We start from the raw sequence: 72,089 nt of genomic DNA on the forward strand, positions 1-72,089 counted from the left end.
CTCCTCCATCCCATGAACCATATCAACTACTCCTACCATGGTCTTCACATCATCTACTCCCCGTTGTGCCTTCAGTTATTGCACATCACGCTCTAATACGGACAATCTTTTCCCAAAGGCAGCAAACTGTTCATTTATTTTCTTCTCTTGCTCACCAAACAACCTCCTCATCACTCGTTCTAAATCATCCTCCTTAGGGGTGCTTGATGCAGCAGATTGTCTCTTCTTCTAGAGTGGTACTCTAGGAGTTATGATGAAAGCATTTTCATATTTATCAGTGTCATCATCTCTTTTTTCTTCATTATCAGTTTTAGTTTCACTGTCATCATCTCCTCTTTCTTCATCCTCCCTCCTCCTTCATCTCTAACCACTGCCTTCTCTTCCTCCTCTTCCAAATCAGTAAATAAATTGTCATAATTACATGGCCGACCCTCGACATGGTCTATAAGATGTTGGTACCAAGAGCTTTCTTTCTCTATATCTTCAGCTACAAGTTTGGTAGCATTTGGGGCTTGACCCGACTAAAATACAAATGTACAATTAAACAAGTCGATAAGATGTTTGGCATAATATTGTCGATATCGGGATAATATTGTCGATGTCGACAATATTATTGTCGATATCGGCATAATGTTGTCGATATCGTCATAATATTGTCGATATCGACATAATATTTAGTCAACTTACGTCAAACATGGCTTTAACTTTGGCGAATGTAGGGGTATTCGTCTTTTTCCATCAAAGCCATCGTGGGATGCATTTGGATGACTTCACAAAGCATCCGTGGGTGGCATCCCATGCTTCAAACAACCAAGCCTGCAACAAAGTTCCAATTCATTATTTATGCCTATTACTAACATTTCTAATATATAGAATATACACACATCATACCTGAAATACCTGTGCAAAACCATATAGGTTATATGGGACACGGGCTTTCCTTTTTCCATCCCTATGAGCACATAATTGATCTAGTATCTCTCTTCCACCAAGCATACCATCAACAAGGGACCTATAGGTCTCATCCTAGGCCACAACACCCCACGGGAACTCGTTAAACAGTGTTGGAAATTCTGCAAGTTCCAAAACCCAAGGAGCAGCTTGTTTCGTGGCTGTGTTATCCAACACACTGCCAAGTACAAAGTACAACATGGCAAACGAAACTGCATCCTGATCATCTTCATTCTTCCAAATAGTTTGCTTCATAATTGTGTCCACGTCTCTAATAGTTGGTGTAGGGTAGTGTGAAAAAAACTTCTTTCTAAATCTATCCGGCTTCTTTAGCGCACTAAACTTTGCCCTAAATGCTTCCAAATCTCCAAACCGTAACCCACTTAGGAGTCCAAACTCCCAATCTCCACATCTCAACTCAACACCTCTAACTTTGAAGTAAAGCTCCCTGGGTTTGAGGTCTTTACATTTGATTTCTCTTGTTAAAAGGGTATGACAAATGACTCCTGCAAATTGTGTAAGTTCCATCTCACAATACTGCCCGAAGCAACTCTGCTTAAATAGCTTTTTTTTTATTTGATGTTAAATTGTTCATTATATTTTTTTACTGAATCTTCGTTACACCTAACTGTGATGACGCTTTCTATTCCAAATGCTTTTTCATACTTATATTCTGAACCCTCATTGGCTTTCTTGGAAGAAGAGACATGCTCATCTCTCTTCCTCTTTTGTCCAGGATCATGCTGAAATTTATTGTAGATGTATCATAAGCTAACATACAAGTAAGCTAATAAAGAAGTTAAGCTAAAATGAGCTAACATAAGCTAAAATAAGAGAGATATCGACAATTAGGTTGTCGATATCTATGTGATATCGACAATCAGGTTGTCGGTATCATATAGATATTGAGAACCTAATTGTCGATATCTATGTGATATCGATACATATTGACCAAACACTTATCAATTGCAAATAGGATATCGATTGATATCGACAAATATATACACGAAAATAGAAAATAAACAAACAAGGAATGTAGGGTTTGTCGATATCACGTTGATATCGGCAACTGCAAACCTAGATGAACCCTAACACTAGAAGAAGTAAGCAAAACGAAAGATTCCTTCTCAAACTCAGCAAATGTACATACAATACAAAAACCCATAAGTAAAATCAAGTTATTTACCCTCTTTTTCGTCCTTCCTTCTGCATCCGATTCGTTCTCTGTGCTTCGCGTTCTCGCCATGTCCACTCGAAGTTAGAGAGATTCGTCGGAGGAAATCGTCGGATTCGCGCAATGAAACGCCGGTAAGTTAGAGAGAGAGCAGAGTGTTAGAGAGATGAATTTCATTCATTAATTACGAGGGCAAAGTTGGAAGAATTTGTTGAAATAGGTTAGTTTTGTAATTTTTTTTGAAAGGAGCTACAAATGTAAACTATCCCCCTAAAAAGGGCTAGTTTAGTAATTGTTCATTTTTTACCCTGAAGACTATAAAGTTACAAAGATCCTGTCAAGATCTAATTTTTTAGATGTAACTAGATTTTGGCCCGTGCCATGCACGGATTCATCTCTACACAAATAAATATTAACTCTTACTATTCTTAAAGCTTTGCTTATAATCACACCCGTATATGTGTATTTTTTATTTTTCATCAGACTATTAATCGATAAATTTATCATTGTCTTATATTAAAGCACTATTATATATGCAATTTTGAAACAATAATATTTGAAAGTTGATAATTTAATAATATCAAATGAATCATTTTATATTATTAAAAATTTCTTTAAAAACTTGAGTATTTGTTTTCGAGCTCGGTTCATCACAAAATAAGAATATTCACCCCTTCATTAATTGTCACCTTTAAACTTGCCACATCACTAAAAATATAACGGGAAGTAGTTGCGTTCATATGGACCCTGATGACCACATAAATTTGGTCATTCACCGTTAGATCTAAGGATCTATGCGAACGCAACTGTAATGAGAAAATATAATTAATATATGTAAATGGTTGATTTTAGCTTTTATTTTAGCTTATCATTTATTATCATAACAAAGTAAACAATTAAATAATAGTATTGTCTTTAGATGATTAATATTGTTTTTTTTCTTTGTTACAACTAAATAATGTATTCTTGTGAAATTAATGGTAATTTGATATCAATATGACCGAGATTTTATGTGAATGAAACACCAAAATATGTAAAATTTAAAATTAGTAATATTAACTATTTTTTTATTCCGAAAATCTTATCAATTACTTTTTTTGGATTGTGCAAACCTTTTTAGTTATTTTATGGATTAAATCCTTACATTTCTTTTTAATATCAACAATTGAAGTTCTAAATAACTTCAATTACATTTGTCTTTCACCATATTTAACTCCATTTGTAGTTATTCGCCCTATTTTAATCATAATCATATGCATTTAATCACTATAAACTTAATTCACATTATAAAAAAACAATTAATTTAATTTACTTCTCTTATAACGTTGCAATTCTTGCTAATTTATTTAGCCAATCCAATGAAGTTCATGTAAAAAAAAAAAGCTTGTAAACATCATTGTTATGAATCTATTCAAATGGAGACTATATAAACACTATACTATACACAACATAGCACACTAAAGAAAATTAAAAATGAGAATTGAATTTTTATCTTTATTTTAATTGAATTAAAAATAAAAGAAATGTACAGAATATAATTGAAAACACTATTTCACAAATAGGATACAGTAAGAATCGATCTTACAAAAGGGAACCACAAATACAACTTGTCATCACTTGATGCTATTCCTTATTGTACAATTGCTTCTCAACAACAAAGGAAACACTTGGCTTCACCTTTTTAGCCATTATTTAACAACCAAAGTAGCTAAGTCACCATCAAAGAGACAAAAATGGAAAAAAGCTCAAAAATATAAATGAGATAAACATACAGGGAAAGTAACCTTGGCAAGGGTGAGTTGGGTCTTCACTGAGCATGAGGTTGAATTCGAGCTCCATTTTGTCCACTTATCAAACTTGGACTCTTCTTGGTGACTGGTTGCACTGTTTTGCAGTTTATTGCAATAACTATAATACAAATCTCTTGCTAAGTTACTTTCTATTTAACATGTAAAGGGTCTCTAATGTTTTATGTTGATGTCTCTTTTCCATTTTTATCTTTGTTTAAACCATCCTCATCTTGGTTTCCTGTCATTCATTTTTCAATGTTTTATCCTTACTTTTCTAATCTGATTATGGCCCTTTTTTTAATTATATATGCATATACTTGTTTGTTTTCTGATTAAATTAAAACTACTGCAATTTCTGTCTCTATTATACTGGAGTTGCAACATGAAATTAATTGAAATAAAAAGGAGTGTTTCAGACATAATTTACTTGCTATGGAATCATCTATATAATCACAATCAATTTTTCCACGAGCCATTGCATGCACCAATCTAAAAACCAGATACAGTAAAACCTCTATAAATTAATAATGTTGGGACCATAGAATTTTATTAATTTAGAGAGTTATTAATTAATCGATAAATTAATAATTATTAATTTATAGAGTGATTTTAAATTTTTTTAAAAATAAATTTTAAATTACTAATTTAAATAAAGTTTTTATCTAAAATTAATGAACAAATAAAATTAAATGTGCATTATATAAGTTAATTGAACTTGGAAGTTCATTGTATTTATGTTAAAAATATTCAATGTATCATGGTTAATGAATTGTTGTATAAATTTATATGGAGTGTTGTTTCAAATCATACCAAAAATAGGCTTCTCATGAGTCTGTCATAACGAATTTAGAGGAAGCAATCACTGAAGATATTTATGAACTTGAGGGAATGATTGGTCAGCTTGGTTATCGCAATCCAATAGATGTGAATCAAATATTGGATTATCCAGGTAAAAATAATGAATGTTCACAAGTCCAAAGTTTAGAAGAAATTGTGTCGAGCGTTATGCAAAATTCAATTGAGGATGAAGCTGATGATAATTCGGTACCTTTGAAACCAATCACAAGAAAGGAAGCAATTATAGTATCATCCACTCTTTATAATTTTTTGTTACAATTTGACAAGGATACACCAGAACTTTTGAATGCACCGAGATTGGTTAGAGATGAAATTCAACTAGATTTAAATTTCAAGAAAAAACAAAATACTATAGATTCATAATTATCCTAAGTATATATATCTATATATATTTCCCATATGTATTTAAGAAATTATTAATTTCTAGAGGTAATAATACAATGTATTTATAAAGAGTTGTTCTAGAAAATTATTATCTTATTAATTTATTAAAATTGATCATTTTTTGAACTGGCCCAAGTCGGGACCAGAAGAAATTATTATTTTAAAGAGTTTATTAATTTATCGAGTATTAATTTATAGAGGTTTTGCTGTAGATAGATAATAGATAATAGGCTTAAAGCACTTTTTGACCCTGACATATCCAAAATTTATGCATTTGGCCCCTGACCTATTATTTGGTCATATTTGGCCCATAACCTATCAAATTAGATAAAATCCAACCCATATTGAAAGAAAAATTAACTCTGTTGGAAAATTAACGACAGTAACCAATACAAAAATGACACATGACACATAAATAAAATTAATTTTCACTCTATCGAAACACTAAAAAAAGTTTTTAGGATTTTTTTACTGTGTAAAATAGTTACTGTTGCCATCTCTAGTTGAAATTTAATTTTATTTATGTGTCATGTGTCGTTTTTGTATTGGTGACTGATGTTAATTTTTCAATAAAGTTAATTTTCCATTCAATATGGGTTGAATTTTATCTAATTTGATAGGTCAAGGGCCAAATATGATCAAATAATAGATCAGAGGCCAAAATGCACAAATTTTGGATAGATCATGGGTCAAATAATACTAATAGATAGATAGATTTGAGGCTAGGTGTCGACAAAAGTTTGTAACCACCAATCTCTATTATGCTTTGTCGGCTCTGGTCCAGCATTTAGGTAAAGCCTCAAGGGGAGAAAGAATAACAGTGTTGCCTGGTATAGCCGCCGCGGGAAAATCGTTTTGCCCCTTTCGACTTCGACAATACCACTACTCTGGGGCATTGCCTTTTCCTTTCTTCATCTATTATCTGTAAGCTTATACTATTTTCCTCTTTCTCTTCCTTCTCTGCTTTTTACCTTTCATTTCCTTTCCATCTCCATATCTTTGCTGCAATGTGGAAAAGCAATGCTTGCGGTTTACTTTAATTTTCTTTTTTTATTTGACAAAAAACCAGGATTGCAAGTAGAGATACAGAGTGATACTGAGCAAAATTGTTTTGATATGGCACTTCGATTTGAGGTCTGCCTTTTATATTGTTTGAATTTGTAGTTGCTTCACACGCACACGGAGCACAACCAGTTGACTCACCAATGTGGACTATTCTTCCTCTTCAGTTTCTAGCATGTTGTTGGTCAGCGTGAATTCCAGCTTCCATTACATAGATATCCTTTGTTGGTGGTGTGCTATGGTGTAAACACAGAGATGTATTCTGTTTGGTTTTCGGAGTAAGAGAAAGAAACGGCCATATTTGAAATTCTAGAAAAGTACAAACCTTTTTAAATATTCAATATATCCCTCCTATGATGGAAGTCTGCTATTGGCTATTTGACCTCCATTCCTTAAATGCTTGTATGGCTGTAAGTAAGCAAGTATGTCACGTGCTTTTTGAAACGTTTGTTCAGTGTTAGCACTAGACAATACAGAATAGTTGGTTTGAGTGAAACAAAATAATTTGCTTTCATTTAATAAAAGAATGAATTGTTGTTCCTTGCACACATATTGGTAAATATCTAGTTATTGGCGTTATTTTTTCAGATAGTAATTTGTTTTGTGTATTTGAATTTAGGTTCTAGCTAGGTTCAATCGTGCGCGTGCAGCTCGACTGACACTCCCTCACTTTGTGTGCCAAACTCCTTTGTTTATGCCTGTAGGCACACAAGGTTGGACTAAGTATCTTTTTTTTATCATGTTCTGTTAGTAGTAATAGACATTTCATGTTTCTTATTTGCTATAAATATGTGATCTCTCTAAGATGTTGAAATTCTTGTCTGTAGGGACAATTAAAGGTTTGACAACTAACCAACTCGAGGAGATTGGTTGTCAAATAATTCTTGGGAATACATACCATTTGGCACTTCGTCCTACATCTGAGCTGATTGATGAATTAGGAGGCCTTCATAAATTTATGAACTGGCCTAGAGCTCTGCTGACAGATTCTGGTGGCTTCCAAATGGTTGTCCACTATCGTTTAGCACATCATAGTAGATTTTCTGTTTTAGTTTATTAGTGATGTGTGAGTTCATGATTCCTAGTTTTCTTCTAGGTAGTCATTTTACTCCCATGTACTTGCATTATGGATAAGCTTAAATTTCTGCTTCTGAGGCAATATATAATACTATAATAGCTTCTTATGATTTTTTTTTTAAGTGCTGTCTCCTTCATGGATTGTATTACAGCTTTAGTTTGTGAATCATGAAGGTGTAGAGTTAAAGCTTGCAACTTGTTTCTCAACCTTATTTTTTCGTTTTCAGGTCTCGTTATTGCATTTGGCAGACATTACAGAAGAGGGCGTGACATTTCAGGTATTTTCTATCATTATTATCAAAATTACCTCTTAATTCATATTTTTTTGTTCATTAATTTCACGAGTTCCCTTGAAAAATTCAAGACAGAGACACTTTTGTTCAAGCAATAGAAAGAGTTTTATGTGTAGCAAATACATGTTTAATTAGATTAAGTTAAAATTGTAAATTCAGTGATTCAAATTATAAGTTTATGAGGTCATATGAAATTTCACAATTTATATATATCCATATCCTTATGAGCTATTAATGAAATCAGGATAGAACAATTCTTTCTCAAAATCTTCATCATTTAGGAAGTGTATCTTTATTGTTGCTATATCTGTCTCATAATGTATAACGGCTTAATTATTTTTTGCATCACTTTAGACATTCTTCCTTGTTTAGATTTGCTGAACTACTTGATTTTGCTCTTGCTTTTTACAAGAAAGAAGTGGGGAGTAAACATCATTCTAGCTTTTCAAGTAACTATGGTTTCTTTTTCTGTAATCAGTCACCAGTAGATGGAAAGCCAATGCTTTTAACACCTGAGGAGTCGATTCATATTCAAGTGAGCATTATTTACTCTTTTTTTCATTCCTTTTACAAATTCAAATCTATATCTGTTGGAATACTGAAGCTTATACGAGGCATGAATAGCACTTCTTTCAGGGCCACATGTTCATTAAAAATTACAGTTCCAGCACATGTGACCTTTTTATATGTTCCATCTGGTAAAAAAACTTTTCTAATGTCTGTAACCTGCTTTATATCAGTCATGCATTCTTTTGAACTGCACGTGTGCTGATGCACCAGTGTCAATTATCCAACAGAAAGCTGAGGTAAAGATTGAATTTGTACCTGAACAAGTTTCTGCGAAAGCTGTAAAAGCCTGTTCTTGCATAGTTTTACCCTTGAGATACTTCTGAACTTCCTTCTGAACCATTTTCTGCATTATTGTCTCCCTCTCATCTTCTGATTCTGAACTAGAACCACCCAAAGGAGTGTGAGCATTATATGCTGTCTTGTTTTGACCATGAAAACCTGATCCAGTTTAACTTCCCTGCCTATTTACTTTGAACCAGTCAGGATATCCTTTCAGCTTGAAGCATGTGTCCTTCTCATGTCTATCTTTATTGCAATGACTGCAATGTTTGTCTCCTTTTAGCCTTTTGTTTACCAGACTTCTATATAACATCACTAGCTCCTGCGAAATTCTTAGCATTTGTAGTAACATTATGAACAAAAGAAGACTGTCAGGGATAGGATTTCTGACAGTAAGATTAGGGCAGAAAAGATCTTAGGAGAAGAGAAGAAGAGAGAAAGAAGAGAGAAGGTTAGAGAAAGATCGAGATAAACAGAGAAAAGAGAGAATAGAGAGAGAATTTAGAAGAAAGAAATAAAGATTTCATTAATCAATTGCATAATGAATTAGTAATTTAGTACAGACTGATTCTCTTAAATAGGGAAAAGGGAAAAGGAAAGTAAAGATGGCCTAACAAATTCATCTCTCTAATGATTCTAACCTACCTTAAATAGGAATAGGAAATACAATCTACCTTAAATCACTCTAATAATTCTAACATACCTTAAATAAGAAAAGGAAATACAACCTACCTTAAATAAGAATATGAATTACAGCAATTCACTAAATAGATAGAATGATAGCTAAAGATGGTAAAGAGCCATTTTAATCCTTCTTCTTTTGCACATATGTGACAAAGACTGTGAGTCAGTATTAACCGTGTCCCTTTGCTTGTCAATTCCTAAAAGCATAGAATAGGCCTTGTTAATGACATTAGGCAGTGGTTCTATAATCAAAATCTGACATCTGATATGATCAAATTCAGAATTTAGTCCAGAAAGGAACTGCATCCGTTGTTCCTCATCGATTATTTTCTGAGTTGCTTGTCTAGCTTCTCCACATTTACAGCTAATTCCTGGCCTTAATACAACTAACTCTTCCCATAACCTTTTGATTTTATTGAAAAATGCTACAGCAGTTAAATTCCCCTGGTTAAGCATGCTAATTTCCCAGTGCAACTGAAAAACAATTGGTTCATTGCTTTCTCCATACCTCATTCAATTTCATTCCCTAAATCCCTTGAGGTAGGTGCAAATAAGAAAACTTCAGCTAATTCTTTTGTTAATGAGTTTAGTATCCAAGAAAACACCAAACTATCTGTTTCTTTCTATTTTTCATATTCAATAGATTCAACATCTTCAGGTGATTCTTCTTTTAAAGCAAAATTAGCTTTTGGTTTTGCATTCAAGCCGATTATCCTAAATCCTTCCAGGTTATAAATTTCTTGGGATTCAAAGGATTATGAACAAGTATGAGACCAAGATTATCTGAGTTACGAGATTGATTCTGATGTGGTGAATCAGAAGTACGATCTTCATTGTACTTCTGCTGCCATGACTTCCATCGCGATTTCTTCCTCCTAAGTCATCGCGATTTGGACCTGGTGAAGAATGAACTTCATCCTCTGTTTGCAGAACTTCAACATAGCTTTTTTTGTTCATCACTATTATTGAATCAAATAGAAAGAACGATCTAGATTCTTGAAAAAAAGAAGCTAAAACAGAAAATCTTCAAACCAAAAGCTCTGAGACGAGATAAGAAAGGAAATGATATTATGTTTATTGAAGTTGTATGTATTAGATTGATGAACTTTACATTTATACTAGCTAAGCTAGATGAGAACTCATCATTCTATGTGCTACTAGACTTTATATATAATACCTATAAAGGCTATAACCAACTTTCCCGCCAAGATTAGTAACCAACTTTACATGTGTTATAATCTGCTACAATCAACTCTAATGTAACTACTCGGTATCTTCAGCTTTCCATGCCTTGTATAAGCTTTAGTATTCCAACATCCCCTCCTCAAGATGAAGGAGATGGAATAGACATTAACTTCATCTTGAACAAGGCATAGGTCATTTGGTTTCCTGTCAATGGTTTAGTGAATAATTACATGCCCATTCATTTTTTTCTTCGTCATGATAACTTTGGATCTTACAAAATATGATTAATACTTTGTCCATGTTTTATGTTTAAAGAATGCATTTTCCCATCGACTAGATACTTAACAGTATATACCCAATAAAACTTTTGGAATTTGTAATCTATAGAAAATGAAGATCATCTTGGTTTGTGAAGGAAATAACAACCTATTTAAATGCATATAATCTTGGTGACCAAGCAAAGAGACCAACTTGCTAATCAAGTTAGTATGTCTACAAGTATAAATACACATAGCTAAATGCATACATCGGTACATTTATAACATTTCCCTCAAGTTGGAGCATAGATATTTGTCATGTCCAGCTTGTTACAAATATAGTTTACTCGAACTCCATTTAAGGCTTTGGTAAAAATGTCTCCAAGCCGGAAACATAGTTGTGAAAGGCGAAAGGCGAGCCGAGGCGATAAGGGTAAAATACCGCCTCGAGGCGAGGCGACCGCCTCTCGCACTTGAGGCGACAAACAAATTAGAAAAGCACAAAAAATAAAACCATAACTCAAATTGACTAATTTAACTTCTGAATCATTTGAATTCCTTGCTATGTTTTCTTCTAGCTTTTCACGAACAAAGTGCCAGTCTACTTCAATATGCTTGGTACGTTCATGGGACACATGATTGGAAGCAATATAGAGGGCTTCTTGATTATCACACCATAACTTTGCTGGAGTGGTGATCTTGAATCCAAGTTCGGACAAGAGATGACGAATCCACATAATCTCACACAGTGATTGAGACATCGCTCCTGGAATAAGAAACCACATGTTGCCTTTTGCTCTTCCAGGAAACTAAATTACCTCCAACAAAGACACTATAACCAGTAGTGGATCTCCTATCATTTTTGTCTCTTGCCCAATCTGCATCGGCGAAACACTCAATCTCAGCGAACTGATCAGAGAAACACTCAATCTAGGTATCACCATGATTCTTGTAAAGTAATCCTCGTCCAGGAGTTCATAAGATTTGTTCAAGTGCACTCAAGTGATTGACAGTGGGAGAAGACATAAACTAGCTAACAACACTAATACAGGTTTAGTCACTGTAAGATAGTTCAACTTTCCCACCAAACGCTTATATCGTCCAGGATCTTCAAAAGGCTCTCATTCTGATGAAAGATGCGAATTTGGAGTCATAGGCGCACTACATGCCTTAGCTCCAGAGTTTCCTGTTTCTTTCTGATAATAAGTCAAGAACATATTTTTTTTAGACAAGAAGATTCATCTCTTACTCTTTAACACCTCAATTCCCAAGTACTTCAGAGCCCCTAGATCCTTGGTATGAAACTGACCATGAAGAAACGATTTTAGAGATGAGATTCCTGAAATGTCACTTCCTGTAATAACAAAATGATCACATTTGCACCTTTTCATCCCAAACTTCTCAACTGCTTGACTGAACTTTCCAAACCATGATCGAGGACTTTGCTTCAATTCATATAGAGATTTGCGGAGATCACAAACTTTGCTATACACCCTCTGAGATCACCATGCAAGAAAGCATTTTGATTTCTAGCTGATGGAAGGGCTAATTAGAGGAAGCTGGCATTGAGATAAAAAGACGAATAGAAGCCATTTTAGCCACGGGAGAGAAAGTGTCAGAATAATCAATCCCATAAGTCTGAGCATAGCCATTTGCAACAAGGCGAGCGTTTAAACGAGCAATCAAACCTTCAGAATTGAGTTTCACAGCGAACACCCATTAGCATGCAACCTTTTTCTTACCAAAAGGCAAATTTACCAAATCCCAAAGCATTCATTTCGTCTATCATTGTATTGCGCCAGCCCGGATGGGATAAGGCATTCGAGACAGATTTAGGAACAGTAGTAGAATTCAAGTGAAGTAATAAAAGACCGGGAAGGAGGGGATACGTTAAACAAAAGCAGAGATAGGATAAGTACAAGATCGTGTACCTTTGCGAAAGGCAATAAGAAGGTCATCACTAGCTTGACTTGACTCAGAAGGAGGATCTGAAGGCGAAGCAGAAAATGGTCGTTGTCGTCTTGAAATACATTGGAGTAACATGTGGCTTAGAGGGATGGGGAGGCGAAACTTGAAGAATTTGATAGACCATCATATCATCAATATCATTGTCAGAAGTGGTGTATCAGAAGACATGGAAACATGAAAGGTGTTCCATAAATGTGACATCAGAAGACACAAATATTTATTAAAACAAGGAGAAAAACAACGATAGCCTTTTTGGAGACAAGAATACCCAAGGAAGACGCATCTAAGTGCTTTTGGATCAAGTTTAGTGATTTGTGGACGAACATCCCTAACAAAGCAAGTACTCCCAAAAATACGAGGTGGCACAAGAAAAATAGGTTTGTTAAGAAAGAAGATACCATAAGGAGTCTCACCTTGTAACACAGAGGAAGGCATGCGGTTGATCAGAAAACATGCAGTACATACAACATCAGCCCAGAATCGTTTTGGGACACGTATTTGAAACAAAAGAGCTCTTGTAGTTTCAAGAAGATGACGATTCTTGCATTCAGCTACACCATTTTGTGATGGTGTATCAACGCAAGAAGATTGATGAAGGATACCAGTTTGGATCATGAAAGTTTGAAAAAGGTCCAGAAAAGTATTCTTTAGCATTGTCACTTCGTAGCGTATGAACTGGGTTTTAATTTCAGCACAAAAAGTAGTAAAATGAGTAAATAATTCAGAACGATTTTTCATTAAATATAACCAAGTACTTGGAGAATAATCATCCACAAAAGTCACAAAGTATCTGAAACTTGGTTTTGGCACAACCGAACAAGGACCCCAAACATCAGAATGAACTAATTGAAATAGAGAATTTGACCTCTTATTGACTCGAGGAGAGGAAGACAAACAGTGATGTTTAGCAAACTGACACGACTCGCAATCTAAGCTAGACAAATTCTGAAACTGAGGGCATAACTTCTTCAAAAAGGTAGAGAAAGATGTCTCAACCGACAATGTTCACCTTTTAGTGGATACACTAGAACAAGCAACATGTCTTCTAACAGTTGTATCCAAGACAGAGACCACCAGATTCCCATCCACTACCAATAATCTGCTTCGTCATAAGATCCCGAAAAAAACGATGATCAGGGAAAGATGAGATTGAGCAGTTAAGTGAATGAGTAAGCTTACTCACATAAATAAGATTGAATGCAAATTCAGGTACATTATCAACAGAGGAAATGGAAAGGGAAGAAGTTGGGTCAATAGTGCCAGAACCAATAACAGAAGAATGTGTACCATCAGCTACGGTGACATGGGAAGGAAAAGTTTTATTATGAGAGGTGAATGATTTAGAATTACCTGTCATATGGTCTATTGCACCAGAATCAATGACCCAGTTTGAAGAGGAAGAAATGAGGCATTTATTGTAATTACCTGACTCAGCAATGGCAGTGATAGAGGAAGACAATGCTGTGGAGCTAATGATTCTTGATACTTAACATATTCATCTGTTGTAAGAGTGTAAATCGGGCCAGAATATCTAGCATCAGTAGTGGCATCCTGAGTAGACCGGTTCCTTTGTGCCTTTTCCTTGAGTATGGGACAAGTGCGCTTGGATGACCCGACTCATGACAATAATAACATTCAAATACTCTGCTTCCCTCGGTTGGGCCTTTAGTGTCCCAAGTATTACTCTTAGCCGGACCCTTATAAGAGCGGTCAGATGCATTCTTGTGACTGACGAGAGCACTAGAAGCAGGAACGACACGAGTGGATAAAAGAACCACCCCTCCGCAAAACATGGGTAAGAGCCTCTTCAGCATTAGGAATGTTTGCACTAGAAAGGATATGAGAAGTAACTCCCTCAAAATCAGAGCCAAGTCCATACAAATAGCGGATAACAAACATTTGATCCTGTTGAGGTTGCAACACTTTGATGTTAGTGCTCAAAGGTAGCAATTCATTCAACTGTTCAAAAAATTTCCTTCAACTGCATATAATAATCCTCAACAAATTAACGACTTATAAGTATCATATAAGTGAGCAATATTACCCTTTCCAGCATATAAAGATTGCAAGCAGTCCATAGGTTGTTTGACATACTCACAATGACGAACCATACTAACAATCACAGTATCAATATATTTTTTGATTGCAATAAACAGAGAAGCATCATCTGCCGTCCAATCCTCATTATCTGTCTTCGGATCATCATTTAAGTGATGAGTCTTCCTGGTACTACGCACAAATTTTTAATGGTTTTGGACCAATCGAGATAATTAGACCCCGTCAGTTTATGATCGGTGATCTTAGGAGATACCGTCATAATGCTACTAACCACAGGTTTTCTAGTTTCACCTTTCTTTCCGTCGGGCATATTTGGCAAACAATAACCACAAACACAACAAGCAAGAGATAATCCAATATACTGATGTTCAACAAACTCAAAACAGAGTCCAAACACCAATAAAAACAGTAACAACAGCGCAAACAGAACCCGAAAGAGACTGACCTTCATTAGAAAAAGTTACCAGAAGCAGAAACAAAATGAACAGGCAAGATGTAGAAGACGAGATGATGCTGAGGACGTCAATCGGAGACCGAACCACGGCCTGAGATGGCTAGACGCGCCGGTGCGTGGAGGAGGCGGACTTCGGTGGCGCGCGAGAGTCGCGCACTGGTCGGACGGTGGCCATATTTTGACAGAACACCGATCGGAGGGTGGGTAATCTTTTGGACCAGGAGGTGAGAACAGGAGAACACCGGAAATAGGTGGTTAGAGCAATGGTGAAACCCAAGATCCTCGAAACACGTTTGCACACTCGGGCAAACGAAAAACAAAAACAAATCTGCACACTAGGGTAGCTCTGATACCATGTAATCTATAGAAATTGAAGAATGAATTGTATCTTGTTCATCTTGGTTTATGAAGAGAATGAAACCTATTTATGTACACACAAGCTTGGTGACCAAGCAAAGAGACCAACTTGCTAATCAAGTTAGTATGTCTACAAGTATAAGTACACCTAGTTAAATACATACAACTGTACATTTATAATAGAATTATTCGACCATTTTCGAATGCGATTTGGTTTGTCCACAGTATTTCAACCACCTCCACGTTTTTATTTTGTGCTTTGCAGAACAGAATTGGTGCAGATATTATTATGGCTCTTGATGATGTGGTAAAAACCACCATTACTGGTCCACGGATTGAGGAAGCCATGTATCGCACTCTTCGATGGATAGACAGATGTATAGCAGGTATTTTTTTTTTCCAAATGAGCACAAATAAATTAGGCCTAATACATCCCCAACCCTTCTAAGTTGTCCAAAAACTGCAACTGACCCCTGAACTTCAAAACGTTATAACCAACTCCCTCAACTTGCTTATTTTGAACAAATAGCCCCTCAAGTTGCTTATTTGGAACAAATAACCCTCAAATAACCTCTAAACCCAAAAAAACATTCAACATGCATAAATAAATGATGTTCAAAGTATCTAGTGCTCCAGCTAACTAATTTGCTAATACATTAATAGATGGACACAAAAACTCCCAAAATTACAGATATTAACCTATTTGAGGTCTTATTTGTTCCAAATAAGCAAGTTGAGGGGGTTAGTTGTAACATTTTGAAGTTCAGGGATCAGTTCTAGTTTTTGGATAACTTAAGGTGGTTGGAGATGTATTAGGCCAATTAATTAGCACAATTCTCAAATATCTTTAATACTTGCAGCCCTTGTCTCCAATGGCATTTTATTGCTTGTTAGTTGTTAAAGGCGCAAGGCACTAAAAGGTCTTGGAGCCTAGGCTCAAGGCGCACCGCAAGGTCTGCGCCGGAGGATCACGAGGTGCGGAAAAAAATACTCTATTATTAGCGGCTTGCTTTGTGCAATCAAGGCTCATTACCTTGAGCCTTTAGTGAGGCGCGCCTTTAACAACTATACTTAGACTATGCATATATTGATATAGAACAAGTTAATGATAGGTTTTGGCCCAATTGTCTCATGGTCGTAAAGTGTGGAGGGTTTACACTAGAAAGCCCAAGGGTAGTAAGGAAAAGAATAATGAGCTAGCTAAATTGGTTATTGGCTAACCAATAACCAATTTAGCCAATTAATTAGCACAAAGTCTCAAATATCTTTAATACTTGTAATAGTTCTGCCAAATGAATATCACATTAATTATCACAACAGGAAAACTTGTTCCAATATACATGATGCATCCTAAATCCAGTTTAAAGATATACTTTAATTGCCTATGTAGTATGTAATGTTGAACGGGAAATTAATTAGAAATGATATATATGATTAGTATTGTCTCTTTTCTAATAAGTTTTGGCATATTATAATTTTGACTTCATGCTTTACGCATTCCCGCCCTTGTCTCCAATCACATTTGGCATTTTATTGCTTGTTAGTTGTTAAAGGCGCAAGGCGCTGGGTCCTGGAGTCTAGGCTCAAGGCGCACCGCAAGGTATGCGCCTGAGGATCACGAGGCACAGAAAAAAATACTCTATTATTAGCGACTTGCTTTGTGCAGTCAAGGCTCACTACCTTGAGCCTTGAGTGATGTGCGCCTTTAACAACTATGCTTAGACGATGCATATACTGATATAGAACAAGTTAGTGATAGGCCTGTTTTGGCCCAATTGTCCCATGGTCCTAAAGTGTGGAGGGTTTACACTAGAAGGCCCAAGGGTTGTAAGGGAAAAGAATAATGAGCTAGCTAAATTAGTTATTGCCTAAATTAGTTATTTCTTAAATTATTTATTGCCTAAAGAGTCAAATATATATATATTTACTGTGTGGGTAGTGAGGGAGGTATCGAGAAGAAGAATATCCAATTTTGGCTCTTAGCAATTCTGCTTTGAAAGAGGGAACCTTCCCTAGAAATCTCTTTTTCATTATCTTCCTAATTTCTGTTCTAATTGCTGTTTTGAATAATCAATAATAGAAGTCTCTCTTTTCTTGATTCAATTTTGATTTTTATATATTTCCTGTTTGGTTTGGCCGAGTGTCTCATCATTGGTCCGACTTGCCAGATTCGAAAATTCTCCGCCCCTATACATCATCAATGGAAACTGGCCTTTAGTCCCGTCTGAAAATTCATGATGACCAGATTCAACATTTACAAATGGATATCAAGGACACCAAGTTGTCTCTAACTTAGAAACAAAGCAATTATACCACAGAGAATTTCACACTTACGTGACTAACTGGATTAAGCAGCAGGGAAACAATTGGAACTCGAGGCTGGCGACAATTCTGGAGTGGCTCTTGAATCTTCTCCGAAGCAGACAACCCATCGCTTTGGTTTTTCTTCTGTCCATTCCAAACCAGGTGAGGAGGTTTTTATTGCTGCAAAAAAGGTAAAATTAACAGAGTTTATTGGGTATGATCCCAAGAGTTGGATATCCAAGGTAGAGGTGTATTTCAAAATTCATGGATCTCCTGTGGAAATGCAAATCCATTTGGCACAATTGACTATGACTGGAATTGCTCAACATTGGTTCACTATAGACTGTAGTAAAGGAGGTGTATGATTATTTGACATGGAGTTGTTTACACAGGAGCTTCATCAACGATTCAGCGGATTAGAGATACAAAGCCGTATGAACAATTTTCAAAGATTCAACAAACCAGCCAGGGTGCAAACGAGCCAGGGTGGTTCGCAAACTGTCCGAGCTCGGCTCGACCAAAGCTCGGTCAAAGCTCGACTCGATAGAGCTCGGTTCGAGTTCGAGATCGGTTCGAGACATTCATGAGCCAAGCCGAGTTTCTTTAGGTTCGGCTCGAAAGCTCGTGAGCAGGCTCGATTGATTTTTTAATTACTATATATATTACTATTTAATTTATAATGTAACAAATTTTACCCTAACGTTGGTAGCTAAGAGCAATTTTACCCCTAACATTGGTAGTCAAGAGCAATTTTACCTCTAACGTAGAGCAATTTTATCCCTAATTGCACCATTTTGAATGTTTAAGGGTAAAATTCCTCCTGACCCAACACGTTAGGGGTATTTTTACACCTTAATCCAATAATATTTATATATATTAAACATATATAATTAATTTAAAACTATTTTCTATATAGATTGTATATAAAAAAAATTATATAAACAAAATATTACATATGTTATTTGATGAAATAGGAGCAAGTTAGAGCAAGAAGGGTTTTATGAAAAAAAAAAAAAATAATAGAAAAGTGATACTCGCCCACCAAGTAAAGAAGGAATAGGAAAATGGGAGGCATCCCACATCGTTTACAAAGAACTAAAACAATGGCTTGTGGTATTATAAATTAGTAGCTGTCCTTAGTGGTGTTGGTAAGCATCTTGGGAAAATTATACATCTTGTGAGTTTCTAGGCGGCTCCTTTTGCTGCTAACAAACTCATATTTTAGTTTTTTTTTAAATAGTAAGGAAAACCTTTGTATTGGTTTCCAGTATATTCAAAATTGTTTTTTTTTTAAAAAATCAAAATGAACCGACAAGCTCTAAAAAATCAAAACGAGCCGCTCGACGAGTTTCGAGCTCGAGCCAAACCCATATCGAGCTCGAGCCGAGCTTCAAAATTTTAGGCTCGACGAGCTTCGAGCTCGAGCCGAGCCCGATCTTAACACTTTTCGAGCCGAGCCGAGCCTACCCCTATTCGGTCTCGGTTCGGCTCGAGTGCACCCCTGTGCACAATCCCACCATTCGTTTAGAGGCCATGAGATTGGCAAGGACGGGAGAACCACCAAAAAAATAGACAAAGAAGCGACGACGGGAATTACAACGGAGGAAGTTTGGGGTCGAAGGAGAAAGGTCACGTGAGTGGGAGAAATCTACCACAACACTCAACCCAGTCTAATTTACAACATTCAACCGAATTCAAGAGGGGAAAGCTCTAACTCTTCATCTATTGCACAGAACCCTACAATAAAGCTCTAACTCTTCATCTATTGCACAGAACCCTACAATAGAAGCACCAAGCACCTTACACAATGTGAATGGGAGGAAAGAAAAAAACAAGGTCTATGTTTCCGATGCGGTAGCCTTACTCACCGAACCGTCAATGCACATAAGGTAAATTGCGAATCTTGCTCCTGGCCGACGATGAGGAGGTGAACGCTGAACGAGAAATTGTGGGAGCAGAGGCCATTGACATACAGGAAGGGGGAGGACATGAGGTTATAAGAGGCGAGTGTCAAGTCTTAGAGTGGAATGCCCTTATGGGTAATCGAGAGGCGTTATTGAAGACATGTAAATTCAGTGGAGAAGTTGGTAAAATTCCTATTTCAATTCTGGTCGACAATGGTGCTATCCATAACTTCATCTCGAGGTGCTTGCTTGAGCCTTTGGGTTTGCCAATTGTGACCGGGAAAGAGTGGCGAATACAATTGGGCGACGGATATCAAATGACAGTCACTCAGTATTGTTTAGATATGAAAATTACAATTGGGAATTCTGGCTGCCATATTAAAGCCTTAGTACAGGAAATTGGTAATTTGGATCTGATTTTGGGAATTTAGTGGCTACATACATTAGGTGAAGTTTGCTAGGATTGGAAGGCAGGGAAAATGATGTTTTGGAGCGAAGGCCAGCAAATAGAATTGCAAGGGGAACACTCTTGTGACTAGAAACACACCCTCTGTGTATGTGTGGTTGGTGGAATGAAGCATACAGTTGCTATTCTGTCGGAGCAGGCTCTCTTTATCAAAGGACTGCCAGCGAATCAACAAAGACAGTTAAAAGGGATGTTGAACAACTTTTCTTCAGTGTTTTGGGCGCCCAGGGGACTACTACCGCCATGGCGTAAAATATCTCATGCTATTAATTTAATTCCGGGCAGCAAACCAGTGAGTGTACAACCTTACTGATACCCGCATCTCCATAAGGATGAGATTCAGAGGCAAGTCACCGACATGCTAGAGCAGGGAATTATTCGAGAAAGTGCCAATGCTTACTCTAGTTCGGTGCTTTTGGTGAAAAAGAAAGACGCTTCGTGGATATTATGCGTGGATTATCGGGCATTTAACAAAGTAACCGTACCGGACAAATACCCAATCCCGTTAGTGGACGAGTTATTGGATTAGCTTTACGGGTCATGCTACTTCTCTAAAATCGACTTGAAGTCTGGATACCATCAGATTTTGATGAAGATTGAGGATGAAGAAAAGACGGCTTTCCGAACTTATGATGGTCACTACGAGTACTTATTGATGTCGTTTGGGTTGATGAATGCTCCAACAATGTTTCAAGCAACAATGAACATCTTCCGTCCTATCTTGAGAAGGTTTATTTTGGTGTTTTTCGATGATATTTTGGTCTTTAGCAAGGGTTGGGAGTTCCATTTCTAGAATTTTCTAAGCATTAGTTTGTGGCCAACTATCAGAAGTGTCAATTCGGGGGGCAGTCCGTAAAGTATTTGGGACATGTTTCTATCGAAGGAGTGAAAGTGGACCAAACAAAAGTTGAGGCGGTACTGGATTGGCCAGTCCCAAAATCGGTAAAAAGTGTGCGAGGATTTCTCGGCCTCATCGGCTATTGCCGAAAGTTCATTGCAAGTTATGGAAAGATAGCTTAGCCGCTGACTTCTCTTACAAAGAAAGATGGATTTGTTTGGTCGGTAGCATCTCAAACAACGTTTGAAGCTTTGAAGGTTGCACTAACCACTGCTCCGGTACTCGCTCTCCCCAATTTTGAGGAGGCCTGTGATATTGAGTGTGATGCATCCGGGAACGGGGTTGGGGCTGTTTTAATGCAGAGAGCTTTGGCGAATCATAACTTGGCCAAATCATCATATGACAAAGAAATCATGGGATTGGCTCTCGCCATCCAACATTGGTGCACGTATTTAATCGAAAACTTCCACATGTTTACAGATCAAAAAAGCCCGAAACACCTTCTAAATCAGAGGATAATCACGTGTGACCAACAAAATTGGATCGCTCAGCTCCTTGGGTATCGATTTGATATCTTTTATAAGCCGACGAAGCTCAATGCGGCAACCGATTCGCTGTCAAGGCGTGAGGAGGGTGAGTTCACATTACTGAAATCTTTAACTCAAGTGGGACAATAGGGGACAATTGCTTCAGGGAGTGGATACAGATCCTTACCTGGTGAAGGTCAAGGCTGATGTACTAAAGGAGCTGGGGTCGCGGCCAAGATTTCATATGAAGGAAGGGCTCCTGATATACTGTACGGATTCGTAATTTTAGCACACTTACCACTAATTCCCTCTCTTCATGAGTTTCATGCTTTCGCTATCGAGGGACACTCGGGGTTCTACAGAACGTACATACGGTTGGCCTCAAGTTTTTATTGGGTGGGGATGAGCAAGACAGTATAAACTTTTGTGCGAAACTGTGACGTCTGCCGACGTTTCAGTGCTTCTACCCTTGCTCCAACAGGGTTATTGCAGCCCTTACACATCCCGGAGGTAGTGTGGTCAGAAATTTCCATGGATTTTATTACGGGGCTGCCACGATCATAGGGATTTGATGCAATTTTCGTGGTTGTAGACAGATTGAGCAAATATGCTCACTTTATTGCTCTAAAACACCTTTATTCGGTGCGCTCCATTGGTGAATTATTTGTTAAAGAGGTGGTCTGCCTCCATGGTATCCTAATAGCGATTGTAAGTTATCGGGTCCCAATTTTATGAGCAACTTTTGGTTGGAACTCTTTAAATTGCAAGGCACCAAGCTTAGTTTCTCAACGGCCTACCACCCTAAGATGGACGACCAAACAGAGGTTACTAATCGTTGTGTTGAGGCTTATTTACGGTGTTTTTCAGTGGAATAGTTGTGGGCTCATTAGCTTCAGTGGTCCGAATTCTGGTTTAAACTCTTTTCATGTGTCGACGGGTATGACACCCTTCGAGGTGATGTATGGCAGGAAGCCACCAACGCCGGTTCAATTCATCCCAGGCGAAATTTGTGTGGAATGTGTTGCGAGAGAATTGATGGATCGCCAAGAGACACTTAGTACATCATAATTTACACAAGGCTCAGCAACAGATGAAATTACATGCAGACAAGGGACGGCGGGATGTAAGCTTTGAGGTCGGAGATTGGGTCTATTTGAAATTACAACCCCATAGGCAACGTTTTGTCACTAGGAAGGTCAACCAAAAGCTGGCTGCTTGTTTTTACGACACTTTCCAAATCATTCAATGCTCAAACCCCAAGCAGAGCCTTCACTTCCAATAGGCTTCGAGCTTCCTCAAACTGAGTCTGATCAGCCTTAACAAGTGTTAGCAACAAGGGTCACAAAACAGAATGTAAGCAAGTGAAGCAATGGCTAATTCAGTGGCAGGGTAAAACAGTTCATGGAGGGACGTGGGAGGATGAGAACGCTAACGCTCTCAATTTCCTTCACTCAGTCTTGAGGAGAAGACTCTTCTTCCAGCGGGTGGCAATGATAGCACTAAAGTGCGGAATGAGAGTGGGCCCAAACAGTTGAGGGTATACACTAGAAGAAAGCAGGGTGCTTAGTCACGTGTAGGAGAGGGTGGTGTTAGTTTTGTCCATTAGTGGGTTTAGTCTATTAAATAATTCTGGAGGGGACCTTGGGAAGGCCGCCATTATTGTGTTGGTTATTTTGTGGGTTTATTCGCCCTAGAAAAAGCGCTTTGTCAAGCCTAGTCATTTTAGTAAGGAAGAAGGATTAGTCATGGAGGATTTGGACTACTGAGCTCCAAAAAAAGTTACGATCTTGGATAAATATCCCATTTGAGTGATGGAAGAACTTATCAACGAATTAAAAGGCACTCAATTTTTTTTTTCAAAGTTAAGCTTAAATCCAATCATAACCAGATTTGAATGCAACTTACAAGTGTTGAGCGGACATCTTTTAAAAGTCATGATGGGCATTATGAATATATGGTGATGCGGTTCGGGCTCACTAATGCTCCGACCACCTTCCAAGCTGCCATGAAAGACATTTTTAGATCCTATTTACGTAAGTTTATAGTGGTTTTTTTCGACGATATTCTCGTCTACAACTCTAATTGGATTCAACATCTGAAGGACCTCATTGTTGCTTTGCAAATTCTACTCGATAATCAATTTGTTAATCGGAAGAAGCGTGTTTTCGGCAGTCTTCTATTAAGTATTTGGGTCATATTATTGATGGAAATGGGTGTCTATGGATCCCAAGAAAATTCAAGCTGTCATGGATTGGCCAATTCCAAGGCATGTTGAAGGTGTTTGGGGTTTTTTGGAGCTGACTGGGTATTACATGAAGTTTATTCGGCATTACAAGATTGCTGCAAAACCTCTCACCGAATTGACTAAGAAAAATATATTCCATTGGAATTCGGAGGCTCAAAAAGCTTTTGAAGCTCTAAAACAGCCATGGTGACAGCTCCAGTGTTATCTCTACTTGACTTGTTTAAGCCGTTTGTTGTAGAGTGTGATGCTTCAGGAAGGGGAATCAGGGCAGTTCTAATGCAATAGTAACAACCAATTGCATTTTTCAACAAGGCATTGATAGATAGTAATTTGGAAAAATCAGCCTATGAATGTGAGATAATGGCTTTATGTTGGCAGTTCAGCATTGGCGTTCGTATCTCTTGGGAACTACCTTCGTGGTTTGCACAGATCAGAAAAGTCACAAGCATCTGTTGCAACAACGAATTACAAGCTCGGACCAACAGAGTTAGGTTGCTAAACTTCTTGGTTATCAGTTTGACATTTGTTACAAGCTGGGAAAGGAAAATTGCACGGCTGATGTGCTGTCCAGAAGAGACATTGGCGATGAGTTCACTTCTCTAGTTTTCAACCCGGTTTGGGTTTAAGGGGCGCAATTGTTAGAAGAAGCTAAATCTGATCCCCGTTTACGAAAAATTATGGCAGAATTGCATCAAAACCCCTCCAGCCATCCAGGGTATTTTGTTCACCAAGGAATGTTGTATTACAAAATGAGGTTAGTCATTCCTTCTACTTCTAAATGGATTCGCCACAGGTGATCATTCTGGTTATTATCACCGCTTAGCAGCCTATTTATATTGGTTTTGTATGAGTTCCACTGTTCAAAAGTATGTACAGGCTTGTGACATCTGTCAGCGCTGCAAATCGAGCTCCTTGGCACTGCTGCAACCCTTGGAAATTCTAAAAGTTTTATGGGAACATGTTTCATGGATTTCATTTTAGGTCAGCCAAAATCAAGAGGATATGATGATTTGTTGGTAGCGGTGGATAGGCTGTCCAAATATAACCATTTTATCCTATTAGAGCATCCCTGTACTAAGCATTGTTGAAATTTTTATACTATTGAAAGAATTGTCTTCACATCACGCTTTAGGTAAAGTGGAAGTGTCTCATCCATCTGAGTTGTTCGATTACATGGGCTACCTAAATCATTCGTGAGTGATCGTGATCCATTATTTTCTGTCACTTCTGGCAGGAAATTTTTCGTTTGCAGGGTACCCTTTTGCATACAAGTTCTGCGTATGAGGCGGGACATTGGTCCCTATGGGTTCCATGAGCTAAATTTTGGTACAACACCACCTGTCATGCTTCTACTGATTCATCTCCATTTGAGGTTGTGTATGGTAGAAAACCACCTATTGTAATTCAGTTTATTCCGGGTGAGATCCGTGTTGAGGCCATCGGAAGGGAATTGAGAGACCGTGATGAAGCCTTGAAACAATTGAAGGCCAATCTGTTGCGGGCTCAGTCCTTGATGAAAGCACAAGCGGATAAGAAATGTCGGGAGATTCTTTTGCAATCGGTGAATGGGTTTACTTGAAGCTGAAACCGTATTGTCAATTCTCGGTGGCTCAACGTCTCAATCAGAAATTGGCTGCACGGTCCATTTCAAATTTTGGAAAAGATTGGACCAGTTGCTTATAAGTTGCAGCAGCCTCCTTCTAAAAATACATCCTGTACTTCATGTTTCTTTATTGAAGAAGGCTATCACTTCTGATGTGGTTGAGGGTTCTTTGCCTCAGGAATTGGAATTGGATCTCCAAGATCAGTTTGTGCCTCAGTCGATTCAGGCTACTTGCTCTATCACTGGCCATGGTAAGACTGTGTTACAATGGTTGATTTAGTGGAAAGACCGTCCTATAATCAATAATAAAAGTCTTTCTAGTTGCTGTTTTGAATAATCAATAATAAAAGTCTTTCTCTTTTTTGATTCAATTTCACTGTTTATATATATTTCCTGTTTGGTTTGGCCGAGTTTCTCATCATATACATAATTTTAAATTGGTAAAATTGGGTGCAAGGATGGGCTGGGCTCGATCATTTTTGTGGTTGTTCTACCAGATTCTAAACCTAACTCTAAGACCTGGTCAATATATTTTTCCTTCTTTTCTCATTTGATGCTTCACGTTTTATTATTGCCAATGTTTCTATTAGTAATTAGAATTTGAGTTTTCCTTGTGCATTTATCCGTACATCACTTTGGTTTTTCTAGTTTTTCTTTTTAACTGATTATTTCGGCAGCACATAGGAGACCAAACGAGCAAAATTTATTTGGAATTGTTCAAGGTGGTTTGGATCCTGTGTTAAGGTGAATTCCATTTGGACTTAATATTTTGCTTTCACCATTTTAATTAAAGTGCGTATGGTTTCTTTCTTCTTTTCTGATTACTATTTATTGTTATTTAAATCTATACCAGAGACATATGTGTAAGAGGCTTGATGGACCGAAATTTACCTGGGTATGATCATTAGCTCTTTTATTCGAACATGATTGAGGATTCCTACCACCTGATTTACTGTAATGGAGTTTCTTTTTTATTATTCTCTCGGATAGTTGTTAGTTGTTTATTATGAGAAACTATTTCTTTCTGGTATCCTTCACATATTCAAACAATTAAGCACAAGGAGGCATCTTAACTTAGGTTTACTTCTAGACAGCTATGCTATTGGTGGTCTTGCAGGCGGCGAAGACAAAGATTCATTTTGGCGTGTTGTTGCTCAGTGCACTGCTGCATTGCCTGAAGATAAACCACGATATGTTATGGTAAAATAACTTTGATAGTTTTGAACTACATTCTTCATACTAAGTTTGATGCATGAATAACTCTCTATTCAGCTTTTCTAACATTTTTCTGTGGCGTATCACCAACTATTTTCAGGGTGTTGGTTATCCACTGGATATTGTTGTATGCAGTGCTTTAGGTGCTGATATGTATGATTGTGTATATCCTACCCGTACTGCTCGTTTTGGCACAGCTCTTGTACCAGAGGTAATGACCAATTATTTCCAAATGTTGAAATATGTGAAATTGCTAAGAAGGATATCAGTGTTAATTTATTTATTTGTTCGAGTTGTTTGGGCATTTATATATTTTGCAAGTTTTGCATGCCAATGGGAATTTTTTTGTTGCAGGGAGTACTGAAGCTGAAGCACAATGCAATGGCGAATGATACATGCCCCATTGATCCTACATGTGGTTGCATGGTAAGATGCTAACAACACTTTTTCTTTTTGAGATGTTTTTTAATTAGTTTATATTATAACATGGGTTACATCTATTGAAAATAAAACGAGGGAACCGATTAAGGTGGTTTGGCCATATAAGACGAAGAGCGCTTGGTGCGCCAGTTAGAAGGATTGAAGAGTAGCAAAGGGATGCAATGGTGAGGGGTAGAGGAAGGCCTAAGCAAACTTGGAAGAGGGTGATTGAGAGTGATATGAGTTTATTGGGGATTGAGGAAAATATGACAGTGGATAGGACGGAGTGGAGGGAGAGAATTTATGTCTCTGACACGACTTGATTTCACGGTTTCGTATGACGGTTCATGTTAACCGACCTCGAATCATTTCGGGACTAAGGCTTTATTGTTGTTGTATATTATAATATATAACTTTGCTCAAAGCCTTCTCAAATGTAGGTCTGCAAGAACTATACAAGGGCTTATATTCATTGTCTTGTTACGAAAGATGCTATGGGATCACAACTTCTTTCATATCATAATTTGTATTACATGATGAAGGTACAAAAATAGGATACTAGTTCTCTCTATATTTGTTCTATTTATTAGTTAGACTAAAATGTTTTCCACATGCAGCTTAGCAGAGATCTGCACTCATCAATCGTTGAGGAAAGATTTCCAGAGTATGTCTGCCCTGTGTTAGTTTTTTGTTTCTAAAATCCTGACTCATTGTTTGGCAATTTTCCACTGATAGTTGATTTTTTCTTTCATTATATTTTCTTGCAGATTCGTCTGTGATTTCCTCCAGAAAATGGTATTTCTTGCACTTTTAACTATTGTACTCTTTTTTTTCATGTGTGAGTTTCAAAAATTAATATGTTGTGAGATATGTGGAATCATTGAAATTTTTCTAACTCTCCACTGAATACATATACATAAAACAGATGGATGAATTAGATACAGGTGATGTGGCTACACAACAAAGTCAAATCTTCCCCGCATTGTGATATTTTCAAGCTATTTTGATCCTGTATAATAACTTGGAGTGAATTGTTGAAGCTGCTGTTACCTTCGGTAGCAGTAGTAGTGTCTGGTCCGGTTCCGATTTTCAATCAAAATAAAGGATGAAAGATGCCAAATGATGCTATGTTGTGATTACTATGTTGCAGTTTCCGAAAGGTGATGTTCCAGAATGGGTGTGCAATGCGATGGAGGTTGCTGGAATTGATATATCATCTTGCTGTTCTCCATTCCATCAAGTTAGGCAAGTGGCTGGAATGGATCTCTTAAAAGCGGGCCTTATTGATCAGGATTAATGCTTGGTTGTTGTATACTAACACCAAGTTGCTTCTACTCTTGTGCAAAATTTTGAAATCTTAATTTATAGGTAACAACACACAGAAGCAGCAGAAATTTTGTATCTCATTTGCTGTATCTAACTCCTCCAGTTCTACTACTGCATTAAGCTGGATAGACATTTGTCCCTCAATTGTTATTGATTTTAGATATTATTTTGGTATAATTTTGTACACCTCTACTCTAGTAGATAGATACTTGTAAGTTTATGGAAAGTGGGATCTCTTTGTTGCGCAAATTCACAATCAAGGATCAATTTGACCCTTAAATTTGGTAGGTAGAAATCAATTTGTTTGAGTAATCACAAGATTGATATGGATTGGGTAATGGTGATAATTTTCAATCGTAAATTATCAAAGATATTCTCAAGCCATTTTGAAAGAGCTGTGAAACCTCCATGATTCACGAGCTAAACTCGTAGGAATTGGAAAATCTCCATTGTTAAAGGGATGAACCTAACGAAGTTCTCAAAGAGAAATAATATTTTATTGATAAAAAGTTACCTCATTACGAAGAAAGAGATGAATTTATATCATTTTCAAAACCCTAAAAAACAATTTATATAAAAGCCAAATTATATAAGTAATTAAAGGGATAAGGTTAAGGGATAAAATGAGACAAGTGTAAGGGGTGGTAAGCTTGTAAATACGCTAAGGGTAGGAGTTGTAAAAAAGGAGTGACAAATTTGTAATTAGGAGAAAACTTGAGAGGGGAATGGTTAACTTGTATGGTCTTTTTAAAAAGTCCACACGTTGTGTGGGTTTTCCACGTTGTGCGAGCTTTGTGTTGAAACTTCTTATGGTATTTTTAAAGTCCACACGTCGAAGTAGAAGCTTTTCTTTAGATGCACATGACATGTGGGCTCTGTTTTCATATAAATGGTCTTATCTTTGCTTCAAAGTATACCTTTTTGACCCGGCTTCTTCCACCACTCATCTCCTCTCATTTAGTCGACTGGATGCTCGCATCATACACCTCTTGAAAAAGAATTTGACATCAAGTTACTCGTTGAGTATGGAAGAAACTCGTTGATATTGAATGAACTCAAAGCTTTCAAATCGAACCAAGGTGTGGTTTGAAATGAATTCATGAAGCGCATACCACAAGCTTTCTAATCCACCTTCTTCATATGAACTTCATCCTATATTTTAACTTGGGACTTCCCCGGCTCTCATCCTCGTTGACATTCGTCTTCAAATTTCTATCGGCATCAAATGGGATATCTCGACGAAGCTTGTCGAACCAGTCCCCAATAATATCTTAAATGTTATTCCAAATTCCTACGGCATGTTGAACGGACCAACCCCGGACCTTCTCGGTATCTACTTCACTAACTTGAAGACTAGCCACAAATTTCCTCCGCTCATAGCCAACCTCAAATGGAATGTCTTGGCGACACATATCAACTCAATTCGGAGCGATCTCGTGAGCACTCTTCAAAACCCCAACATGTCTTTGAGTTGAATGTCCCTAGACTCTTCTATTCCTTCCTTGTGAGTTAACAATCTCTAGACTCATAGGCTCGCCTATCCACTAACTTGGACACTATCCCGCAACGCTTGCGTTTCTCCCATCTTCTCTATATCACCTGGGATGCCATTCCATGATAGCTTACAAGCAACGGATCACCGCGTACCATGAAAAACACGTGAAACAGGTGGATATGAATGCGGGTGATTTGGTTCTACGAAAAGTAGATAAAATCCAATCCACGGAAGGAAAAGGTAAACTAGGCGTAACCTGGACATGACCATACCAAATTTTTGTCAAGGTATGTGATAGGGGCATTTTGTCCATATCTTTTAGCGTGAATTACGGTTTAATTGTGGGCTAAATAAGTGAGTTTAATTACAAAAATAATGTGTTTTTAATAAAATAACAAAATAAAAATAAATTTCATGCTTTTGATTAATTTCCTTTGTTTTCAGTTAATTTCGAAAAAATAAACGTCAAACTAGCTCGCCTGTCGAGAATTGTATTTCGCACGTACGAGCAAAGGACACACGCGGGGCGTCTCTACTTATACGCGGGGCGTACAGGAGCAATTCTTCAATCTAAATCTCAGGAGCTCAGGTACGCGGGGCGTCTCCACTTATACGCGGGGCGTACAGGAGCAATTCTTCAATCTAAGTTTCAGAAGCTCAGGTACGCGGGGCGTGTTCCAAGTCGCGCGGGGCGTCAAAGGCATGATTCAAGCTATTAAACCCCAGAAGCTCAACCACGCGGGGCGTACTCCAACCGACGCGGGGCGTGGTTATGACAACCAGTCTGAATCTGATCCACACACAGTCAATTATCAACGAAATGGGCAAACACGCGGGGCGTCTGTCTGTCCACGCGGGGCGTGTTCATGACATCAGGCCTGAATCTGATCCTCATGAAGGAAATTGTCAACGGAATGGGCAAACACGCGGGGCGTGTCATGGAAAGCTGCAGAAATAATGCAACTTGTGTATTTACGATTCTACCCCCGAGCTTGATGTATAAATAAGAGTGATTAACACTCATTTCAGTATTCAATTTTCTATGTATTAGAGTTCCTCACACCTTGAAAGCTTGTATAATCCTCCCGTTACTCCGCCGAAGTTCCGCTCCATCTGCATTCACCAAGCTCGAGAGTTCCACTTCCAAGTCCTAAGAGACGACTTTGAGTCCGGTTAGCTAGTCTTAAGTGCCGATTCTTCTTCCCTTTCTACTTGTTAATTAGCTTGTACTCTTTCTATGTACTAGGCTTGGTTGTATCCCATATTTTCGTATTCCATATTTATAATACATGATTTACGATTCCGTTTTCACTATACGTGTTAATGTTTATTGCTTGCTTTGATACTTATAATTGATTATTGTGTAGGTCGTTTACGAGCTCCGAAATCTATTAGGAATCATATAGGTGTTGCCTCACCGGAGTTGACAAACCGGAAACCGTAGGAATTGACGAGCCACGGAAATTACGGGCCCTAGTTTCTGATCCTAAGAATTAGAGTCGCCTTAAGGAGAAATCACGACTCTAGAACCTCACGGAGTTGTTTGGTCTATAAATAGTCGTCTTTGCAAGAGTAAATCATTAATCGTATATATTTCATGTTGTTTATCATAGGTTATAACTTATCATCACCCGTATCACTCTAAGAGGGCTTGAAATACATGAAAATTGTCTCACCCGTAGTTTAGGAGTAGTTTATAGTTATCACCAAACTCCAATCTAAAGTATTCACCGCTTAGATAACGTATAAAACCGAGTAGTTTAATACTTGTAGTTATAAATCCCGTGGATTAGATACCCGGTCTTAACCGGATTATTACTTGATACGACAGGGTACACTTGCCCCTACGTAGTAGCGTCTAGTAGAGTTAGAGCACTTAGAAAGATCATATCCATAACCCCAGCACACACTTATCATCATATTATTATCACTCTACCGGATACTCATCAAGTTTTTGGCGCCGTTGCCGGGGATTTATATTTTCTTGCAATATTAGACCAAAACGTTTTATTGTTAGTCTAAGCATTATCTTTGTATAAATTGTTTATATACACTTTTACTGACAATATTTTTTCTTGTTCATATTTTCTTTGTTTACTTCTTGAGTTTATGCACACCCGATCTCGGAGTGATACTCTCGTTCCTATTGATCTTGAAATTGAACGAACTATTTGTAGGATTCGGAGAGAAAAGATGGCCAACGTCAACAATGAAACCAACCCACCGATGAACAACGTCCCGAATGGAGGGGGAAACGACACCCGAACAATGATGGAGATCCTAGCTCCACATAGACCACAAAACCGCAATGGAATCATCGCCCCCGCCATCCCGGCCAACACATATGAGATAAAGACTAGCATGATCCAATTGATCCAACAACTCGGTCAATTCGGAGGAGAACTTCATGAGAACCCTAACGAACATCTTGATAAATTTCTTATGTGTGCCGATACCTCTCGGTAAAACGGTGTCCCGGTTGAGGCCGTAAGTCTAAAACTTTTTCCTTTCTCTTTGACAGGCCAAGCGTTGGAATGGTTAGACTCGTTGGAGGCGGGATCAATTACATCATGGGAGGAGCTTGAGAAGGAGTTCCTTTCCTACTACTTCCCGCCGTCCAAAACGGTTAAGTTGAGAAATGATATCACTTCCTTTAGGCAACTTGAATACGAGGCCCTTCACTCAGCTTGGGCTAGGTTTCGAAAGTTGCTCCGAAACTGTCCACATCATGACATCCCCAAGCACGATCTTGTATGTACCTTCTATCATGGTTTAACTCCCACTAATCGTGCAACTGTGGAATCCGCCGCAGGTGGGGATTTGTTTAGGAAATCGGCAAGCGAGGCTTATGAACTTATCCACGAGTTAGATAGAAAAAGCGTCCAATGGCAAGAAGATCGGCTTGCCGGACCCTCGCGACATCAAACATTTGCCGTAAAAGACGAGGCTCCCAAAATTTCCATGGTTGAGATGAATAAGAAGCTAGACGCCTTAATGGCACAAATGAACCTCAAACACTCCGCACAAGTCCTTATGTGCTCTCATTGCGGTGGTGACCATCATGGTCAAGATTGCCAAGCCGGAAGTCCTTTTGCGTCGACATCGAAAGTGTAAGTTATGTAGGAGCAAGGTTTGGGTCAATCCCCCAACGTCTAAGGAGGACGAGCTTCTCAACCTCCTAGCAACACGCAAGACCCCACGGTAATTAATCTCCTTAAGGAAATATCTTCCCGTCTTGCTGACAATGAGGCTTTTTGTAGGGATTTGGGGCATCAAGTGGCCCAATTGAATCGTCAACAACAAGAGAGACAACACGGTTCTCTCCCAACCAATACCGAACAAAACCCAAGGCCCAAGAATCGGGAGACCGCGCAAGCGATTACACTCAGTAGTGGTAAGGGTTTGGAGCCACTGGTTCCAAAGGCGATTCCAACCGCTCCAAAGGTAAGTAACGAACCGGGAGCGGTAAGCAACCCCGGTTCGGACCCGAAACCCATGACTTCCTCAGATAATAATAAAGTTGTTAGTGATCCAATTGGGAATTATGTACCGAAGCTCCCATTTCCACAAAGACAAAAAAAAGAAAAATTGGATCACCAATACGACAATTTTGGAAATTTTTAAGAAACTTCACATTAATATCCCGTTTGCGGAGGCGTTGGAACAAATGCCCACCTATGTAAAGTTTCTTAAAGAAATCCTCGCCAAAAAGAGGAAGTTAGAACAAAATGAAACGGTAGCGCTAACGGAGGAATGCTCCGCGATTATAATGAATAAACTCCCGCCTAAACTCAAAGATTTATGAAGTTTTTCCATCCCATGCACAATTGGTAATGTTGAGTTTAGTAGAGCTTTATGTGATTTAGGTGCTAGTATCAATCTAATGCCTTTGTCCGTTTTTAGGAAACTCGGTTTGGGAGAGCCAAAGCCTACCAACATGATGCTTCAATTGGCCGATAGATCAATTGCCCAGCCGAAAGGAGTTATGGAGGATGTCTTAGTGAAAGTGGACAAGTTCATTTTCCCCGCCGATTTTGTAGTGCTCGACATGGCGGAAGACGATTCGGTACCAATCCTCCTAGGAAGACCATTTCTTGCAACGGGTAGGACTCTCATCGACGTCCACGAGGGTAAGCTTATACTACGGTTGCAAGACGAAGAGGTAGAATTTAACGTATACAACTCCATAAAATTCCCCTCTCATACCATGGAGGATTGTAATTTTTTAAATTCTATGGACTCTATTGATTTGTTTGTTGAGAATTTGTGTGATAGGCCTTCCATGGAAACCTCTTTGGATTCAAGTAATAATGAGCACGTGGATGAGGAGCCATTGAATAAACCGTTTGAATACTCCTCCGAGATAGAACAATGTCTGTTGGCAAGGAACCGGTTCGAGGGTTTGGACCGAGATAGCAAACCGAAGCCAAAGTCGTCTCTCGAAGAGCCCTCGACTTTGGAACTTAAACCCTTGCCTCCTAATTTGAAATATGTATTTTTACAACCTCCTAGTTTCTTACCCGTTGTCATATCTTCTCTTTTGACAGAGGAAATAGCGGAAGCATTGATTGCGGTGTTACAAAAACACAAAAGCGCATTTGGATGGACCATTCACGACATCAAAGGGATTAGCCCTAACATTTGCACACACCGCATCTTTATGGAGGATGAAGTCAAACCCTCCGTGCAACCGCAACGACGACTTAACCCGAACATGAAAGAGGTAGTGAAGGCCGAGGTAATCAAACTCCTCGACGCAGGTATAATCTTTTCTATCTCCGATAGTCAATGGGTTAGTCTGGTCCAATGCATTCCCAAAAAAGGGGGCACAACGGTGACGGAAAATGATCAAAGGGAATTAATCCCCACACGAAAAGTAACGGGGTGGCGGGTATGTATCGACTATAGAAAGCTTAACAAAGCCACCCGAAAAGATCATTTTCCCTTGCCATTCATTGACCAAATGTTGGAGAGAATGGCGGGACACAAATTCTTTTGTACCCTCGATGGCCTATCCGGCTATATGCAAATCCCCGTTGATCCTTCAGATCAAGAAAAAACAACATTCACTTGCCCTTATGGGACGTTTGCATATAGGCGGATGCCGTTTGGGCTTTGTAATGCCCCCGCCACCTTTCAGCGTTTCATGACGGATATATTCTCCGAAATGATTGAGGACTTCATGGGTCTTCATGGACGATTTTTCAGTTTTTGGGTCGTCCTTTGAAAATTGTTTAAACAATCTTGATAAGGTCCTTCAACGATGCGAGGACACTAATCTCGCTCTTAGTTGGGAAAAGTGTCAATTTATGGTACAAGATTGTATAGTGTTAGGACACAAAGTGTCCGGGGAGGGAATCGCGGTCGATCCGGCCAAGATTGAGGTGATTGAGAAATTGCCTCCACCAATCAACGTAAAAGGGATCCGGAATTTCTTGGGTCACGCGGGTTTCTATAGGAGATTCATTAAGGATTTTTCTAAAATAGCAACCCCCTTGACCCAACTCCTCCTAAAGGATGCGAAATTTAATTTTTCTTCCGAGTGTTTACTTGCATTTAATACACTTAAAGAGAAACTAATTAACGCGCCCATCATGGTGAAACCCAATTGAGATCTCCCCTTTGAACTAATGTGTGATGCTAGTGATTTGGTAGTCGGTGCTTGTTTGGGCCAACGGGTGGATAAACTTTTCCGCCCAATTTTCTATGCGAGTAAAACTCTCAACGAGGCCCAACAAAACTATTCAATCACGGAGAAAGAGATGCTTGCGGTAGTTTTTGCTTTTGATAAATTTAGATCCTATCTTGTGTTATCAAAAATTATCGTATACACTGACCACGCAGCTCTTAAGTACTTAATGACCAAGCAAGATGTCAAACCTCGGTTGATACGATGGATTCTCCTCCTCCAAGAATTCGACATTGAAATAAAAGATAAAAAAGGAGTGGAGAATGTCGTGGCCGACCACCTTTCTCGTTTGCAAAACGAGAAAACCGAATCTCCGGAACTTGTGGAGATCAAGGAGACCTTTCCCGATGAGACACTTTACGCGGTAACCCCTCTACCTTGGTATGCCGACATGGCAAACTACAAGGCCGATAATGTTCTTCCCCCACACCTTACTTACGAGCAACGTAAGAAGTTCTTTCACGATGCTAAGAATTATTTTTGGGAAGAACCTTTTTTGTTCAAATCTTGTGCTGACAATATTATTTGTAGGTGCATAGGGGAGGAAGAGGTAAACCATGTATTACACATGTGCCACACCCAAGAGTCGGGGGGCCATTTTGGCCCAAGTCGAACTATGGCAAAAGTCTTGCAATGCGGCTTTTATTGGCCCACCATGTCCAAAGATTCCCAAGACTTCGTCAAGTCATGTGACGCTTGTCAACGGAGCGGGAACATCTCCCGTAAAAATGAAATGCTCCAACAAGGAATCATAGTTTGTGAACTCTTCGATGTTTGGGGGATAGACTTCATGGGACCTTTCCCTAAGTCGCATAACAACGCCTACATTTTAGTGGCCGTTGACTATGTCTCTAAATGGGTGGAAGCTGTTTCCTTGCCCTCAAACGATTCTAAGGTGGTGGGAAAATTCATTAAGAAAAACATTTTTACTCGGTCCAGGACCCCTCGGGCTATTATTAGTGATGGGGGTTCCCACTTTTGCAATCGTCAATTTGATCAACTCTTACATAAATACGGGGTTGCACACCGAGTATCCACACCCTACCACCCGCAAACTAGTGGGCAAGTTGAGGTTTCCAATCGAGAATTAAAACGCATTTTGGAAAAAACGGTTAGCACCTTTAGGAAAGGTTGGAGCCTAAAGCTCGATGACGCTCTTTGGGCCTACCGCATGGTGTTTAAAACGCCCATCGGAATGTCACCTTATCGATTGGTTTTCAGGAAATCTTGTCACTTACCGGTGGAATTAGAACATAAGGCAATGGGCTCTCAAATTTCTAAATTTTGATGTGCAGGTTATAGGGGAACATCGTCTCCTTCAACTCAATGCCCTCGATGAACTTCGTCTAGGGTCATATGAAAATGCCAAACTTTACAAGGAGCGTACGAAAAAATGGCATGACAAACACGTGCAAGTTCGGGAGTTCAACAAGAGGGACCAAGTTCTCTTATACACCTCCCATCTTCGTTTGTTCCCTAGAAAATTGAAAAGTCGATGGTCGGGGCCATACACGGTCGTCAATGCACACCCATCCGGAGCGGTAGAAATCCAACATCCCGACAACACAATCCATCGGGTAAACGGCCATCGATTGAAAATATACCGAGGCGGAGCTCTTCGACAACATGGCGAAACCACGCATCTCCGGACTCCATAAGCACGCACGCACAAAAGTCGAGCTACTCCGACTATAAACGTAGCACCGGTTTGCATTCTCCAAACCTTTCGTCTATATGTATCATATACGTCTTTCCAGTTATTTCTCATCGTGTGCATCTTCTTTCAAGTTTTTGCTCATTTCAAACCAAAAATAAGGTTCACGCGGAGCGCCTCTTTCGGCCAGCCCCGCGTGAACCACCTTCTGTTTTACACATTGGTCGGAAACTCGGATCACGCAGGGAGCCCCTCTGGGCACGTCCCGCGTATCCGAGCCACTGCCCGTAATTCCCCATTTTTACACCTCTTACGCGGAGCGTCCCCTTGGGTACGCCTCACATAGAGCAGACCTGTAAGGTCCTTGTTTCTCTTTAATTCCATCTTTATTTTTCATTTTGTTTTTGTTTTCATTTCTTTTGCGACGTCTTTGGAATACTCGTCGTTTTAATCACGTGGAGGGCCGTGCAACCCCGCACTTACAGTTTGTTTTGCACTACCAAAAACAAAAACAAAAACAAAATAAACAAACATAATTAAACTCATTTATTGGCTCATAAATTACCCAACACACTACCTTCTACGGACAATAATTAAAAGTTCCGTTATTTGTCGTCAAAGGTAAATACATCGAAACATAAAGGATCGGTTTAATTAAGAAATTCAAGTCTTGATTTCGAAGTTATGGAATTTATGCAAAGCCAAGGTTCGTATTAAACAAAAGCATTGAGTCCTAACCCACAAGTGATCGCTATAATGAAATTTAAAAAGGCAATAAAAATGGGACTTTAGAAAATTTTACGAGAACTTGAAAGTACACAATTTAACCCGAAATTCATGTGAGGTATTTTTGAGCCTAAAAGAGTTCGTATGAGAACTCTATTTCTTTCACAATTTTTCGAGAGCTTTGACTTCACTCAACTCATAGAGTTTGCATCTAATACCGAGTTAAGTACACTTATTTTGGTAAGAAGGGCAATAGATGATAAAACGGACCCACTTAGGCTAATTCCTTTCTTAATTATTTTTCTCGTTTTCATTAACCTTTAGGAAGCCCCCTCGAGCCTATTAACCGACTTCTTTGCTAACACCTTTTTAACATTTAACCCTTTTTCCTCTTGCTCAAATACCAATGAAATCAACCGCATCGGAATTACCCGAAACAAACCAATGCCTTAACAAGTCAGCACAATAAATCTTCGAAATCGTTTTTGTGTCACTCTCAAATAAAAAGAAAAAAAAATAGATGAAGCAAAAATAAAGAGCAGAAAGGCATTCTCAAGCTCCACCCGAGCAATTTCAAGTTATATTTTACAAGCTTGCTAAGGCCAAAATGAAAAAAAAACGATGCGATCATCAAAATGGTGTTTGGACTCGAGTTTCTAAAAATTAACCACTAAAAAAATCCACCCACATTACAACCTCTCTTCAGGTTCATTTCTAATATAGGCAAAACCCGGATGAAAATGCAAACTCAAAGTGACTTCGAGTAAGTACAAAGGAGAGCGCAAAAACACCGACCCACCAAAATTTGAGCGTAAGAGTAAAATCCCTTGGTGAGGTACAATCGGGTTCTCAAAAGATAATCGATCCCCATTAATATTGCCTATTAAGTTTGATTATGGAGGTTTCGACTAAGTTTTGGTCGCTCATTCGCTTGCGTAAGTACTTGCCGAAAACTTTGCGTAAAACTTTAGCTTCGAAATCACGCACTTGGTAAAACCAACCGGAAGTTTGTTTCTTAATTGTCTCAATCCCTTGTCTTTCGATTTCTTTTACTTGAGGACAAGTAAAACTTTAAAGTCCGAGGAGGTTGATAGGGGCATTTTGTCCCTATCTTTTAGCGTGAATTACGGTTTAATTGTGGGCTAAATAAGTGAGTTTAACTACAAAAATAATGTGTTTTTAATAAAATAACAAAATAAAAATAAATTTTATGCTTTTGATAATTTCCTTTGATTTCAGTTAATTTCGGAAAAATAAATGTCAAGCTAACTTGGCTGTCGAGAATTGTATTTCGCAGGTACGAGCAAAGGACACACGCGGGGCGTCTCTACTTATACGCGGGGCGTACAGGAGCAATTCTTCAATCTAAATCTCAGGAGCTCAGGTACGCGGGGCGTCTCCACTTATACGCGGGGCGTACAGGAGCAATTCTTCAATCTATGTTTCAGAAGCTCAGGTATGCGGGGCGTGTTCCAAGCCGCGCGGGGCGTCAAAGGCATGATTCAAGCTATTAAACCCCAAGAGCTCAACCACGCGGGGCGTACTCCAACCTACACGGGGCGTGGTTATGATAACCAGTCTGAATCTGATCCACACACAGTCAATTATCAACGGAATGGGCAAACACGCGGGGCATCTGTCTGTCCACGCGGGGCGTGTTCATGACATCAGGCCTGAATCTGATCCTCACGCAGGAAATTGTCAACGGAATGGGCAAACACGCGGGGCGCCTGCCTGTCCATGCGAGGCGTGTCATGGGAAAACTATAGAAATAATGCAACTTGTGTATTTATGATTCTACCCCCGAGCTTGATGTATAAATAAGAGTGATTAGCACTCATTTCAGTATTCAAGTTTCTATGTATTAGAGTTCCTCACACCTTGAGAGCTTGTATAATCCTCCCATTACTCCACCGAAGTTCCACTCCATCCGCATTCACCAAGCTCGAGAGTTCCACCTCCAAGTCCTCAGAGACGACTTTGAGTCCGGTTAGCTAGTCTTAAGGGTCGATTCTTCTTCCCTTTCTACTTGTTAATTAGCTTGTACTCTTTCTATGTACTAGGCTTGGTTGTATCCCATATTTTCGTATTCCATATTTATAATACATGATTTATGATTCCGTTTTCACTATACGTGTTAATGTTTATTGCTTACTTTGATACTTATAATTGATTATTGTGTAGGTCGTTTACGAGCTCCGAAATCTATTAGGAATCACATAGGTGTTGCCTCACCAGAGTTGACAAACCGGAAACCGTAGGAATTGACGAGCCACGAAACTTATGGGCCCTAGTTTTTAGTCCTAAGAATTAGAGTCGCCTTAAGGGGAAATCACGACTCTAGAACCTCACGGAGTTGTTCGGTCTATAAATAGTCGTCTTTGCAAGAGTAAATCATTAATCGTATATATTTCGTGTTGTTTATCATAGGTTATAACTTATCATCACACGTATCACTCTAAGAGGGCTTGAAATACATGAAAATTGTCTCACCCGTAGTTTAGGAGTAGTTTATAGTTGTCACCAAACTCCAATCTAAAGTATTCACCGCTTAGATAACGTATAAAACCGAGTAGTTTAATACTTGTAGTTATAAATCACGTGGATTCGATACCCGTTCTTAACCGGATTATTACTTGATACGACAGGGTACACTTGCCCCTACGTAGTAGCGTCTAGTAGAGTTAGAGCACTTAGAAAGATCATATCCATAACCCCAGCACACACTTATCATCATATTATTATCACTCTACCGGATACTCATCAGTATGACATGCAACATTCAAGCTAGGTGATATGGAAAGGAACAAAGTGCCCAGGACCTGGAACATTCAAAATCTCCACAGATAACACAAGAAGTGAAATGTAATCGCTCGGAGCACTCTTTTTCCTTATATAAGGTTTTTCCCACTAGGTTTTTCTTATTAAGGTTTTAACGAGGCTCCACACATCGTATCTCCTATGTAACTGTATTGCATCATGAATAAAAGATAGAACTTTATCCAAATTCGTGTCTTATCTATGTTATATTCAATATTTAAAACATAAGATTGGTGGATGATCACCACAACAGGCAGAGAAGAACGACTTAAATGGCATAAATTCCTTCATAGATAGGTAGATGCCTTAGTTGGCGTATCTCTTCCTTCAGAGATAGGTCCCCTCAAATATAGGGAAGAACACCTTAAACGACATAAATTCCTTCAAAGATAGGAAGAGGCCTTAGTTGGCGTATCTCTACCTTCAAGGATAGGTCCCCTCAAATATAGGGTAAAATGCCTTAAATGGCATAAAATTCCTTCAAAGATAGGAAGAAGCCTTAATTGGAAAATCTCTTCCTTCAAAGATAGGTCCCTATGAGGATAGGAAATATTGCCTTAATTGGCATATCTCTTCCTTCAAATATAGGATGATCGCCAAAATTTGTAGATTTATTTCTCGAGAAAAAAATAAAAAGTTTGTGAACATCAAATAAAGAACAAAGTATAAAGTTGGCCACCTATAAATATATTTTAAAATAAAAGTAATTAAAGCATTCATAAAAATCACCCGTTCAAAAAAGGGAATGTTTTGGGAGCATACATAACAAACATCCGAAATAAAACAAAAAATCCTATTCAACAGGAGGATCTAGGGTGACATTATCAGCAGCACTAGGGTTGACATTTGCAGGCTAGATCTCCTCTTCAGATTCTAGCGTATCATCCACTTGTGCATCAGTTGTGGAAAGAAGAGGGACATTGAAAATTTCAGCTTCAATGGCAGATGCAGGATTCGACATCACGTCATATCTTCACGCCTCCTCTTCTGAAGGGATTTCCACTTCAGGCTCCTGAAGATCCACCCATGGATGATCTCTCCTATAAGCGACATTAAGTCTTTTTTGAAAAATAAGTCACACGAAGAGCACAAGCTTCTTCTTGATTCGCCAGCTGCTGGGATAAATTCACCTGTTTCTCTTTCAAAGTTGCCACTTCGGCTGTTAACTCCTTGATTTTATCCTCATGAGCTTGCACGATGATAGCGGCGGCATCACAGCTTGCCTGCTGTCTAGCCAATTCCCTTTTTAGGGTCTCGAGATCCGCTTTGTTGGCGACAACCTCCAACAAAGACGCCTTCACTTCGTGAAGATGGCTAAAGGCATATGGCAGTAAAAAGTGTTAGAATAAACAACACCAAGTTAGAGAATCTGAAAACAGGTAAATAGTACAAGTACCGCGAAAATCTTCCGAGTGGCATAGGTAAGGTGGCTCATGGACGGATGCTTCTTCCTGTCTTCCACCACTCGAGGAAGGTCCCCAAGAGCTTCATAAACGTCATCAACCACTCGATGATCCAGTGGAGAGGTCTTAGGGCCATACGCCCCAACCTAGTAACGTCCCAAATGGGGCTTCACTTGCTATTCAATAAAGAAAGAAGAATATTATACAAGATCAAAATTCCAAAGAGAATGAAAAGAGGAGTATTACTTACGGGGAGAGGTTGAAAGATAGGTGGCATTTTGGGTGGGACGTCAGAAATCACTTGGACATCCGAAGATGTCTACATAGAACCACCAGTACCGCCTTTCTTGATTGTTAAGGTGCCATCTTTTTGAAGGAAAATAGGCAAACGTTTGGTAGCAGAAATATAAAAATTTTAACCTATTTCCTTAAACTAAGATCCGTTAATCGTTATTTTATACAAGGAAGGATATAAGGAAATACCTTTTAGATGAACTATCTACTGTTGCTAGCGAAGTGCCCTCGACTCTAGTTCCGAGTTCACGAGCACAAACAAAACACAAGATCAAACAAGTTAGAATCTCAACCAGGAATAACAATCAAAATAGATTGTCTCTAACAAATCAACACAAGATCAATGAGAAAGAGAAAGAGATGAAATTAATCAAATGGAAGCAAACGGTGGAATTCCGTCCTCTACTATAGGGGTAAAAAATTCTCTCTCTGCGGGATGGACTGTGTTAGCCAAAATTTGCAATGGGAGGGAGTATAAATAACCTCTTGTATCTAAACCCTAGTTAGATAGAATTAGGTTACCTATTAAGAGTTATATTCGGAATAATACTCTTTTTATTATCTATAATTATATCTAAATATATAAGGATAATATTAACTTATTTAATATGATAATAATTAGAAGTAATTTAATCTCAATAAACCTTCTAACTTAATTATCCTATAATTAATTTAATCCATAATTATAATCTAATTAAAATTGTCAAAATTAAATTAATTCCCACATGTGTCCCTACACATGAAATTTTGCCCCCTCCTTTATTTGGGCTTTAGTGGACTAAGTTGGGCTTCCATCGATTAATTAACATCCATTCCTCTTTTTGGTTTTAAGTCTTATGTGTGACCCATTAGGTTCTTATTGCTACTAGCCGTATATAACCATTAAATTAATTTCCTCAAATTACATTTAATCTTTGTATAACGGAATGAGTGCGAGGACTGTGATAGGCAGAACCGTAAACATTCCCCTAGAGCTATAAGAAGACAGGTTGATTCCATCGTTGACCTTTCCGTATTAGTTACAGTATAATTCGATCCTTTATCAACTACATCCTTGAACAGAATCTTATGATTATGGATTATGTCAAGTCACATATAGCGAGATGTTCGTTTTACTTGGACAGGCCGAGTTAACTCCGGATAGACAGGTTAAGTGAAGTCTCCATTTCAAGTCTTAAGCTATCACTTTGCAAGGATTTAGAGTCAAGTCTTCCACAAGCGATCCTTAGACGTATCTCCCATTTATCAGGAGTGACAAATGCTCAATCCAATGTTAACTATCCTGCAATTACTTCCTGTGATACCCAACGCCTGCCCGCACACACCCTAGAGTCATCTTTGTTATGGATCGTGATTGAACAGAGTCAAAGTATCACATTCCATAATCTAGAATCACTAATTAACATTCCTTTGAGTCTGAGGATTACTTATACCTACTAATACCAATGTGATGAACATGTGACAAAGGATAAATCCATCCATCCTGTTATCTCAAGTCGGGTCCCCGATCCTAATGAACTCCTTCACTGGATCCATGTAACTGTCCAGATATCTGCATATCTGAAACTTGTGAGATCAGCTCTCTGTCTCGACAGAAAACATTGTTACATGCAAGTCTCTACAGTATTATGTCAATCCCTATTCAAAACATATTACTTGACTTGGGGTGGTTTTAAGTTTATTATAATCTTTTGTCTCACGTTATGCTTGTATGAATACTTTATAATCACTTTAAATAAACTTAGGGAATGTTTGGTTAGATAAACTTAGACTATGGAATGGGAATGAGAGTAAATTATTCCCTTTGTTAATATTTGGTTAACCAAATATTGCTTGGGAATTAGAATCCCATTCTCCGATTATGACAATTATTCATTCCCTCCACTTTCCACTTCAATCAAATTTCATTCCCTAGGAATGATTTATAAAAAAATAAAAAAATAAAAATTTCATATCCACGTTTTACCCAACATATACCCACCACTATTTTACCAACCCACGTACCCAACATATCCACCTTATAATTTATATAATATATAGATATATTATGTGCAAATGTATTTTCATGTACTAGTTTATAATACAACTTTTTTGTACAGTAAAAAAAGTTATCATCAACAAATCATTAATTTACTAGATGATATAAATTTTTGTATATTTTTAATTTAATTGAAGTTATGATTATTCTTATTTACTAAATTATTTTTAATAAATTTTGTACTCATTTTGATTCCGATCATTAATGAACCAAACAGCTTCAAAGAGAATTTCATTCCTATTCCAGATTGAACCAAACATATTGAATAAATAGTCATTCCGATTCTAATTCCGCCACATTCCGTTTCCGTTTCCAATTCCGAAGTTTAAACCAAACGCACCCTTAGGTATTTCCTTTTATTAGACTTATTTAGTTCTTAAAAAATTAATTGCCTTTATATAGTTTGAAAACCATATCTTATTAAAACAAATGATATAAAGAACAATTCATTTACAGCTGGTTTATATCCTAGAACAATTGACTATAGGACATTAAACCCCAACATACTCACACTTGGACTAAAGCCAATTTTTTCTACAACTTATCCCAGTAGAACTCAGATGACGATCATGTACTTTCCGGGTTAAGGGCTTTGTCAACTGATCTGCTACGTTGTCCTCTGCAGCTACTCTTTCTATTCTCACATCTCCTCTTGCAACAATCTCGCTTACAAGGTGGTATTGCTTAAGGTAATGCTTGGATGCATTATGAGACCGTGGTTCCTTTGCTTGTGCAATGGCTACATTGTTATCACAGTACAAAGTAATGGGATTAACAATGTCAGGTACAACACCAAGTTCAGTGATGAACTACTTAATCCAAACCGCTTCCTTTGCTGCCTCCGCAGCTGCGATGTACTCAGACTCGGTCATAGAGAAAGCCATGCTTCCCTACTTGGAACTCTTCCAATTGACCGCGCCCCCATTCAAGATAAACATGTATCCTGATTGGGATCTAAAATCGTTCTCGTCCGTGAGATGACTGGCATCTGAAAATCCCTCTATTTTTAGTTCCTCTTCTCCGTACACTAGGAACATGTCTTTAGTCCTTCTCAAGTACTTAAGAATGTTCTTGACAGCATTCCAATGCACATCACCTGGATTTCCTTGATAGCGACTCGTTATACTCAACGCGAACGCTACATCAGGCCTAGTGCAAAGCATTGAAGGAAAATAGACAAGCATAGGCGCATCGTAATAATAAAATTTTAACTATTTTATCTATTTCCCTTTTCCAAGATCTGTTAATTGTTATTTCATATAAAGAGGGATAGAATGAAATACCTTTTCTGAAGAACTATCTACAGTTGCAAACGAAGTGCCCACAACTCTTAATCCGTGTATTATGAACAACAAAAGAAACAACACAGAAAAGAATAACTAATCAGTAATCAACCTTAATGATAGCAATCGCAATGATTGCCTCTAACAGAAATCGATTCGAGATCAAAAAGAGAGTAAGAAATAATGTAAATTAGCCGAGATGAAATACCTCTATTTTCAGTTCCCCTTCTCCGTACACTAGGAACATGTCTTTAGTCCTTCTCAAGTACTTAAGAATGTTCTTGACAGCATTCCAATGCTCATCACCTGGATTTCCTTGATAGTGACTCGTTATGCTCAACGCGAACGCTACATCAGGCCTAGTGCAAAGCATTGAAGGAAAATAGACAAGCCTAGGCGCAGCGGAATAATAAAATTTTAACTATTTTATCTATTTCCCTTTTCCAAGATCTGTTAATTGTTATTTCATATAAAGAGGGATAGAATGAAATACCTTTTCTAAAGAACTATCTACAGTTGCAAACGAAGTGCCCACAACTCTTAATCCGTGTATCACGAACAACAAAAGAAACAACACAAAAAAGAATAACTAATCAGTAATCAACCTTAATGATAGCAATCGCAATGATTGCCTCTAACAGAAATCGATACGAGATCAAAGAGAGAGTAAGAAATAATGTAAATTAGCCGAGACGAAGACGGAACGGTTCCACCTCCTTTCTTATAGACTTCTCAAAACCCTAATCCCAGTTGTGTTAGATAATTAATTAATTAGAATCTTATTCGGAATAGGATTACTAATTAGATAATTAAATAAACACTTTATTATTATTATCTAAATAATAACTAATTATATCTAGATAATTATTATTAATCAAATTAATAATTTAATTATTATTAAGGATAATTAATTAGAGTTTCAATCACATAAAAACTTCTAATTAATATTATCAGATAATCCTTTAATTTAATTTATAATCATAATCTAATTATAATTATTAAGTCAAATTAATTATCCATATTTACTTAATAAATTTTGCCCCATTATTAGTGTCTCACTAATTACATTTTCGTCCTCTGGTTCCAAGTCCCATATGCGAGCCAATAGGTCCTTTATTGCCACTAGCCGTATATATCCTTTGAGATTAATTCATCACGATTAATTCCAACATATATATAACAGAATACCGTCGCGAGCTGTTACTAGCAGAACCTATGATATTCCCCTAGAGCAATTAAGAAGTCAGGTTGATAACTAACGTTAACCTTTCTGCATTAGGTACAGTATCATACGATCATTCATCAACTATATCCTATCGGTCAATTCCTTATAACCATGGAACGTGTCAAGGTTACATATAACGAAGAGTCTGGTTTTACTTGTACAGGTTGAATTCACTCTGAAAGATAAGTTAAGTGAAATATCTATTTCTACTCTTAACTCTATCACCTTGCAAGGATTTCAGTTAATTCACCACAAGCGACCATTTGGATATATCTCCCACTTATCGAGAGTGACGAATGCTCAATCTGACATTAACTATTCTGCAATTACTTTGTGTGATACCCAACCCTGCTCTCACACACCCCAGGCTCTCACCTGTTGGATCGTGCTCGCACAGAATCAAAGTACCAGACTCCATAATCCAGGATCACTAATTAACGAATGTTTGCGTGTTATCTCAAGTCGGGTCCCAATCCTAATGAACTCCTTCACCGGATCCATGTAACTGTGTTGATATCTAAATATCTAAAGCTTGTGAGATCAGCTTTCTGTCTCGATAGAAAACATTGTTACATGCAAGTCTCAACAGTAATATGCCAACCCCTATAACATATTACTTGACTTGGGTTGATTTTAAGTCTATCGGTCTATTATAAAGTATAGTCTCACTTCATGCTTGTATGAACACTTTATAACTACTTAAATAAACTTAGGATTACTTTCTTTATGAAAGATTTGTGCCTTTATATATAGTTACATTTTAATGTTATATATCTGATTAAACAAATGACTAAATAAACAATTTATTCATTAATAATTATTTCCTAAAACAATTGTCTTTAGGACACTAAACTCCAACATTCTCCCACTTGGACTAAAGCCAATTGTTTCTGAAAACATTCCCATAAGCGTTCGCAATAGCGAGCATAATTCTGATTGATTTGGACATGGCTACTAGAGAGAAAGTTTCGTCATAATCAACTCCATATTTCTGACGGTATCCTTTCGCTACTAACCTAGCTTTGTAGGTGCTAACCTTTCCATCCATGTTTGTCTTCTTCTTGAAGATCCACATGCACCCAATGGGTTTTATCCCTTCGAGTGGATCAAACAAAGTCCACACTTGGTTGGTATATATGGAATCCATTTCAGAATTCATGGCTTCAAGCCATGCTTTGGAATTTGGACTGGTGAGAGCCTCTTCGTAGTTCTCGGGTTCGTCGTCTAACACGGGAACCTCTTCATCATCTCCCACTAGAAAACTATATCTAACTGGGTGTTCACGAACTCTTTGTGATCTACTAGTAGGTAATGGCACTTGAGTCTCATCTAATGGGACTACCTCGGGTTCCTCAATCGCCTCTGTTGTTTCAGCTGGTGTTTCTTCTTGAACTTCCTCAAGTTCAATTATGCTTCTATTTTGTGTTCCTTCAAGAAACTCTTTCTCTAGAAACACAGCATGCTTGGATACTATTACTTTCTGATCATCTCGATGATAGAAGTAATACCCCAAAGTTTCCTTAGGGTATCCTATAAAGAAACACTTATCAGATTTAGCATCCAATTTATCTGATGCTACACGTTTGACAGATGCTGAACAACCCCATATTCTCATAAAAGAGAAGACAAGTTTCCTACCAATGAACAATTCATATGGTGTGGAACTGGCAGATTTAGTTGGTACTCGATTTAGGGTAAACATGGCAGTTTCTAAGGCATAGCCCCAGAACATCTTTGGAAGTAATGTTGTGCTCATCATGGATCGTACCATATCCAATAAGGTACGATTTCTCCTTTCGGATACACCATTGTGTTGTGGTGTATAAGGAGGTATCAATTGTGAGCGAATCCCACATTCAGTTAGATAATTCAGAAAATCATCTGAAAGATATTCACAACCTCGATCTGATCGAAGTATCTTAATTTTTTCCTGTTTGATTTTCTACTTCATTCTTGAAGCATTTGAATTTCTCAAAAGCTTCTGACTTATGCTTCATCAAATAAACATAACCATATCTGGTATGGTCATCTATGAAGCTAATAAAGTATCTGAATCCTCCTCTTGCTTGGACGGACATAGGACCACATACATCCGAATGTATTAATCCTAGAGTGTCTGATACACGCTCACCTTTATTGCTAAAGGGTGTCTTTGTCATTTTTCCTTTTAAACAAGATTCACATGTTTCCATTGATTCACAATCAATTGAATCTACAAGCCCATCTTGATGTAGCTTAAGCATGCGTCTTTTGTTTATATGGCCTAAACGACAATGCCACAAGTAAGTTGAATTATCTAGCTTATGTCTTTTGGTATCAATTGTGAATACAGAAATCTTATCATCTAAAACATAAATTCCATTTAATGATATTCCTGAAAAATAGAAAATCCCATTTCTATAAAACTCACAAACTTTGTTCTTTATTGAAATATTAAAGCCATCATCAACAATACAGCTAATAGAAATAATGTTTCTAGACATCTCTGGAACATACAAATAGTTCCTTAATTCTATCTCTAGGCCAGATGGAAAATTTAAAACATAATCTCCAATTGCGAGTGCTGCAACTCTTGCTCCATTCCCTACTCACAAGTTTATGTCTCCTTTCTTCAAATCCCTAGTTTGCCTTAGTTCCTGCATATTTGTACAAATATGAGATCCACATCCGGTATCCAATACCCAAGATTCAGACTGTGAAATTGTATTGATTTCAATATAGAACATACCAGATGTAGAAGCACCGTCTTTTCCCTTTATTTAAAGCAAATATTTATAATATTTATATAATATTTATTAATATTATTTTTAGATGTGATAATTTATATTTTAAATGTGTTTATATTTTATATTTATTTAATTATAAATATAAAAAAATAGAAAAGTACATATCTGATTAATCCCCGATTAATCCCTGATTAATCCCCGATTAATCTTTTAAGGTCTTGTCCGCCCGACTAGCGCCTTACGACTTTTAGAACACTGCCAGTCAAGATAGCCTTTGAGGTGAAAACACTCATGTTTCTCATGCCCTCTATAACAGTGATGACAAAACTTATCCTCCTTCCGTTTGAATCCATTTTTAAAATTAGACTTGGAATTTCTTTGAGCATTTGAGGTATGAACTTTCTATCCACCAAAAGTAATAGTGGCAAAATCTGCATGGATCTCTATGGTACTAGTGTCTCATTGTTTTTCTATGCGTAGTAACATAGAATATGCACGATTAACCGTAGGAAATGGTACATGATCAATTTCCGAGTTAAGTCCAAATAGAAATTTTTACTTAAAAACATTCACTCGATACGTTTTTTATAAAATCGTTTCAGAGATTTTGTAAAAATATTTGAATTTAAAATATTGCCCATATAGAAATATTATTTCTAACGATAATGATAACCTAAAAATAATCATAAGGTTGATATGTTAAAAATATTTATTAAACATATGAAATATATATATTTTATGAAAAGTGATGTTTATGAAAATGTAATTTTATGAAGATGTTGCATGAAAATGTTGCATTTTGTGAAAATGTTACATTTTGTACATTACTTAAACATTATTATCAACATGCATTTATAAAATAAATAGCATTCATCCACATTCGTTGCATTCATTCGTACCCGAAATAAAAATGAATATGAAATATCTCCTCCCACACTTAAATTGGACCATGTCCTCATTGGTGCAAAAATAGATAAATCACGAAAAATGGGATATGAAACAAACATACGAAATATTATATATAATAGTGTACGAAAACATTCAACACAAAATGAAATATTGTACCAAACATAATTAATAAATGATGACTTCAAAACCAAACGACTCAAACCAGAGTGGGTCGAAGAATAGCAATGTTGATGAATCACTTGAAGATGAAGCTCAATCAAATCACAACCCATAGAATTCGAATCATCACGACAATCCAAGTCTTGTTCTTTTTAGATCACTATTAACTAGCAAAATTTTCATTCATTGGAGAAGATTGATGCTCTTAGCTTTAAACGCAAAGCGAACAATGAATTTCATAAAAACAAATGAAGTTCTAATTGATTTATCGTTTTAGAAAATGGTTGGATAATTGAGAAGAAATCAGAATTGTCTGATAGAGATGAAAGAAATGGGAAGTAAAATAATTCTGGTCTTCTCTAATTATTTATAATGAAAACAGGATGAATTAATGTGTCTTTTGGTAGCGAAAAGGTGTAAATTCATACCTTTTGGGTTGAAACTGACATGGTTTTTTTAATTGTTCGGCAAAGGTTTCAAGAATAAGAAGAAACTAAGGTGACAGGTACAAAAATCACCCGTGTCGCGACCGAGATTGGTGAATCTCGGTCACGACATGCTGTTTCCCTCTTGGGAAACAGGCGTAGAAATCCTATTTCTTGAATCTCGGCCGAGATTTAATTCATCTCGGTAAGTTCAGAAACTTTGCTAACTTTTCCTGAATAATTGATTCTCTAGAATCTCAATTGAGATTCTTGAATATTTCATTAATAAATAAGAATTACCTGAAAACTAATTAAAAACATGACTTTGATAATTTTAAATAGATTGTAAACTTGTTAAACACAAATCTAAAAACTAAAAATCACATAAAAATAAAATTGCAAAAATAAATAATTTGAAATTAAACTAAAATGCAAGTAAAAATAAAAGTTAAACTTAAAATAAAAGATAAACAATAAAAAGTATGAAAATTAATGAATTAATCATCATAGAATTCGTCCACAAATTCAATTCCATGAATTGGAGCGTTTTCATAATAAATTGTGCATCGATTACCGTTAACTTTGAATCGAACTCCATCGGTTCTTTCTAGTTCTAAGGATCCATAGTCGAAAGTTTTAACGACTACAAAGGGTCCTGACCATCTAGACCTAAGCTTACTTGGAAATAACCTGAGTCGAGAATTAAATAGTAATACTTTATCTCCTACATTAAAGCTTATAACTTTAATTTTGTCATCATGCCATTTTTTCACGTTTTCTTTATATATCCTTGCATTCTCGTAGGATAAATGGTGTAATTCATCCAACTCATTTAAGTCGAGCAAACGCTTCTTTCCTGCTTTTTTCAAATCATAATTAAGTGTTCTAATAGCCCAATAAGCTTTATGCTCTAATTCTACTGGCAAATGACAAGCTTTTCCATACACGAGTCGGTACGGTGTCATTCCTATAGGTGTTTTAAATGCAGTACGGTATGCCCATAACGCATTGTTAAGTTTGCGTGCCCAGTCTCTTCTTGAAGACGAAACTGTTTTCTCTAATATCCATTTGAGTTCTCTATTTGATATCTCCGCTTGACCATTCGATTGAGGATTGTATGGCGTAGATACGTGGTGATGTACTCCATACTTTTTCATAAGCGATTCAAAACTTCGGTTTATGAAATGGGTACCTCCATCACTAATCATAACTCTATGGACTCCAAATCTACAAAATATGTCATCAAGAAACTTAACAACAACCTTAGAATCATTTTTCGGGGTTGCAATTGCTTCAACCCACTTTGAAACATAATCTACGGCTACTAATATATAAGTTTTACCAAAAGAAGGGGGAAAAGGACCCATGAAATCGATTCCCCACACGTCGAAGACTTCTACTTCCAACATGTTTGTGAGAGGCATCTCATCTTTCCTTCCTAAATTCCCGGTTCTTTGACATTTGTCACACCGAATAACAAACGACCGAACGTCTTTAAATAACGTAGGCCAAAAGAATCCACATTCTAATATCCTAGCTACTTTTTTACTGACACCGTTATGCCCTCCATAAGAGCTTGAATGGCATTCTGACATTATAGACTCATATTCGTTTTCACTAACGCATCTCCTAATTATACCATCACCAGATGTTTTGAACAAGAAAGGATCTTCCCAAAAATACATTTTAATATCGGAAAAGAATTTCTTCTTTTGTTGGGAGTTTAACCCTTTTGGGACAATATGAGCTGCGAGATAATTAGCTATATCTGCATACCATGGTGATATGACACTTTTTATTTGTTTGAGATATTCATCGGGGAAATCATCTCGTATACCGATAGTTTCACCGATAGGACCGTTTTCATCTTCAAGTCTTGACAGATGATCGGCGACAAGGTTTTCTACTCCCTTTTTATCCTTAATTTCTGTCAAATTCTTGTAATAACAAGACCCATCTAATAAGACGCGGTTTTGCATCTTTCTTAGCGAATAGATACCTTAAAGATGCGTGATCGGTATATATAATAACTTTAGATCCTAACAGATACGACCTAAACTTATCACATGCAAAAACTACCGCTAGCATTTCTTTTTCGGTTGTGGTGTAATTTAATTATGCATCGGACAATGTGTGACTTGCATAATAAATAACATGAAGTTGCTTATCCTTCCTTTGACCTAATACACATCCGGCGACTAAATCACTTGCATCGCACATAATTTCAAAAGGTAAATCCCAATCGGGTTTAGCAATTATGGGTGCACTGACTAAAACGGTTTTCAATGTCTCGAAAGCTTTAATGCAATCTTCATTAAAATCAAAAGTTGAATCCTTCATAAGCAAATTAGTGAGTGGTTTGGAAATTACAGAAAAGTTTTTTATAAATCTTCTGTAAAAACCTGCATGTCCTAAAAATGATCTTACTCCCTTAACAGTAGTTGGTGGGGGTAATTTCTCTATAACTGAAGTTTTTGCTCTATCCACTTCTAATCCTTTTTCAGATATTTTATGACCTAAAACTATTTCTTCGTCTACCATGAAATGCCATTTTTCCCAGTTTAAAACTAAATTCGTTTCTTCACATCTAGACAACACTTTATCTAAATTTTGTAAACATGCATCAAAAGATCCATAAACTGAAAAAACATCCATAAAAACTTCCATGATATCTTCAATGAAATAATTAAATATTGCAGTCATACAACGTTGAAATGTTGCTGATGCATTACAAAGACCAAAGGGCATTCTCCTATATGCAAAGGTTCCATAAGGACATGTGAAGGTTGTTTTATCTTGGTCATCCGGGTAAATATATATTTGAAAGAATCCGGAATAACCATCGAGAAAACAATAAAAAGCATGATCGACTATCCTTTCAATCATTTGATCAATGAAAGGTAGAGGAAAATGGTCTTTCCTAGTTGATTTGTTTAGGTTCCTATAATCTATACAAACCCTCCAACTGGTGGTGGTTCGTCTAGGTATTAGTTCACCTTCGTCATTCCTTACTACAGTTATGCCTCCCTTTTTAGGTACACAATGGATCGGACTAACCCATTCACTATCTGAGATATGATAAATGATTCCATTGTCTAAAAGCTTAGTAATCTCATTTTTTACTACTTCTTTCATGTTCGGATTTAAGCGTCTTTGCCTATCCACTTTAGGTGGCTTATCTTCTTCTAAGTGAATTCTGTGCATTACAATACTAGGATTAATTCCTTTTAAGTCTGAAATTTTCCATCCCATACTTCCTATCCTATTCCTAACAACTTCTTTCAATTTCTTTTCTTGATCTTTAGTTAACTTGTTAGAGATAATTATGGTATGAGCAACTTCTCCTTGAGTCCATTTTTTAATTTCAATCGAATGTCCAAATCGTTTGTAGATCACTTCGTCACATCCATACCGAAAGGGAAAACCATGCAAGATCTCAACCGAACAGTTCAAGCCGAAGGAAAACTCTAGCTCAATTCATTGAGAAATTCTAGGCGTTGCCCATCCGAATCAAAGAATTCAGTGGTGGAGGAGCTATTGATGCAATGACAAGTAATTGTCGAAGTCGCATGCTTCAGAAAATCATTATTACTTCCAAACTAAGAGATTTTAAAGAGCTCGTGAAGCGGGCTCGAAGTTATACCCAGTACAATGAGCACAAGCCGAACCTTATACTTAGGAAAGATTCGGGTCCCAATAGCGATAAGCCATCTAGAGACAAAGATCGGAGAGGTCAAAGTTCCCAAAAGCCTCGAGAGCAGAGGATAAGCCAAAACTTGCCTTTAACACTCCCAAGAAAGAAATACTCTTTTGGGTAGAGGATAACAAGATGTCAATCGAGTATCCACCCAAAATAAAAAAAAATGGCCAAGGCAACGGGAAGTACTGTAACTTTCACAAAAGTGAAGGTGACGAAACTGAAGACTGTAGACAGTTGATCACGGAGAAATACTAACAATTTTGTACAAACCACAATATAATGGTTAATAACTATATAAGCCTGTGTTACAAAAACAATTGTCTTAGTATTCCATAAATAAGTACATTTTCGGATTTTGAGCATCAAAATTTATTTTTATTTACCTTCATTTTGAGTTCATATCTAGCATGATCCAAATTCTTTAAGAATAATTGGATGCTTACAATCTCTCTATCTAGAGAATTAGGCAAAAGAACTTAACTTCTTGATAATAATAATAATAATAATAATAATAATAATAATAATGTAAATGCCTTGATTAAAAAATGAGAAAAGAACTTAGAATGTTAATAATGATATAACATAATTTATAATTGACATAAACTTCATTGCAAGTCTAATGTTTCAATACCTCTTTAATTTCTTCAATATATCTCCAACTTCAGTTAACCACTATTATGTGGAACTTTATATCTATTCGTACCAAAATGCATCAAAATAAAAAATACTATCCATATCAGTTAGATAAACCCAAATTAAAGAAATTAGTACACTTCACCAGGTTCTGAATTTAAAAAACTAATCTAAATTCAATTAAACTTAACAGTTGAGTTCATATAAACCTGAAAATCTAAATTTTAGTTAGATTTGACATTCGAAACGATTACACCTAGCAACATATACTAAAAAAGAATGCAAATGTACAAAATCTTTATTTTACTCATTTTGAAAAAAACAAAAGAAAACATAGATAAAGTAGTAAGAGGTATGGAACTTGGTTAACAGCGGAAATGAAATTTCATCTCCCAAATATGGAACTATAACAACTATTGTTTTATTAAAAAATAAGCAATAGCACAATTGAAAACAAAATAACTACTGTATATGAAAAAAATCGAATAATCACCTTCAGAAACATAAGAATTTCCTATAAATTTTTACACTTTTGTGTTTACCGATTTTAGCTGTCCACGAATCTTCTATTTCTATCAAATTTCTTCAATTGAAGATATCAAGGTTTGAATTCTCAAAATTCTTGAAAAAAATGCTATTAAACAGTTTATCAATGGAAACCGCTTCTAAATAAACCCTTGTTTAAATTATTTATATACTTTTGATTTTGATTATTTGAAGAATAATAATTTATTATCGTGGTATTTAAAAAATTGAATTGGAAAAATGAATTTGACTATCTTGAGCGAATTGTTTTTGGATTGAGAAAGCTGTTACGATTACTGTTTTTATGAGATTTGGATTGAAATCCAATATGATTTTTATGTTGTGATATTTTGAACGAGAGATTAAAATGGTTTTATCCATATAGGATTGCCCGGGGTAGGAGTTGTAAGTTGTAAGACCATACCTAATGGCGGTATGGCCAGAGTGCACGGCTGGTAGTCCTAACGTTAGGCAAGGAACGAGATATGAATGAGATATCTCGATTGTTGATATGATTGATGTTATGTTAAGCTACAGGGGTGGAATTCAAGGATGGATACACATACAAAAATTGTATATTACATTTTGAAAATGCTTGATGATTTGAATTATAATGTTTTACGTTTGATTGATTACGAGTTGGTTTGATAAAACGTTTATTTGATTATGAATCGGTTTGATAAAACGTTTATTTGTTTATGAGTTGGTTTGATAAAACGGTTATTTGTTCATGAGCGAGTTTGATAAAATGTTTATTCGATTTGATTCGTTTTGATAATTATATAGTAATAAAATAAATTGTATAATTAAATGATTAGCATGTCAATCAACGTATCAATTAATTAAGAGAACTACAAAATTTAAGAGAACTACCTAAAATAGGTAGAACTACGTGACTTTGATTCCCGATTTAAAGATTAAAAGACGTTCGGGATATGTAGGAAGCTTGATAGAATTATCGAGTCCAAGCCAAATAATTAAATAAACTTTAGGTAGTCCGATTTGTACCTTTGTTCGATCTCCTTCTAGAGTTCATAAGAAGATGGAGCGAAAAGGAAAACATATGCTAATTCTCGAGACAGATAATTAATTATCTAAGAGAATAGTAAATCATCACCTTCCTTCCGGTGATGATATATATATATATATATTTAGATATAATTATAGATAATAATAATAATAAGAGTATTATTCCGAATATAACTCTTTAATAAGTAACCCAATTCTATCTAACTAGGGTTTAGATACAAGAGGTTATTCATACCCCCTCCTATTGTAAATTTCAGCCAACCCTAATCACCCCGGAGAGTGAGAATTTCGACCCCCTATAGTAGAGGACGGAATCGCACCGCTTGCTTCTATTCGATTGATTTTATCTCTTCCTCTTTCTCCTTGATCTTGTGTTGATTTGTTAGAGACAATATACTTTGATTGTTTTCCTGGTTGAGATTGTAACTTGTTTGATCTTGTGTTTTTCTTTGTGCTCGTGAACTCGGAACTAGAGTTGAGGGCACTTCGTTAACAACGGTAGATAGTTCATCATAAGAGGTATTTCCTTCTATCCTTCCTTGTATGAAATAACGATTAACGGATCTTGGTTTAAGGAAATAGGTTAAAAAATTTTATATTTCCGCTGGCAAACGTTTGCCTATTTTCCTTCATGGATGTATTATGAGACCGTGGTTCCTTTGCTTGTGTAATGGCTCCATTGTTTGAAGGAAAATAGGCAAACGTTTGGCAGCGGAAATACAAAATTTTTAACCTATTTCCTTTAACCAAGATCCGTTAATCGTTATTTCATATAAAGAGGGATAGAAGGAAATACCTTTTGATGAACTATCTACTATTGCAATCGAAGTGCCCTCAACTCTTACTCTGAGTTCATGAGCACAAAACAAAACACAAATTCAAACGAAGTTAGAATTCAATCGTATAATAGCAATCAAAGTAGATTGCCTCTAATTAATCAACACAAGATCAAGGAATAAAAGAAAGAGATGAAAATCAATTGATCGAAAGCAAGCGGTGAAGAATTGATCCACTACGGTAGGGGTCGATTTTTCTCTCTCCCGGGGTTGCTTGTGTTGGCCGAAATTCTCAGCTAAGGGGGTTTATATAGCCTCTTCCATCTAAACCCTAGTCAGATAGAATTAGGTTACTGAATAAGAATTTAATTCGGAATAAAACTCTTATTGTTATTATCTATAATTATATCTAAATATAAAGATAATAATAACTTATTAATAGGATAATAATTAGAAGCAATTTAATCTCATTAAACTTCCTGACTTATTTATCCTTTAATTAATTTAATCCATAATCATAATCTAATTATAATTGTTAAAATTAAATTAATTTCTTACGTGTCACAGCACATAGAAATCGCCCCCTTTGTTGCTGGGCCTTAGTGGACTCAGTTGGGCTTCCGTCAATTAATTAACATTTGTTTCTCTTTTGGGTTCCAAGTCTTATGTGTGACCCATTAGGTTCTTATTGCTTCTAGCCGTAAACAACTATTAAATTAATTTCTTAAAATTATATTCAATCTTTGTATAACGGAATGAGCACGCGAACTGTGATTGGCAGATCTGAAACATTCCCCCAGAGCTATAAGAAGACAGGTTGATTCTGTCATTGACCTTTTCGTATTAGTTGCAGTATAATTCGATCCATCATCAACTACATCCTTGAACAGAATCTTATGACTATGGATAATGTCAAGTCATATATAGCGAGACGTTCGTTTTACTTGTACAGGCCGAGTTAACTCCAATTAGATAGGTTAAGTGAAATCTGCATTTCAATTCTTAAGCTATCACTTTGCAAGGATTTAGAGTTAAGTCTTCCACAAGCGATCCTTGGACGTATCTCCCATTTATCAGGAGTGACAAATGCTCAATCCAATGTATAACTATCCTGCAATTAGAACTTAAATGACGATCATGTACTTTCTGGGTTAAGGGCTTTGTCAACGGATCTGCAACGTAGTCCTCTGTAGGTACTCTTTCTATTCTCACATCTCCTATTGCAACAATCTCTCTTACAAGGTGGTATCACTTAAGGTAATGCTCGGATGCATTATGAGACCATGGTTCCTTTGCTTGTGCAATGGCTCCATTGTTATCACAATACAGAGTAATGAGATTTACACTGTCAGGCACCACACCAAGTTCGGTAATGAACTTCTTAATCCAAACTGCTTCCTTTGCTGCCTCCGCAGCAGCGATGTACTCTGACTCAGTCCTAGAGAAAGCCACGCTTCCCTGCTTGGAACTCTTCCAACTGACTGTGCCCCCATTCAAGATAAACATGTATCTTGATTGGGATCTAAAATCGTTCTCATCTGTGAGATGACTGGCATCTGAAAATCCTTCTATTTTTATATCCCCTTCTCCGTACACTAGGAACATATCTTTAGTCCTTCTCAAGTACTTAAGAATGTTCTTGACGGCATTCCAATGCTCGTCACCTGGATTACCTTGATAACGACTCGTTATGCTTAACGCGAACACTACGTCTGGTCTAGTGCAAAGCATAGCATACATAATCGAACCGATTGCGCTTACGGAATTATAGTCATGCGTTTCTTATCATCTTCGGTTTTAGGACATTGATGATTGCTTAATTTTAACCCATGTACCATGGGTATGTTACCTCGTTTCGATTCAAGCATGCTAAACCGCTTTAGCACCTTTTCAATGTATGTAGCCTGTGAAAGACCAATCAGTCTTCTTGATCTATCTCTATAGATCTTTATCCCTAGTATATAAGCTGCTTCACCAAGGTCTTTCATAGAGAAGTTACCTGATAACCATACTTTCACCGACTGTAGTAAAGCTATGTCATTTCCCATTAGTAATATATCGTCCACATATAATATGAGAAATGCAACTGAGCTCCCACTTGCTTTCTTGTAAATACAAGCTTCTTTGCAATTTCGTTCGAAACCAAACTGTTTTATGGTTTCCTCAAAATGCTTGTTCCAGCTTCTTGATGCTTGTTTGAGTCCATAAATGGATCTCTGAAGTCTGTAAACCTTGGTTGCATCCTTTGATGTGAAACCTTCAGGTTGCATCATATATACATCCTCAAGCAGGTTTCCGTTTAGGAAAGCTGTTTTCACATCCATTTGCCAAATCTCGTAATCCTAGTGAGCGGCAATAGCGAGTATTATTCTGATTGATTTGGACATGGCTACAGGAGAGAAAGTTTCGTCATAATCAATTCCTTGTTTCTGTCGATATCCTTTCGCTACTAACCTAGGTTTGTAACCTTTCCATCCATGTCGGTCTTCTTCTTGAAGATCCACCTGCACCCAATGGGTTTTATCCCTTCGGGTGGATCGTCCAAACTTTGTTAGTGTGCATGGAATCCATTTTAGAATTCATGGCCTCAAGCCATGCTTTAGAATCTGGACTGGTGAGAGCCTCTTCGTAGTTTTCGGGTTCATCGTCTAACACGGGAACCTCATCATCATCTCCCACTAGAAAACCGTATCTAATTGGGAGTTCACGAACTCTTTATGATCTACGAGTAGGTGGTGGCACTTGAGTCTTATCTAATGGGACTGCTTCGGGTTCCTCAGCCGCCTCTGTTGTTTCAGCTGGTGTTTCTTCTTCTTGAACTTCATCAAGTTCAATCATGCTTCCCTTTTGTGTTTCCTCGAGAAACTCTTTCTCTAAGAAGGTTGCGTGCTTGGATACTATTACTTTCTGATCATCTGGATGATAGAAGAACTACCCCATAGTTTCCTTAGGGTATCCTATGAAGAAACATTTATCAGATTTAGAATCTAGTTTATCTGATGCTATTCATTTGACAAATGCTGAACAACCCCATATTCTCATGAATGAGAAAGTAGGTTTCCTACCAATGAACAATTCATATGGTGTGGAACTTGCGGATATAGTTGGTACTCGATTTAGGGTGAAGAGGGCAGTTTCTAAGGCATAGCCCCAGAATGTCTTTGGAAGTAATGCTATGCTCATCATGGATCGTACCATATCTAGTAAGGTACGGTTCCTCCTTTCTGATACACCATTGTGTTGTGGTGTATAAGGAGGTGTCCATTGTGAGCATATCCCACATTCAGTTAGATAATTTAGAAAATCATCCGAAAGATATTCACCACCTCGATCGGATCGAAGTATCTTTATTTTCTTTCCTATTTGATTTTCTACTTCATTCTTGAACCATTTGAATTTCTCAAAAGCTTCGGACTTGTGCTTCATCAAGTAAACATAACCATATCTGGTATGGTCGTCTATGAAGCTAATGAAGTATCTGAATCCTCCTCTTGCTTGGACTGACATAGGACCACATACATCTGAATGTATTAATCCTATAGTGTATGATACACGCTCACCTTTATTGCTAAAGGGTGTCTTTATCATTTTACCTTCTAAACAGGCTTCGCATGTTTCCAATGATTCACAATCAATTGAATCTATAAGTCCATCTTGATGTAGCTTAAGCATGCGTCTTTTGTTTATATGGCCTAAACGACAATTCCACAAGTAAGTTGAATTATCTAGCTTATGTCTTTTGGTATCAATTGCGAATACAGAAATTTTATCGTCTAACACATAAATCCCATTTAATGATATTCCTGAAAAATAGAAAATCCCATCTCTATAAAACTCGCAATGTTTGTTCTTTATTGAAATATGAAAGCCATCATCAACAAGACAGCTAATAGAAATAATGTTTTTGGACATCTCTGGAACATACAAACAGTTCCTTAATTCTATTACAAGCCCAGAGGGCAAACTCAAAGCATAATCTCCAATCACGAGTGCGGCAACTCTTGCTCCATTTCCTACTCGCAAGTTTATGCTTCCCTTCTTCAATTCCTTAGTCCGTCTTAGTCCCTGCATATTCATACAAATATGAGATCCACATCCGGTATCTAATACCCAAGATTCAGACTGTGAAATTGTATTTATTTCAATATAAAACATATAAGATGTTGAAGCACCGTCTTTTCCCTTCTTAAGGGATGTTAGGTACTCCTTGCAATTCCTTCTCCAATGCTCGTCTTTACCACAAAAGTGACACTCTCCTTTGGGCTTCTTCACTTGCTTCCCCTTAGTGGGCATGGCCCTCTTGCCTTTCTTGGGATATTTAGGATTGGAAAAATTCCCCTTCCTCTTCTTTGATCCTTCTATGACAAGAGCCGGTATTGCCTTGTCTTTCTTCATATTGGGCTCAACTGTCTTGAGCATGTTTGCAAGCTCTTCAAGAGAGGTTTGCAAGTCATTCATCTGGTAGTTCATTATGAACTGTGAATAACTCTAGAAAGCTTGGTAATATAGTCTATCATCTTGACACAATGTGTCATCACAAATGTGCCCTTTTGCATCCTGCAACGATATAACAGTTTTGATATCTCGTAGCGTTCACACCGAGTTTGTTTCCCAAACAACTCTTTCAGGTGAACGATGATGGAATAGGCATCCATTTCCTCATGTTGCCTTTGCAATTCCGGTGTCATCGATGCAAGTATGATGCATCCCGCGTGATCATCATCAGCCTTATGCTTCTAGTAAGCATCGATCTCTTCGATGGGAGCATCATCAGCCGGGGTAGGGGGTGTCGATGTATCAAGTACATACCCTATCTTATCGAACTTCAAAACAATTTTGAGGTTGCGATACCAGTCGGTGAAGTTTGAACCGTTTAACTTGTTATCGGTAAGTATGTTTTGCAGATTGGTTTTAGTCATGATTTTAGGAGTGTTTTAATTTAACCTGAGAGTGAGAAAGAGTAAAGGTATGTTATTCATTTGCTTTAAAGTATATCAATCTAAAATTATAGGTCTTTTAATTTATTTTAAATTGATCCCACTATTTTTCCAAATTAATAGCCCTCCATATTAATTCGAAGAATTTCACAAATCCTTTAGTGAGCTAGGATCCTAACTCCTGAAATTTCACCTTGAGTTTACTCAACAAGCTAGTCCCATTTGTTAGGTAGATTCGTATAATCAATGACATCAACAATGTGATTCCTAGGTTATTGGGTTACTAACCACATTAGTAACTAATATGTTATTCATATTAATCCCAACCATATTGCCCAGTAGTTTATGACAACATGAGTTTACTCATCCAATTATCATAATCTAATTTAAGTATTACCCCATATTCATGAAAACGATTTTCGATAATTCAGGTGTTACCATAAGACCCCGAGCTTGAGTTTACTCAACAACCCAAAGGCCCCTAGTACTGCCGGCTGAATTATAATATTAGGGAGGGGCAACCGATTTTAATAACTTGCTTATTTACTTAACTTTTAATTAGTGAGGGATTTTTATTTTAAGTCTCATAATCTAACCTAGTCTTGATTTGCTTTAGCATACATCAGACACATACAATATACATTGGCATTATGGACATATTATCTAAATTATTTCGTTGAGCCAGAAACGGAATAAAAGGTCAAACCTATGGAAATACTAACTATTACATATTTCTCTTTTAGGTCCTCCGTCTTCTCCATGGCGCCTTGAAATTACATCAATTTAATTTCTATACTACTAAAGAAAACTTCAATTAACTTGAAGGGAATTAGATGAGAGGAGAAATTACAATAGATAGTAGATAGGCAGGACACGCAAGTTCTTTTTCCAAAATACCAAAAGACTAAATAGAGGGTCCAAATATGTCCATAACTCCAACCATGCATAGACTCAATTAAATAAATTTAATTGGTTGATTACATAAGATATTTATGTAATATTTAGGTTAATCACATTAACTTGTCAAATTAACTTTCATCCAATTTTAATTCTATCAGTTTCGTATCTTCTATATCTAATTAAAATGTAACAATTACATATTAGATTAATACAACTATACAAAACTTTTTGTTATGCATATCCCGGTTATTTTGTTTTAATTCATTTAATATCTTTGATTCACAAATAAGTAAAACAAACTTTTAATCAAACCAGAAAACTATTTATTTCTGAAACTTATATATATATATATATATATATATATATATATATATATATATATATATATATATATATATATATACATTTAAAACTATTTTATTTTAAAACGGTTTTAAAACAAATAGGTATTCTTTCGAGTCGGGCCCGTAAAGGGCCCGAACACAAATCAGTTTTAAAACGATTTTCAGAATATTAGAAAAGCTTTTAAAGATTTTCTGTTTTATCTTTAGAATCAATAAAACTAACTTTTATTAATCTAACTATAAAACAAATAGATTTTGTTATAATGATTATCAACCAAAATAATTAGGAACATATGCATAATCAATTTTAATTAACAATTAATTAAAACTTATTTATCTTTAGAATTAATTAATCAAAACAGTGTTAATTAACCTAACAATAAATATTTATTCAATCTGATTGAAAAACCTTTTAATTTTCATATATGAAATAACGGATTTAACGTAGGCTCTGACACCACTGAAGGAAAATAGGCAAACGTTTGGCAGTGGAAATATAAAAAATTTAACCTATTTCCTTTAACCAAGATCCGTTAATCGTTATTTCATATAAAGATGGATAGAAGGAAATACCTTTTGATGAACTATCTACTATTGCAATCGAAGTGCCCTCAACTCTTACTCCGAGTTCACGAGCACAAAACAAAACACAATTCAAATGAAGTTAGAATTCAACCGTATAATATCAATCAAAGTAGATTGCCTCTAATTAATCAACACAAGATCAAGGAATAAAAGAAAGAGATGAAAATCAATTGATCGGAATCAAGCGGTGAAGAATTGATCCACTACGATAGGGGTCGATTTTTCTCTCTCCCGGGGTTGCTTGTGTTGGCCGAAATTCTCAACTAAGGGGGTTTATATAGCCTCTTCCATCTAAACCCTAATCAGATAGAATTAGGTTACTTAATAAGAATTTAATTCGAAATAAAAATCTTATTGTTATTATCTATAATTATATCTAAATATAAAGATAATAATAACTTATTAATAGGATAATAATTAGAAGCAATTTAATCTCATTAAACTTTCTGACTTATTTATCCTTTAATTAATTTAATCAATAATCATAATCTAATTATAATTATTAAAATTAAATTAATTTCTTATGTGTCACAACACATAGAAATCGCCCCCTTTGTTATTGGGCCTTAGTGGACTCAGTTGCGCTTCCGTCAATTAATTAACATTTGTTTCTTTTTTGGGTTCCAAGTCTTATGTGTGACCCATTATGTTCTTATTGCTTCTAGCCGTATACAACTATTAAATTAATTTCTTAAAATTATATCCAATCTTTGTATAACAGAATGAGTACGCGAACTGTGATTGGCAGATCCGAAACATTCCCCCAGAGCTATAAGAAGACAAGTTGATTCTGTCGTTGACCTTTCCGTATTAGTTGTAGTATAATTCGATCCTTCATCAACTACATCCTTGAACAAAATCTTATGACTATGGATAATGTCAAGTCATATATAGCGAGACGTTCGTTTTACTTGTACAGGTCGAGTTAACTCCAATTAGATAGGTTAAGTGAAATCTGCATTTCAATTCTTAAGCTATCACCTTGCAAGGATTTAGAGTTAAGTCTTCCACAAGCGATCCTTGGACGTATCTCCCATTTAAGTCTTCCACAAGCGATCCTTGGACGTATCTCCCATTTATCAGGAGTGACAAATGCTCAATCCAATGTATAACTATCCTGCAATTACTTCCTATGATACCCAATGTCTGCCGTACACACCCTAGAGTCATCCCTGTTATGGATCGTGTTACAACAGGATCAAAGCATCACATTCCATAATCCATAATCACTAATTAACATTCCTTTGAGTCTTAGGATTACTTATACCTATTAATACCAATGAGATGAACAAGTGACAAGGATAAATCTACCCATCCTGTTATCTCAAGTCGGGTCCCCAATCCTAATGAACCCCTTTCATTGGATCCATGTAACTGTCCAGATATCTGCATATCTGAAGCTTTAGAGATCAGCTCTCTGTCTCGACAGAAAACATTGTTACATGCAAGTCTCAACAGTGTTATGTCAATCCCTATTCAAAACATATCACTTGACTAGGGGTGGCTTTAAGTTTATTAGTTTATTATAATGTTTCGTCTCACTTCATGCTTGTATGAACACTTTATAATCACTTTAAATAAACCCCAACATTGTTATCACAGTACAAAGTAATGGGATTCACAATGTCAGGCACCACACCTAGTTCAGTGATGAACTTCTTAATCCAAACCGCTTTCTTTGCTGCCTCTGCAACTGCGATGTACTCAGACTCGGTCGTAGAGAAAGCCATGCTTCCCTGCTTGGAACTCTTCCAACTAACCGCGCCCCCATTCAGGATAAACATGTATCCTGATTGGGATCTAAAATCGTTCTCATCTGTGAGATGACTGACATCTGAAAATCCTTCTATTTTCAGTTCCCCTTCCCCATACACTAGGAACATGTCTTTAGTCCTTCTCAAGTACTTAAGAATATTCTTGACAGCATTCTAGTGTTCATCACCTGGATTTCCTTGATAGCGACTCGTCATGCTCAACGTGAACGCTAGATCACGCCTAGTGCGTAGCATAGCATACATAATCGAACCAATCGCACTGGTGTACGGAATTACAGCCATGCGTTTCTTATCATCTTCCGTTTTAGGACACTGATGATTATTCAACTTCATCCCATGTCACATGGGTAAGTTACCTCTTTTCGATTCAAGCATGTTAAACCGCTTTAACACCATTTCAATGTATGTAGCTTGTGAAAGACTAAGCAGTCTTCTGGATCTATCGCTATAGATCTTAATCCCTAATATATAAGCTACTTCACCTAGGTCTTTCATGGAGAAGTTACTTGATAACCATACTTTCACCGATTGTAGCAGAGCTATGTCATTTCCCATCAGTAGTATGTCATTAACATACAGTATGAGAAATGCGAATGAGCTCCCACTAACTTTCTTGTAAATACAAGCTTCTTCGCAATTTTGCTCGAAACCAAATTGTTTAATGGTTTCATCAAAACGTTTGTTCCAGCTCTTTGATGCTTGCTTGAGTCCATAAATGGATCTCTGAAGTTTGCAAACCTTGGTTGCATCCTTTGATATGAAACCTTCAGGTTGCATCGTATATACATCCTCAAGCAAGTTTCCATTTAGGAAAGCTGTTTTCACATCCATTTGGCAAATCTCATAATCGTAGTGAGCGGCAATAGCGAGCATAATTCTGATTGATTTGGACATGGTTACTGGGGAGAAAGTTTCGTCATAATCAACTCCTTGTTTCTGACGGTATCCTTTCTCTACTAACCTAGCTTTGTAGGTTACCTTTCCATCCATGCCTGTCTTCTTCTTGAAGATCCACCTGCACCCAATGGGTTTTATCCCTTCGGGTGGATCAACAAAGTCCACACTTGGTTGGTATACATGGAATCCATTTCAGATTCTATGGCTTCAAGCCATGCTTTGGAATCTGGACTTGTAAGAGCCTCTTCGTAGTTCTCGGGTTCGTCGTCTAACACGGGAACCTCTTCATCATCTCCCACTAGAAAACCATATCTAACTGGGAGTTCACGAACTCTTTGTGATCTACGAGTAGGTAATGGCACTATAGTCTCATCTAATGGGACTGCTTCGGGTTCCTCAATTGCCTCTGTTGTTTCAGCTGGTGTTTCTTCTTGAACTTCCTCAAGTTCTATTATGCTTCATGTTTGTGTTTCTACAAGAAACTCTTTCTCTAGAAACACAGTATGCTTGGATACTATTACTTTCTGATCATCTGGATGATAGAAGTAATATCCCATAGTTTCCTTTGGATATCTTATAAAGAAACACTTATCAGATTTAGCATCCAACTTATCTGATACTATGCGCTTGACAAATGCTGAACAACCCCATATTCTCATAAAAGAGAGAGTGGGTTTCCTACCAACGAACAATTCATATGGTGTGGAACTAGCGGATTTGGTGGGTATTCGATTTATGGTAAACAAGGCAGTTTCTAAGGCATATCCCTAGAACGTCTTTGGAAGTAATGTAGTGCTCATCATGGATCGCACCATATCCAATAAGGTACGGTTTCTCCTTTCAGATACACCATTTTGTTGTGGTGTATAAGGAGGTGTCCATTGTGAGCAAATCCCACATTCAGTTAGATAATTCAGAAAATCATCTGAAAGTTATTCTCCACCTCGATCTGATCGAAGTATCTTAATTTTCTTTCCTGTTTGATTTTCTACTTCATTCTTGAAGCATTTGAATTTCTCAAAAGCTTCTAACTTATGCTTCATCAAATAAATATAACCATATCTAGTATGGTCATCTATGAAGCTAATGAGGTATCTGAATCCTCCTCCCGCTTGGACTGACATAGGACCACATACATCTGAATGTATTAATCCTAGAGTGTCTGATACACACTCGCCTATATTGCTAAAGGGTGTCTTTGTCATCTTTCCTTTTAAACATGATTCGCATGTTTCCATTGATTCACAATCAATTGAATCTATAAGCCCATCTTGATGTAGCTTAAGCATACATCTTTTGTTTATATGGCCTAAACGACAATGCCACAAGTAAGTTGAATTATCTAGCCTATGTCTTTTGGTATCAATTGTGAAAACAGAAACTTTATCATCTAAAACATAAATTCCATTCAATGATATTCCTGAAAAATAGAAAATCCCATTTCTATAAAATTCACAAAACTTGTTCTTAATTGAAATGTTAAAGCCATCATCAAAAAGACAGCTAATCGAAATATTGTTACGAGACATCTCTGGCACATACAAACAGTTCCTTAATTCTATTACAAGTCCAGATGGTAAGTTTAAAACATAATCTCCAATTGCGAGTGCTGCAACTCTTGCTCTATTCCCAACTCGCAAATTTATGTCTCCCTTCTTCAAATCCCTAGTCTGCCTTAGTTCCTGCATATTTGTACAAATATGAGATCCACATCCGGTATCCAATACCCAAGATTCAGACTGTGAAATTGTATTGATTTCAATATAGAACATACCAAAGGTAGAAGCATCGTCTTTTGCCTTCTCGAGGGAGGCTAAGTAATCCTTGCAGTTCCTTCTCCAATGCCCGTCTTTACCACAGAAGTGGCATTCTCCTTTGGGCTTCTTCACTTGCTTCCCCTTAGCTTGGGCTAGTTTGGCTCTCTTGTTCTTCTTGGGATATTTAGGATTGGGAGGATTCTCTTTCCTCTTCTTTGATCCCTCAATGACAAGTGCGAGTATTGCCTTATCTTTCCTCATGTTGGGCTCAACAGTCTTGAGCATATTGGCGAGCTCTTCAAGAGAGGTCGGTAAGTCATTCATCTGGCAGTTCATGATGAACTGGGAATAACTTTCTGCGAGGGATGTAAGAAGTAAGTCGACACTTAGTTCATGATCCATCGCAAAACCAATATTGGAAAGTTTGGTAATATAGCCAATCATCTTGACACAATATGTCATAACAGATGTGCCCTCTTGCATCCTGCAGCGAAACAACAGCTTTGATATCTCAAAACGCTCGCAACGAGTCTATTTCCCAAATAGCTCCTTCAAGTGCATGAGAATAGAATAGGCATTCATCTCCTCATGTTGTCTGTGCAGTTCTGGTGTCATAGATGCAAGTATGATGCATCCCGCGTGATCATCATCGGACTGATGCTTCTGGTAAACATCGATCTCTTCAATGGGAGCATCATCAGCTGGGGTACGGGGTATCAGTGTATCTAGTACATACCCTATCTTATCAAACTTCAAAACGATTTTGAGGTTGCGATACCAGTCGGTGAAGTTTGAACCGTTCAACTTGTTATCGGTAAGTATGTTTTGCAGATTGTTTTTAGTCATGATTTTAAGAGTGTGTTTAATATAACCTGAGAGTGAGAAAGAGTAGCCTATGTTATTCATTTGCTTTAAAGTATATCAATTTAAAAGTAGGACTTCACATTTTATCTTAAATTGCTCCCACTATTTTACCAAATTAATAGCCCTCAATATTAATTCGAAGAATTTCACAAATCCTTTAGTGAGCTAGGATCCTAACTCCTGAAATTTCACCTTGATTTTACTCAACAAGCTAGTCTCATTTGTTAGGTAGATTGATGTAATTAATCACATCAACCATGTGATTCCTAGGTTATTGGGTTACTAACCACATTAGTAACTAATATACATTTATATTAATCCCAATCATATTGCCCATTAGTTTATAATAACATGAGTTTACCCATCCAATTACTATAATCTAATTTAAGTATTACCCCATATTTGTGAAAACAATTTTCAATAATTCAGGTGTTACCCATAAGACCCGAGCTTGAGTTTACTCAACAACCCAAAGTCCCCATATACTGCCAGCTGAATTATAATATTAGGGAGGGGCAACCGATTTTAATAACTTGCTTATTTACTTAACTTTTAATTAGTGAGGGATTTTTATTTTAAGTCTCATAATCTAACCTAGTCTTGATTTGCTTTAGCATACATCAGACACATACAATTACATTGGTAGTTATGGACATATTATCTAAATTATTCCGTTGAGCCAGAAACGGAATAAATGGTCAACACTAGGGAAATACTAACTATTACATATTTCTCTCTTAGGTCCTCCGTCTTCTCCTTGGCGCCTTGAAATTATATCAATATTAATTTCTATACTACTAAAGAAAACTTCAACTAATTTGAAGGGAATTAGATGAGAAGAGAAATTACAATAGAGAGTAAATAAGGCAGGACACGCAGGTCCTATTTTTCAAAAAAATACCAAAAGACTAAATAGAGGGTCCAAATATGTCCATAACTCTAAACATGCAAAGACTCAATTAAATAAATTTAATTGGTTGATTACATAAATTATTTATGTAATATTTAGGTTAATCAAATTAACATCTCAAATTAATTTTCATCCAATTTTAATTCCATTAATTTCGTATCCTTTATATTTAATCTAATCAAATTGTAACAATTACATATTAGATTAATATAACCTATACAAAATTAATATTATGCATATCCCAATTAATTTGTATAATTCATTTAACACTTTGATTTACGTATATCAAATATTAGGTAAAACAAACTTTTAAACAAATTCATTTTATTTGATAATCAAAACAAATTTATTTTATTTTCTGAAAACGTATGTATATATATATATATATGTATGTATGTATTTAAAACCCTTTTAATTTTAAAACAATTTTAAAATTATCATCAGTCAGGCCGGGCCGATAAACGGCCCGATCCTAAACTGCTGCTGCCGTTAGGTAGCAGCAAGCAGCAGCGACCTGCTGCCGCTGGGTTGCTGCCGCGAGGCAGCAACCCGCGACAACAGTTCGGGTTGTTGCGTCGCGGCAGTAACCCAAACTGCTATATATATTTTTTTTAAATACATGTAAATATATATATTTGTTTTAAAACAGTTTCAAAACAATTTTCCGAATATCAGAAACTTTCAAATTTTTTATGTTTTATCTTTAGAGTTAATAAAACAAAACTTTTATTAATCTAACTATAAAACTTTTAGTTTTGTTATAATGATTATCAACCTAATTAATTAGGAACTTTTGCATAATTAGTTTTAATTATCAGGTAATCAAAACTCATTTATCTTTAGATTAATTAAACAAACCAAATTATTAATTAACCTAACAATAAATATTTATTCAATCTGATTAAAAACCTTTTATTTTCATATATGAAATAACGGATTTAACGCAAGCTCTGATACTACTGAAGGAAAATAGGCAATCATAGGGCAGCGGAAATACAATTTTTTTTACCTATTTCCTTAAACCAAGATCCGTTAATCGTTATTTCATACAAAGAAGGATAGAAGGAAATACCTTATATGACGTACTATCTACTGTTGCTAACGTAGTGCCCTCAACTCTAGTTCCGAGTTCACGAACACAAAGAAAAACACAAAATCAAATTAGTTAGAATCTCAACCAAAAGAAAACAATCAATAAAGATTGTCTCTTACAAATGAACACAAGATCAAAGAGAAAAAGGAAGAGATAGAATCAATCGGATGGAAGCAAACAGAGTAAATTTCTTCCTCTACTGTAGTGGCTGAAATTTCTCTCTCTTCAGTATTAGGGTAGGTCGAAATTCTACAATAAGGGGATATAAA

At 36.9% G+C, this 72,089-nt stretch overlaps 1 protein-coding gene across 9 annotated transcripts; it reads left to right on the plus strand.

Annotated features, from left to right (window-relative positions):
* Positions 1–5,909: 5,909 nt before the first annotated feature.
* Positions 5,910–28,525, plus strand: LOC136235755 (uncharacterized). 9 transcript variants are annotated; one of them, XM_066025740.1, is made up of 17 exons: positions 5,910–6,081; positions 6,227–6,291; positions 6,387–6,641; positions 6,839–6,932; positions 7,047–7,225; positions 7,524–7,574; positions 8,068–8,124; positions 15,667–15,787; positions 25,966–26,032; positions 26,142–26,183; positions 26,383–26,488; positions 26,604–26,714; positions 26,858–26,929; positions 27,364–27,465; positions 27,541–27,587; positions 27,691–27,718; positions 28,074–28,524. In XM_066025740.1, the coding sequence occupies exons 3-17, from the start codon at positions 6,573–6,575 to the stop codon at positions 28,218–28,220; spliced, it is 1,293 nt and encodes a 430-aa protein (XP_065881812.1). In that variant the 5' UTR covers positions 5,910–6,081; positions 6,227–6,291; positions 6,387–6,572; the 3' UTR covers positions 28,221–28,524. The 9 variants fall into 9 exon arrangements, with proteins under 9 accessions (XP_065881812.1, XP_065881813.1, XP_065881816.1 ...); XM_066025741.1 differs by having other exon boundaries at positions 6,387–6,629; XM_066025744.1 differs by having other exon boundaries at positions 27,849–28,214.
* The last annotated feature ends 43,564 nt before the right edge of the window (positions 28,526–72,089 follow it).

This window comes from Euphorbia lathyris, chromosome 7 (genome assembly GCF_963576675.1).
Source record: "Euphorbia lathyris chromosome 7, ddEupLath1.1, whole genome shotgun sequence".
Classification (NCBI taxonomy): Eukaryota; Viridiplantae; Streptophyta; class Magnoliopsida; order Malpighiales; family Euphorbiaceae; genus Euphorbia; species Euphorbia lathyris.

Coding starts and splice junctions, on each gene's coding strand:
- LOC136235755 (XM_066025740.1), top strand. CDS start 6,573: ATGATGGAAGTCTGCTATTGGCTATTTGACCTCCATTCCTTAAATGCT. Junction 6,933..7,046: donor TATGCCTGTAGGCACACAAG/GTTGGACTAAGT, acceptor TCTTGTCTGTAG/GGACAATTAAAGGTTTGACA. Junction 7,226..7,523: donor ATTCTGGTGGCTTCCAAATG/GTTGTCCACTAT, acceptor TTTCGTTTTCAG/GTCTCGTTATTGCATTTGGC.